The sequence below is a fragment of the Mytilus galloprovincialis genome, chromosome 10 (assembly GCF_965363235.1).
Source record: "Mytilus galloprovincialis chromosome 10, xbMytGall1.hap1.1, whole genome shotgun sequence".
Lineage (NCBI taxonomy): Eukaryota > Metazoa > Mollusca > Bivalvia > Mytilida > Mytilidae > Mytilus > Mytilus galloprovincialis.
The window spans coordinates 14,972,245-15,044,333 of NC_134847.1; the positions used below are offsets into that span (position 1 = coordinate 14,972,245).

At 31.3% G+C, this 72,089-nt stretch overlaps 1 protein-coding gene and 1 long non-coding RNA gene across 2 annotated transcripts; one reads left to right on the forward strand and one right to left on the reverse strand.

The window, feature by feature from the left end:
- Nucleotides 1-14,021: 14,021 nt before the first annotated feature.
- Nucleotides 14,022-40,175, reverse strand: LOC143048875 (uncharacterized). Its single transcript, XM_076222744.1, has 4 exons — nt 40,034-40,175; nt 36,868-37,210; nt 18,113-19,290; nt 14,022-14,027 (listed from the first exon to the last, which is right to left on the reverse strand). The coding sequence occupies exons 2-4, from the start codon at nt 37,196-37,198 to the stop codon at nt 14,022-14,024; spliced, it is 1,515 nt and encodes a 504-aa protein (XP_076078859.1). The 5' UTR covers nt 37,199-37,210; nt 40,034-40,175.
- LOC143049904 (uncharacterized) lies at nt 27,012-29,363 on the forward strand. Its single transcript, XR_012970355.1, has 2 exons — nt 27,012-27,129; nt 28,796-29,363. It is a non-coding gene; the product is annotated as an uncharacterized LOC143049904 (long non-coding RNA).
- Nucleotides 40,176-72,089: the final 31,914 nt, after the last annotated feature.

Sequence of the window (72,089 nt, forward strand, 5' to 3'; positions counted from 1 at the left end):
TCAACAGGAATGTCCACTTTCGATATCAAAATTAACATAGTATCTGTATAAGTTATTTAACTTCAATATACTTTAAATATATTCGTGTCGCTATGTAAAATATCTATATTTGGATATTTGATCATAAAAACAAAATACTATGACACACTACACAAAAATGGGCATTGAGTGTGCTTGTTATCAATATACATTACATTGAGGAATTATAACCAAATATTCATAACATAGCTGTGTATGAATAGATGAACATTTTAAATCACACGCTCGATGTTATTTAATAAAAACAAAACTTACCTGGCGATAAAAAAATATTGCTAGTCTTTTTTTTTTTTTTTAAATGAACGCTTCTATTAAATCAACCCAGAACGTCAAGCACAGTTAACCTAGTCATGCTTGCATTTATCTATAATTTCGATCGTTTTAAATCTTCTTTGTATCGATTTGTTAAACTTCAATGTTAAGATATTTGAACATAAAAATATTGTACAGCTATGAAACACTACACAATCAATTGTCATTTTTTGTGCTTTGTCAACATAAATTTCACCCATTTAAATAAGGAATTAGGATGTTGTTCGTAAAATTTAAAAGCTTTAAATGATTGACTTTGCAGTGTTGATATAAAACACAGGATAATAAACAACGGAAAGCAACGTGACAAAACAAAATGACTGAAAACAAAAAAATCAGCTCATATTTATAATAACATAGGAACAGTTTGGGTTTCAGAATACTGATGAGTACGAAGATTGAGTTCATCTTCGTTGACATTTTTTATCTTATATTAACATGTACTTCTCATTTGTAATTTAAGTTTACTTTTTTCGTCGTACTAGCCGATTAAAAAACTATATTTCATTTTCCAGGAGTCTACAAATAGTATACATAGCTTAAATTGTTTTTATTAGTTATCCTAAATAGAAATGATAATTCCATGTTACCTTCTTTATTAATTAAAATAAACACATCTGTTAAAACTTGCTTGAACCATGTTTTTTCGACAATATAGTTGTAGTCCGAAGTATTAAAAGGTATAGGTCACGGGGAATTTTTGAATCGTGTTTAAGATTGTCTGATTAGGTAGAACACATTAACTATGGACACACAATAGATACAAGTTAACAGTTATCTCTTGTTCGCGTGGTACAGTCTTTAGTTTTCTATATTGTGTTGTGTGTGCTGTGAATTGATATAGGAAGATGTGATGTGAGTGCCAATGAGACAACTCTCCATCACAACAACTGTTCATAAAAGTAAACCACTATGGATCAATGCAATTCTCTTGTTGTCATTTTTCGATTTCGTCATGACATTGTCACTTTGTGACCGACGTATGAGATTAAAAAAATCATTTGATAAATTTCGTCTCTTTTTAAACCACTCGATCGATATCTCGACTGCGTCTGAAATTTTGTATATATCATTATCACTAAACATGCCGAATAGGACCAATATATCTAGTGCGACACAATCAGATAATCACCCTTATGACAATAGCCTTCGTACCCCGTTTAGAACACATATAGTCTAAGGTATATATGACTCTAATATGCATGAAGATTATATAAAAATATTTTCTAAAAACAAATATTCTAATTATCAGTTGTGTACGTCAAACGTCAGTATGTAAAATAATGCTCCCTCAACCTGATACTGACTGTCAAACATTGACGTTAACATATGATCCATATGACTATGTAAATGCAGGAGACCTCAACATCGTTCAAGATCGAAAGGTTATAAACTAAGACAAACGATTTGTCCACCGTCAAAAAATAAATTGGGAAGAGTGTCGTCATGTTAATGAAGAAACTCTTTCATCTTTGAAGATCGCCACTCTGTAATGGCTACCTAGAATTTACAATAAACCCGTAAAATATTGTTTCATCTTGGTCTCTTTTAAGTTTGTAACTACTTATCTTTCAGTGCATTTAACTTGTTCCTTAACCACTAACACATAATTGAGAGTTTATGTGTGTACACAAAGCTATACAAACAATTGATTTGACCATTGTTTAAATGTACCACATTTTATAAATGTTTTAGATCAAAATGTGATTTGATGGCCCTTTTGATTCGGCTGACAGATATGGCTTTTCACTTTTTATACAACAGTTCAAGACAATATTATCAAACACAAGTTGTCCTAACAAATAAAATGGTCACTAATGAAGATGGTTGCTTACTTTATATGTGCAACGAATATAAATAACGACAACAGAAGTTTGACGCTTTCAAAAAACCGACCGAGCGACGAAATGCGCGTCTTGTGTATTTAATTATAATCCTGGAACTTGCGATAACTTTTTTTTATTTAAGAGAAAAAAATATCAAGTTTACCAACTAAATCCGATGGAAACACATCAACTATAAGTGAAAAACAAGAAAACAGCAGAAACACTGAAGTGCAACAAAAACAAACGGCAATACAACATATATATGTTAACCCCTACACAACATTATATATCTGCTCCATAATCACGGATTGCCTGTTGTTTGTTAAGCATTGCAAAAAAATCACAATTAGATACAATGAACAGCATTGATAATTGCAAAGGGTGATTAACTTGTTGTAAATTCTACAGGGAGCTTTAACGTGTTAGGTATTGATGGTACGTTTTGTGTCTGACTAGGTTTGCACTACGTTCACATTGTCATTAAGTGTTATCATGCTAAAGAATGAAGATACATGCAATGAATACACGGATAGTGTGTATGTTAATTACTCCAATTACTGTTGATGCCTAATAACTATTCTTAGAGATTTGACCTTCTTGTTTCTGCATTAACATCTTTCACATTGCAAAGCTTCCTCATAAAACTGATCGTCATTGCAACCTAATATTTCAAAGTAAACACCAATTATTGTTATTGAATTAGATAAGGTTATAACAGATGTTAAATATCGATCTGCTACTATTTTGTATAAATCAGGTAATGCGTGTAGACTGTTAACGAGATCACCTATATGATGATAACAGAGAAATCTAAGACAGTGAGACAAAACACTAAGGAGATAATAATAAGGTCTGATTTTTCAAATCCAGTTGTAGTTCCCTTGGTATTATGGAAGACTGTTTTACGTACGAAACATTGCTAACAACTGCCATTCTTATTTTTTTCATTTACTGTCATTGTGGAATGGATGTGAATTTTGTTATAACTGATGTGTCAGTCTTCTGTGGATAGTTGTCTCATTTGCAATCATACCGCATCTTCTTTTTTATATTTGTACTTGTGACAGGCCATAAGTCCTATGTCAGGCAAACATTTAGACAGAATATAATCAGTTAGTCTTTGTGTGACATCGCACTGTCCTGTTACATAATAAAATGATGCGTAAAACAACCAGCCCTAAACAGCATCTGTCTTAATACCGTCCTGTAAATGTCTATGATAACGTTTGTATATGCTATACATTTAAGTCGTTACTGATAGTTATGGTAGTATTTGCGCTGCGTATTGACTTATTCGGGCATAATAATATTTGCATGATTCAACAATAATTGCTGATGATTTCGACTGCACTAAATTTTTAGGAAAATCTAGTAGTTTCAAATGTTTTAATATGTCATTTAAACCAATCAAGTTTATATTAATTATGCTGTAAAAGAGTAAATCTGATTTATTATATATATATATATCAAGTTATTTTCTTTCAGAACGACAGGTCATTCTTTTTCAGAATCAACCCGGACGATACCAAGTTTCAATGAAATATGCTCAAAGGCATAAAATAATGACCTGTGTGAGGTCATTATTTTCCTTGATAAAAATGCAATCTATAATTTACTTCAAAATTTTATTCGTCTCATAGTTTTTTGTTGCTGATTTGGATTTTTTTTTTTTTTAATCGATAATAGATGTTAAAGAAACCTTCATTGCCTGCATTTCATTTTTAGACACAAATTACGTGAAGCTTGGTTAATTTAACGCTACAATAAAGAAATATTAGCATATGTGTGAGATGAATTTTAATATAGAATTTCATAAATAAAAAGCCAGATTTAACATATTCGTGTGTAAGATTTTCAAAATTCTAGTGAGTCACACTGAGTAGGTTTTTTGATCGTTGGTTGCTTGTTTAACGTCCAGTGGCAAATATTTCACGCAGGTTCAGGAAGATAAACGCTGAAAAGAAAATCATACTGTGACCTACATGTATTTATATTCGTCTTTGTGTCAGTTCTTAGCTGTTTATGTATACTTTTAATCCATCAATTGATCAACTAAAACGATAATCTTATACTCTATTGAATAACATAAACGTTACTCAGAAAAAGGTCGGGTGCGGAGGGTGTATAATTATATCCTGATTATCTGTTAATAAAATGTACTGCTAATCAGAAGACAATCTTTCTGAATTTTTTATTCGATTCAATTAAAATTGTTAAAAATATAACCACTTTTCCGCGATAGAAATGACATTAAAAATAGAAAAAAAACATACCCCTCCCCCTTTTCCATAAACTAAGTGGTACAATAAGTTACTTACAATGTGTCTTGTATTTGTCCTACACCGTTATCGCGATCGGATGGTAACACTACATTGGTGTCTTACATGTACTTCATGCAGTTACAGCAATATTTTTATTGTGTATGAATAATATTTTTTTAAAGGTCTATTTCTAGATTAATTAGTGAGTTTTATTTCCCATTCTATCTGTGCCGTAGGGCGTATTAAAACCTGAACGCATTAGAAAGGAATATCCAACTTAAGTGTTGTCGGTAAAATAGGAAACTAAATTTTGCAAATCTTTATAAGAAATAATATTTTTTTGACGGTATATAAGTCAGATAATGCATATTTTAAGGTTTTTCTTGCAGTAGAACACACCTCGGGTTGTCAGGATAACTCAAAGAAAAACCACCCTACGGTCGGTCTTTCATCTGATCAATCCTGACACCCCTCGGTGTGTTCTACGACAAGAAAAACCTTAAAATATGCATTATCTGTAACATAAATGAAGGTTCAAGCGTTGTACTTAATAAACGATGATGTCCTTCGTTAGGTGATATTAATTATTTTACAATTCATCAATTCCATCAAACTTTATCCTTTTTAATACATTTCTTAGTATTTCATTGTTATCTGAACTGATCGTTCCTAGGAACATATTATGCTCAAGTATGACATTGTTTGGACAACAACACTTATATTCCCAGAGTATTAATTTACTTAGGCACTGACGAATGTACAAATTGTTTTTCTGCCACAGAGAAAGATAATCTTCATAATATAGCACAATCTGGCATATTCCTTGGTCCAATAGGTATTACCAAACATCCGCCTGTTTTAATCTTGTCAATTACGGAATTCGGTGGCCATTGCAATCGATAACGTGATGCCCAGAGTATTGTATTGAAAGGTAGATATTTACTTCGTAGACAGAGTGCTAAATCCATGTCTTGGTCGTTATCTGTTAAACATGGGCCGTGAGATGAAACCTGAAAAATGCGGTTGTTCTTAGTTACAAAACTAACATATTTGTTTACTGACAAATATAAACCCGTTTTAGTACTTTCAAAGCATTCGGGTTGTATAAAGAAAGATTCCCCATTCCCTCCTGCTATCAATCGGAGTCTAGTATAAACAGGATGATCATTATCATTATCCATAACCTATTTTGTATGGTATACTGATTGTTTTATGTCCCTTACATCTCGAATTACGTCTGTATCTTCGATGACGTACATTATATCAATATGACTTATCAATATGTCAACTTTGCCCCTTCAGTTTTAAATATTTCATTTTGTATCATATCCGGTGTGATAAACATGTGTTGCCTTTGACTATTTCAGTACCAGCTATATTCACTAAGTGCTCATATAAGTATCTCTCCTTCAAATCATATCTGTCCAGGACACGTAATATATAAATCATATAATACTATGTCTAAATTTTGTAATGGCTATTGCGTACTTTTATAAAAAAACATCAATAGTGTGTGTTATTTAAAAATACTGGCATCTAGTGTAGGGAATCGGAAGCTAGAACGATATTCATTTACCGATGATCATGTTTTATTTTGTGCTGATGCATGACACAAACTTAATGCAAAATGTCGCAAGCGGAAAAATGTCGATAGCATTACATTTGTGTTAGCGTTATTGTGGGACCATATATGAATTCATAAGCTTTGTGTACATGTTCCTTATCAACGACAACGAGGATGGTAACTTTCTTTTGTAAATTGTTACTATAAAGGGAGTGACTAATTAAAAAGTTTCTTTTATCCTATATTTTCTCTTCACATAATACAATCTATTTCCCAACCCCTTTCAGTGACATTTCAAATATAGCTGGTTTCATACAAATAGCAAATAAATCATTTGTCGGACACATTTATTATAATCATCATGACTGTACTTAAACCGTCCTATGTCATGTTTGTTGATGGTGCCTATTCAGTATTTAAGTATATATACTACTCAGACATGTTTGACGATAATAAATAGCCGATGCTTTACAGATTTTTCCTTTTTATTTCAGTAGATAAACATGTACAATTTATAGAAAGTTAGGATTTAAATTTAACCATTACAAATGTAAAATTATAAATCCGTCTCATAGAAATATTCCACAATGATTTGTTTCAAAATTCATGCTAAATATGTTGCTATTTTATTGTTTTTGTTATATAATTCTTCAAGTTTTCTTAAAAATCATGCCCTTGTTAACACGCTACACATCAGAATAAAAGTGAGCTATCTGCTGAAGTGTCCTATGGACAACACCTTTTTGGAGTTTAAAGGCACCAATCTGCTGCTTGGTGATTTCTATCATTCAAAGACACGTTTGATTCGGCTGATAGTGTCATTCTGGTATTGTATCTCGTAATCTAACATTTGATTATTCTGTATGCAAACGCCACGTACGATATAAACAATTCCGTTGCAATAAAATATTTAAAAAACACACTTCTGTTTGGCTGCAATTAATTTTGCCAAGAGGAAAATTGTATCGTGTTCATACAATTTAAACACGTTTTTGTAGATTCAATGCGATTAGACATATAGCGTCTTTTATGTAGGCTTATGATCGTAATTGCGTGAGCCAGTCTTGAAAAATTCATAGAAACACACACCGCCACTGGTTCACATATATAGAAAAAATCAGACGAAAGAAATCAGACAAAAGAATTCAGACGGAAAAAAACAATTTTTATTTGCAATTATTTTTCTATGTCTTTGTGATAGGGAGACGGATTATTATAAAAGAAACAGTGTTCCCAAATTCCTTTGTTTTAATATGTGTATGTCATTTACATGATATTTTGAAATACAATATGTTTAAAGTAAACTCAACTTATGTACACAGTACAATTTTAAAGTGACATGCTCAAATTGAGAGTAAAAAATAATGATCGAGCATAAAAGTTCTCAAAAATAGTTAACAAAGTTGAGGCGAGTATGTTTTACGATACTGTTAGATCTGTGTTCGAAACCGTGATTTTCAAGAACAAAGCTATGATATAAAACATGGAAAACAGATTGAAACAGAAGCCCTCCTAATAGCAAACGACACATACTTCAAAGCATTATGTTAATAGACAAACGCAGTATGTTTCTTCACTGGTTGTGTTAGAGCTGAACTTTCCGATGCCTTATTTACATATATTTATGACATAATTCTATTTTTAACAAAGCAAAAGTGAAAGAATTTAAGTGACATGACTTATTTGTTGCTGAAATTAAATCTCTCAGTGCCAAAAAAATAGAAAAGAAAGGAATAGCGATTTCATTGTTGTAATTCGTTCAAAATCACTCGTATCTAAAAATTCTAGGATGAAACAAATTAAAAAATGGAAATAAAGAAAATGCTATGATTAGTTATTTATTATCACATTACAGAGACAGACCAACATTACAATAAAACAAGTATAATGCTGTGTTAAGTGGTGGTTTGACACTCTAAAACATTGTTTTCTTATAATCGAGGATGGCGAGTTCTCAAATCATTGTATATAATAGATCAGACAATAACTGAAGTATTTAAGTATCATTCCATATATTATATTCATCATTTGAGAGTCAGTGAACGCATATTTAGCCCCAGCTATCCCTATATACGAAATAGCTTCAAGTATTTCAAAGTCTGAAATTGTGTTCAAATGAAATATAGTTTGTGTGGCGGAGTTGCTTTCTCGTCAATGAATTAAAAAGATTATTAGTTATTTTAATCAATATTGAAGTGGTCATGTTTTAAACTATTCGTATATGAGTTTTTCTTGTGACTGAAACAATTAATATCCACATAGTACAACTTGTTATCATTGTTTGTTAATGTAAACCCCTTTCCAACAACAGTAAGAATTTTCGTATATGTCATTTAATCACATTGTTTTCGAGAGTGGATACTAAGTGGTTCAAAATGGTTTTAAACTAATTTCCTGGACCGATCAATAGCAAAGATTAAACCAAAGTAGTAGTACATGCACTTAAACAACACTTTACTATTTAAATATACATGCCCCAATAAGGTAGACCTTTTAAAGCAAAAAAAATAATTTTAAAAATTACATTAATTAGTATTTACTGTAAACGAGTGTTTCTTCTGTTTAAACACGCTTTATACACTCGGCCAAACTGCTTGATTGTCATACCGAAAAGATCATTTGAAATGACAATACCTCCGTCTACAGATCGGTACACACATGGTGTGTTTCTTCGCCTTCCACAATATGGAAAACGTTGGACGCCGTATTTCCCCCCAAAACATACTTTCCTTAACTAATCGTTCTCTTTTTCATCTTGTCTGAAGTTTTGGTTCATGTTTTTGGTCAAGTATTAATAGAATATATAATACATTATCGTGAAAATATAATATTACTACCCTGATGAAGTATAAATACTGTGCATATGGTGAATTGAAAATTAAACCTAACTACTTAAGATATAAATTATATCAAATCCCGAAAAAACATTTCATAAAATAAATCTTACCTTCACAACAAATATTCTTTATAGTATTTTTATAAAAAAGACACCTACTTCAAATCTAACAGGAGAAACCACTTTCGATATCTCAATTGGCTCAGTCACTCCATCGTTTATTTATAACTTCGATGTTATTGGAATCTATTCTTATCGCTATATTGAAGTTTTATGTATAAACATTTGATCGTAACATCCAAATTAATATTAAAGTTTTACCTTGACACACTCCACTATAATTGTCTTCTTGTTTGATATTTGTTAACATACATTATTCAACCTTTCTAAATACCGATTTGTAATGAAATACTTTCCAATGAAACAAAATTGATATATATGATGAGTTTATTTATAGCACAACAGTGTACAGTCGAATTTGAATTTAAAAAGCGTGCTAAAACAGTGCACCTGTTTGTCATATTGCTGATTTCTTCGTTTGAATGAATAAATATAACTATGCAGAAATTAATATCACAAGCACTAGACAACAAACAACGGACATCAACAGGGCAAAATAAAACAATAATTGAAAGAAAAAATAACAGTTCCAATATAACAACCTAGGAACATTTATGGTTTTATATATATCAGGTTTGGCATGCCACAAAACCAGATTCAACCCACCATTTTTTCCTTTAAAAATGTCCTGTACCAAGTCAGAAAGATGGCCATTGTTATATTATCGTTCGTTTCAGTGTTGTGTGTGTTATATATTAACGTTGCGTCGTTTTTTCTCTTATTTTTTAGTGTACATTCACATTTCGATAAGACGTGGCACGGTACTTGTCTATCCCAAATTCATGTATTTTGTGTTGATGTTATGTTTGTTATTCGCGTGGGATTTTGCCTGATGCTTGGTCCGTTTCTGTGTGTGTTACATGTCAGTGTTGTGTCGTTATTTTCCTCTAATATTTAATGCGTTTCCCTCGGTTTTAGTTTGTTTCCCCGATTTTGTTTTTTGTCCATGGATTTATGAGTTTTGAACAGCGGTATACTACTGTTACCTTTATTTATAATACGAACATAATTTTATTCGGTCTCTGTGGGTATCACCAGCCCACTAGTTAACACTTCGATGTTGACATGAATATCAATAAAGTGGGCATTTTTATAAATTTCCTGTTTACTAAAACCTTGAATTTTTCGAATAACTAGGGATTTTCTTATCCCAAGCATAGATGACCTTAACCGTATTCGGCACAACTTTGTTTTCGGAATTCTGGATCATCAATGCTCTTCAACGTTGTACTTGTTTGGCTTTATAAATATTTTGACATAAGCGTCACTGATGAGTCTTATGTAGACGAAACGCGCGTCTGGCGTATACTAAATTATAATTCTGGTACCTTTGATTACTAATTAAAGTCATATAAGTTTGTAACAAATATCAATTGATGATATCCCTGTACAGACATTGCGTTCATTTTTCTGAGGTCTATTATTTGATTTTTAAACGTTTTTAACTTACAATTAAGGAAATTCTATTAACTGAATGGTATTTTAAAAATTGTAAATGTAAAATAAAAAAAAAAGGTCATCTTAATGTTAGTTTATTGTGTATGAAGCAAACACTTTGAATCAATTTTGTATTAAGTAAACATATTTTAATTTTAACATCTCATTGTTCAGCTTTGTAGTTTACAGTTATAATCATGCTAATTTTTTTTTAAGAATTCGACAAAACCAAACGCAGAACTAGTATACTGCTAGTTTTGTCGACCCAAAACGAGAATCCATTCATAGGAGCAATACAATCTATAGGTATGTAATACTGGCACATTATTAAGCCAGGGTTTTCTTCTTTTTTACAAGTCACTTAAAACCTTAACAAGAGATTTCCATAGATTTAAAATTTTCAATTTGAAGTCCGATTGTACCAGTAAAAATGAATTTCAAACGCGATAAAACGTCCTCATTTTTACGTAAATGCATGATCTTGTTTGTATTAATTGTTAGTGGCCTTGAACTAGCTGTCCGTAACTGAGAGTACTCTCAGATCAGTAAGTAGTGTAATTTTGTTGATAGGATATACAATTACCCGGACACGGACACTCTGTGTTTTTGTTAGTTGTATTTATATATGTGTCCATCTGATGAGTTGAATCTTTTTCAACTGACTTGTATAGTTCGTTCTTATGTTGTACTGTTACACCACTGTTGAAGGTGAGGGGATTGTTTTTTCGTTTGAATTGTTTTACTTTTGTCATTTCGAGGCCTTTTGTACATGTTATAGCTGACTATGCGGTATGGGCTTTTCTCATTGTTGAATCTGTACGGTGGCCTTAAGTTATTTATTTCTGTGTTATTAAGGTATCTTGTCTCATTAGCAATCATAATATATCTTCTATTTTATATATAACATGTATGCATTACATTAGCCTCATCTAATTTGGGATTAGATACTGTTACTTTTCGCTAGTAATGAGGACGGATAGAGAGTTCGAATTATGGCCTCATTTTAACTGAAACTCTTAACAATAATTAAGATTTAGCTTTTTCATTTGAACCAGCTTTATTCCTTTTTTTTGTAAGTGTAGTCTTTTGTTTCGTATTATATAAATATAGTTATGTGCATATTATAGTTATTTGTGTAAGCATCAAGATGCCAAAATTCAGTCATAACTGGTTTGCATGTTCTTCATTTAACGGTTTAACCGTGTAATCTTGGGATTTTCTATACAGTTTAAAATTGAGAATGGAGATTGGGAATGTGTCAAAGAGACAACAACCCGACCATAGCAAAAACACAAGCAGAAGGTCGTCAACAGGTTTTCAATGTAACGAGAAATTCCCGCACCCGGAGGCGTCCTTCGGGTGGCCCCTAAACAAAAATATACTAGTTCAGTGATAATGAACGCCATACTAATTTCCAAATTGTACACAAGAAACTAAAATTAAAATAATACAAGACTAACAAAGGCCAGAGGCTCCTTACTTGGGACAGGCGCAAAAAATGCGGCGGGGTTAAAAATGTTTATGAGATCTCAACCGTATTCCTATACCTCTAGCCAATGTTAAAAAGTAAACGCATAACAATATGCACATTTAAAATTCAATTCAAGAAAAGTCCGAGTCTAATGTCAGTATGTACGGTTATAATTTCAAGTTAATGCGACCACACCTTCATGATAAACGACCGCAATCAAAAACATGACCAAATAGGACCGCGCCTATCGTAGATGGGAATGACAATAGTTGTTACAAACATAATACGATCTTTAGTGTTTAATATAGGAAACTAAAGCTTTGTATTCTTCATTTAAGTTTAAGTTGATACATCCGTAGTCAACACTTGATCCTTAAGTATACTATTGGTATCTATTTTTGTCATTTATTTAAACTATTCCTCTATAGGGGCAATCTCTTGATTTCGATTGTTTCTGTCACGTGGTTTCCTATGTTTGAATCAATTACATGCTTATCCCACAATAGTTTTAAAATGTTGAAGTACATTGTATGAAAACAAATGTAAAGAATTATTACCGCATTGGTTGAAATTACCTGTCATTAGCTTCACGTTAGTCAAATCAGTTTGATGTAAAGATTCACATATTTGAATACTGCGGGCTAGATGTCTTGTAAGTAATTGTTTCGTTTATTGATGTATCGTCATTATATCTTTTAAACGTAATTGGTCAAGTAATCTGCTTGAGACTAAGAGGTCTGTAGTACAATGTATGCTATCGAATTCTCGCGTAAAGTTATGTATGTAAACAGGTTGTTGTTCGGTAAATTACGGCAGTTTTAATGTATGCGATACATGAGTTTGTAAAAAAAAAATCTGTATATATAGAGAATAATACATGGCAAAATCCGTATCATATGTCGTATCATCCCGATACATCAATATCAGCCCGAGGGCCTTTAGGCCCGAGGGATGATATTGGTCGAGGGTCATACGGCGTGTGATACGGATTTTGCCATGTATTATACGCTTTATCATATATTTCAACAGAAGAGTATTATATTATATGAACTGTTTTCTGATCCATAGCACTGGGTTACCTTCAGTTCTGCTTTTGTCTTGTTTCAAAGCCTTAAAATAACTGCTCAATTATTTATAGGAAGCACCTGGGTTACTTTACAATCTGTTGTTTTGAAAATATTTTGTTTATTATTGTATTTATTTGAGTGTTTTGTATATTTTATAGTTGCATTTAGTGTGCCAAAAAATATGTTGTAAAACTTAATGTTCGTGACGTCACATTCAATATGAAACCTTGACGTTCGTGACGGTACATACAAAACAATGACGTCATTCCAAAAATTGACCTATTTTTAGGAATTTTTTTTCTTAAGAAAAAAAAAAAAAATGACTTGATGTAAAAAAAAAAAAAAAAAAAAAAAAAAAAAGGTATGCGATACGGGCTATGCGATACGGGTTAAACTATGCGATACGGGGTATGCGATACAGGGTAGGTGATACAGATTGGAAAAACGAACCTTTATAAGATATACAAAATAGCTATATTTTGGACTAAATATATGATAAAAATAAATCAGTATATTTAAAATCTGTACACGAGCATACCCCACACTAAGATTTTTGGGTGATTGCTACATCTGGTATACAAACATGACAAAAATGTGCATCGATATATACTAAGCCAGCGATTTTCAAAGTAAACAATTTGTTATTTATTGCAAGTATCCACATTACCAATAGTAAATTGTTTACCATACAGAAAAAAATGAATGTTCAAAGAATTCCGAATATCTCGGTCTCCAGCAAAAACTGATATATCATGAACAACAAACTTGCTATTCAAGATTACCTAGCTGTCAGACTCGGGAACTGAGTCCGAGTACGACACCAATTCACACAAATACAATGTAAATGCTGTTCTCAAAATAATGCGAACGCTAATTAATTTCACTGTATTTTATCTTTGTGTTGGTATGGGAAAATCATTTCACATATTCACTGCCCCTTTTCACTGAAGTGCGCTGTGTCCTGTAAACTCGTTAACAGATATGTTTTAATTTTTTAACTGTCACAACAAAACATATTGCTAATGTTATATGATAGTTTTCATGCTTTTCATTTACAGGAAAAGATTTCATGTTGGAAAAAAGTCCTGTCATAACTGACCAATTGTTAAATGGAAATAGCATAATCATTGTAAAATATTTTGTGGTATATTTTTCTTGTTTTGTGGCGATTTTTTTTCTGTGAGGTCTAGGAGAAGAGTTTCGAGGCCTTTATGTTCTATGCAAATATTAACATTTTCGTTTCCTGGAGATTTAATCTAGCGCCCATCAATTTTAAAGAATATCCGACAAATATGAAATAAAAAAATAGAATAAAAAGGAAATGTAGTATGATTGCCAATGAAACAACTATCCGTGAGATATAACTTGACGTCGAAGCTACCAATTATAAGTCACCAAAATAAATAGCACATAGAGAGCATAAAAATTCCCGTAAATGAAATAATATGTAAAAGAATTCAAAAGAGAGAACGAACGGCATGATTTTTGAACAACACAAACAATTAAAACAATATTGTATACGTTTCTTAATGTGTATATGAACAAAAAAATATTAAAAAACAATGTTTTTACTACTGTTAACAAATATTTACTTTACTGTATATTTTCGAAAGACGCCCGTTGATTACCTCATTTACATTAAAATGTACGTGTACTGTTTTTATACTTCAAATTCTAAAATTAACACGGACGATTTCGAAACCTTGTTACTTTTTATTATATAAAAAAAGAAGTTCATGTCTAGGTTGACTTATAAGCTATTTTAGGTTTATTTTTTAAACATTTAAAGCAAGATATTGTTTTAAATATGTCTTAAGCACATTCTTGTATTATAAAAGAAATGTACTTGATATTATAGATACCTATAGTCCAGTTAGACTAAGATTTAACCTCAAACCAATTGAAACAGAAAATGTTTTAGTTCTTATCTATAGCATTATGTCCTTAACATACACAGAAAAATGTCCCATAAAATCTAACTTGAGGAACACTCAAAATTAGTATTTTTAATTTCCTATGGAAATTAGCATTGAAAGGGGAGATAACTCTTACTAATATTAGTCTTATTGGTCAGTTTCTGGTTGTTTTTCTTGAAATTTATGTAAAGTATGATATTTGATGGGGTTATAAGTTTATATTTGACTAAATTATATAATCGTATGCTCATGAAATGTACAAAATCAAATACTATGGGTAGGTTTTTTTTCCGTGCATTTTTAATTTTAGAAATTGCAAATTGAAGCTTTGTAACTATTTTGAAAAAATAATGTGACAAGTTGGTATTGTTTATATCTGTATATTATATTTTTTAAGCAACTTACTCATCTAAGGAAACTTAAAACCACAAAAAAAAGGAATTCATGCTTAATTATTTTTTATTAAATTTGAGATTCTGTGTCTTGACATGTTGAAAAATAAATAAATGGTCAACTAATGAATTGCAAAATCTTGATTATACCTTTAAAAAGTATATGAAAACACCTTTGGAGTTGTTTGTTATACTCTAAAGACCGCTAAAAACCAAGAATCAATACCTTATGATGAATAGAAGCGATACAGCTATATAGTGTATCAATTTTTTTTTTTTATATTTCTGCCTTTTTTGCAAGAGTTTTCTCCCTTTTGAATGCAAATCTTCTTAGTAATTTTAAATGGTGATTTTCGTAGTCTTCCTCAAGTTTGATTTTATGGGACTTGTTTCAATGTATATTTGGGGTACATGTATAATGCTCAAGATTAAAACTTAAAAATCTTCTGTTGCAATTACTTTCGGATTAGGGTTTAATTTATGCTAGATTTACTGGACTACTTTTACTTCAATCTTTTATCCCCTCGAGTATACGTATTACACTTAAGAACATAAAGCTTACACGTATGAGTCAAGCAGTCAGCACTATTGTCTTGATGACAATTATCATTGATGTGGTCAAAACTGTACTTAAATTGTATACATAACTTTTAATAGTTCTAATACAAAGAAATAGACCACTTTCGAGTTCATCCGTCACCGGAAAAAACTCGTCAATTATACGCGCCTTTATCACCGTCATCTGTGCGTTTAGGGGCGTCGTCACTTCCTTACAATGTTGAGCGAGTGGTTGGAAAATTATAATTCTATATTGTACGAATTATTCGGCAAATTGAATTCTGAAAATAGACAATCAACACTGCTGTCATTAGGGAATTGTCAGTAAGTACCTACAGAGCAACCATTATTTCTAGTTTATCCTGCACAAAAACGATCACTTAGACGCTTGATGAACGTAAATAGTGCAGGGATACAGGCGAGCCCCTCTATCTGGTAAATGACGTCATAAAGGCGTGCATAATTGACGAGTTTTTGCCGGTGACGGATGAACTCGAAAGTGGTCTATTCTATCCAAGCATATTACATTAGCCGCAGTGCGCAACATCTTTTGGCATTTAAGTTCCTAAAGTAATCTTTGTTTTTAGGGTTTTTTTTTCAATTAAAATTTTTGCTTTGGAACGTTACTTTATTAAAGTCTTTTGTGGACAGAACTTGAATGTTGCGAAACAAATATAAAAACTGATATTTAGGATAAATTTATCTATTTAAATTATAACTATAGACATCGTCAACAAACCTGTTAGTTAAATTATGCAGAAAACCTGCATTTCTCTGTTATGATTTGAACATATTACACCAACTGTATTGAAACCATATAAATATAATTTTAAATGTTTTTATGAAATATCAAATGTTACACTTGTTACGACATTTTCAAAACGATGAAGCTTACCATAAAATAACTTTACATTTTGTTAAGATTCCTTATTTAAGCTAATCTAATTATCGCAATAATATCAAAAACACTGATAGAATGTATCTGTATAACATATTATATCATAACTTGATTAAATGAACAGGAAGCGTATATGTCGACACACATTATTAGTATTCCATTTGATAATAACAATCACATAATGCCCTTTATTTTCTAAACATATTACTTACTCTAACTTGTTTAAATAATGATTATATATATATAATCATCAATAGTGAATATTGCAACGGATACTTCACTGGTGGTTACGTGCACCGAGAACTGTCATTATTTTCGTTTTAATAATAAATGCTTTAATAAAATTAACGGTACCAATTTTCTTGCACCAGATGCGCATTTCGACAATACATGTCTCTTCAGTGATGCTCGAGGTCAAAATATTTGAAATCCAAAGCTTATATAAAAGATTGTCTTACTGCATTTGTAGGTCTGTAGTAGTGTCATATTGCAATAGGTGTCATAGATGTAGAATGCAGACATTTTCAATGTATACACGCACATACATGATCTTAATTAACTGATAGCAATTGACAAACTCCGATTACTGGTGGACCTGACAATTATACTAAATCTGTTAAAAGTTTTGATATCCTCGCTTCTGAGATAGCACATGTAATATCTTCACATTGTAAAGCTTCATCATAACATTGATAGGCTGCATTGATATTACCGGATATCTCATAGCAAACTCCTAGTGTTGTTAATGAATTATAAAAGATATTTATATTCACGAAATGTATTTCTTTCACTGTGCAGTTCAAATCACGTAAAGCATGTTGTCTGTTTAATATATTTCCTATATGATGATAGCAGAGGAATCTTAGACAGTGAGACAAAACAATAGGATGCATATTTATGTTTATATCTTTCACCTCCTGCTTCAGTTCCTGTGGTATAAGTGATGAGTGTTTTAAATACATAACATGGTTGACAACTCCCATTCTCATCCTGTCCTGAAGTGTCATTGTGGAATGTACATGATTTCTGTAATAATTGATTTGTTGATGATGATACTTTTGACAGCTTATTGTTATCATAACAGGTAAATATTTTGAAAGAACATAATCCGTAAGTCTTAGTGTAACATTGAACTGTCCAGTGACATAATAAAACGAGGCATATAACAACCAGCCTGAGACAGCATCTGCTTTAATACCGTCTTGTAAATGTCTGTGATAACGTTTGTGTATGTTGTACCTTTCAGTTGTTATCGTTGGTGATGGTAGTAGTTGCGCTGCACATTGACTTATTTTGGAATGATGCCATTTACATACATCAACAATAAATGTACACGACTTTGACTTAAGTAAATGTTCAATAAATTCAAGTGATTTTAAACAGCTGGAAATGTTATACAGAGAACCATAACTTACAAAACATATCCTGTAAAATAGTAAGTCAAGTTTAAAAATTGAAGGTTCAAGCTGCGTACCTAATAAACGATGATGTTCATGTTCGTATTGAAATAAACTATTTATCAATCCATGAATTCCGTCACACTTTATTTTATTCAACACAATAATTAGTATTTTATTATTATCTGCATTGATTTTTCCTCGGAACATATTATGCTCAGGAATAAAATAGTTTGGACAATAACATTTATTTACCCATAAAATCATTTTACTAAGACATAGACAAAAACAAGAATATAATTTAGATGAGTGAAATGTGTCAATATCAACTTCTTCTGAGACCCAGAATAGTGCTGTCTTCAGAAAGTAAGAACACAACAAACCTTCGGCATCTTTGTTTGCGTTAACAATATGTTTTAATGTTAATTTAAGGAGACAGTAGCATAACAGTTGAGTGAAGTTAAACGAATGTACAAGTTGTTTTTCTGCCACAGAGAAAGATAATCTCCATAATATATTACAATCTGGCAAAGTGCTTGGTCCAATAGGTACTAACAAACATCCATAATTTTTTATCTTATCAATTACGGAATTAGGCGGCCATTGCAATCGGTGACGCGATGCCCAGGGTAACGCATTGTAAGGTAGGTATTTACTTCGTAGACAGAATGCATAATCCACCTGTTGATTGTTATCTGATAAGCAGGGGCCGTGAGATGAGAGCTTGAAATAGGGGATTTTACTATTTATATTATCAACAAATGAGTTGACTGACAAACATAAACCTTGTCTTGTACTTTCAAAGCATTTGGGTTGTATATATAAAGATTCCCCTTCCCCTCCTGCTATTAATCGGAGTCTAGTAAAACCAGGATGATCATTATCATTCTCCATAACCAGTGTTGTCCGTTGTATTGAATGTTTGATATTCCTTACATCCAGTATTACGTCTACGTTTTTGATTACGTACATTATATCCAAATCACTACCTGGTAAATATATCCCTTCTGCTAAACTTCCACTCGATATATCTGTTATATTTGTACTCATGTTTATCATATTTTCATTATTTATCATATCTTTTGTGATAAATAATTGTTGCCTTTTACGGATCTTTACTTCAGTACCAGCTGTTTTCACTAAGTGCTCGTATAAGTATACGTCCTTCAAATCTTTTCCCGTCAAGGACACGTCATCTATAAAACACATTTTTATTCAATTATTTATCTTAAAATTGTCATGGTATTTACATATATATATTTGTGTTCACTGCTGATTATTTCAAACGAACTTTTATATTACTCCATCAATAGAGAGTTAAATGTAGACATAGTCGGTATCTAGTATCGTGAATATTTTATCACCGATAATTACTTTTCTTGAATCGAAAAGAGATAAATAAAGGTAATAATGTAAAACTTGAGGAGTAGAAGGAACTGCATTTATGCCGTTCATTGTTGTCGATAGCGAGAAAATCTTAAGATATGCAACAAAGCATTGCTTTATATCGCATTCTTTATATCTATCATGTCTAGTTCAAAATAATATACGAGGTTTATGTAATGATTTATTTGCCTTTGTAATCTTTTAATGTTTTTTTATTAGTTCTGCCTCATATTAAAAAATCAAATACATGAAGTTAAAGTTGATAATTTGTGTTCATAGGATTAGCAACTTTCTCTGAATTAAACTCAATTAAACGTAACACATATTTTGTCCATACCAAAAGTTCCACACTTTAATGATATTATGTTGATGGTTTTTTGTCTAAGGAACCAAATACATGTTTAAAAACTATATAAAAACTTAATATGACCAAACTTAAGGTATTTGTATTTGTATTCCCCCAGTTTGTACGCTCAAACTCTTCATAGCACAAGCACTCTTACCTTAGATTTATGCAGTTGTAAATATATGGCAAACACAGACCTACTTAAGAAGACAGGAATGTATGTTTGAACGTTATATTACACAGATCTTTCCTACCATCAAATGGTAATTTACGCTATAATTGTCTTGATTTGGAATATAATTTTGCACATTTCTTTTTAAAATCATTCCGAAAATGAAACATACTTTAGAAAAGAAAAGGTAATCGATATACAGGATTATCTCATTCACAACATATGTGTTGATTACGGAGACCGGTTGTCGGTATTCATATCGGAACCAACTGTGCCAGTTTTCTGGACGATATCTTAATATGTTTATACTCTTTTAAGACATGTTTTTTCCATTACCAATCCAAACCTGTCTGACTGGGTCTCCTTGATATATTTCCCTGAACTAAAGATTAAAGAAATCACATAGATAGCTACCTTTGCCTCATTTGTTTACATATATCATAAATCGACAACCGCGTGAATTTGAGCACCTGTATATTTTATAAATGAAACCATTTCAATTTTAAAATTGTAACGTATCCTTAACTTAGAACCAATAAACCCAATTTCACCCCAGTCTGGAATATATATATTTATCAACTTCTACAATGTTCAAGAGTTGCCATCTGGTACCTACACTTTGTAAATCGATGTTTTATGAAACGGGCATGGCGTATTAAATTATAATATTGGTACCATTGATAACTCTTAACACCACTAGGTCGATGTCACTGCTGGTGGACGTTTCGTATTCGGGGTATCACCTGCCCAATAGTCAGCACTTTGGTCTTGACATGTACAAATGTATATCAATTATCATGATTAAATGGTGATTTTAAGATGTTTCCTGTTTACTAAACTTTAAATTTTTCGAAAAACTAGGGAATTTTACTGTGTTATTTTTAATTTGTTAACCGTTACAATTATATTTTTCTTATACTTACTTACTTGAGAAATTGTAATTACTATTTACAAGATTTACTAACTATGATAATTGCTGTTGATGTTGATGTCAATGACAATTATCAAATTCACAGTCTACAACCTTTTTTTATAGGTGGCGTTTTTGTTTGGTTTATGTGTTTTTTCCTTGAATTTTCAATCGGTTGATTTTTTTGTCTTTGATGTATGATTATACAGAGTTGGCTGCTCTGTCCCAATTATTGACATATTAACATATCGACCGTATGTAAGTGTACGTGTGTAATAATAGAGTGCCAGCCAACAAACATTATCGATGTAGGTTAACGGATAACACACGGCTGTATTTGACATCTTTGAACAAACTGATAACAAACGGATAAAAATGAAATATTGATGACGTCGTTGACTACAGTGGTCACAATAGTCTTAAATTTGGGTCAAAGGTCAACGCTAAAATTTCAAGGAAAACAACAATCGTGACGACAACTGGTCGCTTTTACAAATATGCATGTAGAGCAAAACAAAACAAAAATGAATATAACTAAAGTTTCTATATTTAGGACTTATTTTATATTTATGTTGCCAAATACAGTTCGAGATTGACATTTGTACTTATAAGGGGCATATTTAGAAATTCCTTTCACCTGTTTGATAAAGTCACCTTGACTTATTAAAATTTCAAAATTCTGAATATTTTCATAACATTCGATAGAGGTGATCTCTCGAGCTATTATTTAGTTATTTACATTCACACGTTCTCTATCCAAAACGTAATCCTTCTATCTTTTGATGAAAGGTGGTCGTAATGTGTTTTTTTAACACAATCCAGTTTTCCTTTGGCAAGTGTTGAAGCACATATAATTGTAATTAGTTCCAAAACCTGTGTAATATTAACGTGTAATGGATTAAATGAGCAGGTACGAGTATAATTGTACTCTACATAGATAAAAAAAGACTGCATCAAAGATATGAAAACAAAAAATACAATACGAAACAAGTTAATAACTCCATCTTACAAAACTAGTTTAGCATACATTGGTCTACAAATGACCTGATGAATACCCACAAAAAAAGGATTGTAATAACATCAATCTTAAATATAGATCTGGGATTACGCTATCAGCATCTGAGCTTACATATACGAGTACGCAAGTACGCGAGTTAACATTTATCAGAGTTTTATCAGATTGAAATAATATAAAATAATTGCATAAACTTGCAGTAGCTGTATCGTTGCATTGTCTTATGTTAATTTAAAAGCTAACCCACCAGGATTTTTGTAGAATGCTAATTTCAGTTGTTCTGTTTACAATCACATTCGAGACCAGTCTCAGATGGGAGGTATACTGGATACATTTTTTGTACATAATGAAAGTGGGACGGCAATATATATATTCATTGTGATTGTCATATAAATATTTTCCTTGACTTCATGGTCATTGTTAAGTGACTTCTCGAATACTGTACATGTATAAGTTTTTTTTTCGTTATGCAAATTTCTCACCTGTGAGTTTGAATGCCCTATCGCAACTCTTTTATCGTAAGTTCAATGATAGCTATATTTGGGTATTAATAAATAGTAGCCGTGAAAATAAACCCGTCCTAGATACCAAGACTAAATTAAATATATACGTCAGACGCGCGTTTCGTCTACAATAGACTCATCAGTGACGCTAGAATAAAAAAAAGTTAGAAAGGCATAATAAAGTACGAAGTTGAAGAGCATTGACGACCAAAATTCCTAAAATATTTGCCAAATACAGGTAAGTCTATCTATGCCTGAAAAAGAAAAGCCTTAGTATTTCAAAAAATTTAAAAAATTGTAAACAGTATTTTTTTTAATATAACCATATCAATGACAATTCATGTTTTGTCACAAAAAGTGCTGACTACTGGGCTTGTGATACATGTCGGTCAACATGTCGGTCATACGTGGTTAACCTGATATCGACATAATTTCATTGATAATGTGAACCAGGATACGTCTAAGTGACCAAGTCCTTATCTTTTTTACTCGACTTTCTTAATTTGCCTGAACAATTTAAAATAAATTCTAAACATAGTATGAATTTGTCTAATAAGGTTCGTGATTTTTCTTGACAAGTGCCTTGACAGTGTGCACATGGTTTAAAAATTTCTCTACACTTCCTGTATCATCTGATAAGAGTCTAGATTAGTCACGACCAATTCATGACTGTCCTTATTTTGTCTCGATCTGTCTTAACATATTCTTGACATTCTTAATAATGTCTGAATATATCTTAACATATTCGTGATTATCTTAAAAATGTCTCAACAGTATACATTTCGCCTAAAATGTGAACTTACTATTTCTGGAGTAGATAATAATTTTGTTTTAATCTTCGGGAATTATCCAATTGCTTTGTATGTTAAAATAATTAACTGCAAAATTTCGATGACGAATATCCATTTTAATTCAATTTTTTATTGATCATCAAAATGATGATTTTCATTTTCATCTATCAACAAACTTTTTAAATTGTAGTGGTATGGTCAGTCAACTGATAAGTTGTTTAGCTGATAACAGGTAACGCAGTAATTTCTATTTAAAAGTTGCGTGTACTCTGGGGTGTGGAATACCTTAATTGTATAGGGTACATCCTGTCTATGCATGATACTTAATACATATTCCAACAGATGACATTACACAAATGTTTCTTTTGTTAAATGAATGATTTGTATATAATCATGATTTGCTACTTATATAAACCACATTTTGGTACAATAATCATTTACTCTATCAACATTGAGTACTATGAATGTTGAATGAAATATGTCTACAGTCTGATTGATTTTAATCATTTAATTTTTCAGGAATCAACATTTGTAATTATTTAAAAAACATTTGTACAAATATTTATATACCCAAAGATAAATTATTGTACATGCCCAAGTTTTATTTTTGTTTTAAGAAGTGTAGTATTTCATACACTTTGTCGTACTAAGATAAAATTAGATTAAGTTATATCATGAATTTTGGTCATGATTTGTAGATCTCAGAACTGTCGAGTAAATTTTAAGACACAATATATTTTTTTTATAATATTTAGAGATATACTGAGAAAAATAAAGAATGTCGAGAATATGTCGAGAAATTTCAAGACAATATTTAAATGTGAAGAATTTGTCAAAATATTTTAAGACCATATTCAGAATGTCGAGAATACGTCGAGTAAATTTCATGCAAATTTAATATAAATGAGAATTTGCCAAGAAAAATTAAAACACAAGTCATAATTTTAGAGAATGTAGAGTGAAAACTTATGCAAATTAATACAAAAACTGGTCTTTTCAGACTTTTAAACTTTTGTAGTTATCTGAACTTACTTCATTTGCATGGGACATTGAAACTGTTAATTGCAGGTAATACCTGTAAATTAATATCAGAAGATGCGGAAATAATCCGTGTTGGCAAGTGTTTGGTCTTCAACAATGAAACAATTCATATCGTATTGTTGGCTATGAAAGGTCCGGATAAACAAACATTGAAACAATTTATTTGTGAAAAATAACGGTATAATGTATAACAAAAGATTTGGCTCAAACAAATTAACAGACTTGAAACAACCATAACCACTCAAATACCGGTTCGATCCAGGTTTGAAACAGACATATACAGCGGTATACTACTATTGCCTTTATATACAGGATTTATTCATAGATTGATCGTTGATAGCTTTACGCCACTTCATCAATCAAAGGCTACATCGCGTAGAGACTGTATGTACATCTTATCCTTTATCCTTTTTTGAAAGAATTTCGACATCGTTCGGTCAGTTAGTAAAAAAATTCTGTACACAGTAATCTTAGTTAACTTATTACGGTAATAATTGTTATGATCGTACATTTCTAAGGCAGACTTTGATTTTATAACTCCCTTCCCCAAGTTTACAGGTAACGACCGTTAGAATTCGAGAGGAGGATTCTGAAAGTAAATAATTTGGCTTGGTGTGAACTGAAAATCACCGACTTTTCCAAAGACCGGATGAAAATAAATACTTTGTAACGTAAAATGAATGATATTTCAGGATATATATGAGTAACAAAGTAAAATAAATGTTTGCTCATGAAAGTCGTAGAATAAGAATAAAATGTGTAGCAACAAACGAAGTAAAATGTCCTGCTGATATCTTGACATGCACAGATAGGTCCTTGGTTTTATAAATTTGCTCGAACAAGCATATACATGTAGCTTTTGAATTATTGTAGTTGTTTCTGCTGTTTTATTTATCATAGAAATATCGATGCTACATTTTAGTTGTCTTTTACAACGAGGGGGTATTTTGGTAACACACAAATCATGCAAATCAGAACATAGTCTTGATGTGCTTTATTTCGGATGTGACACGAAATTTACCGATTTGGTTGTTATACTACAATTATAACAGAATATATATTCAATAAACATTTGAAAGTCTTGAAAAACAGACAATGTAATATATACGTGTTTCTCGTTTCTCGTTTATATAGATTAGACCGTTGGTTTTCCCGTTTGAATGGTTTTACACTAGTAATTTTGGGGCCCTTGATAGCTTGTTGTTCGGTGTGAGCCTAGGCTCCGTGTTGAAGGCCGTACTTTAACCTATAATGGTTTACTTTTTAAATTGTTATTTGGATGGAGAGTTGTCTCATTGGCACTCACACGACATCTTCCTATATCTAACTATTCATATTATTGTTTCGAAGATAATAATAATTTACTACGTTATCTAGCTATTCAAAACAAATTACTCAACCACACACTAAGCGAAACTGAGAAATGTAACGAGTGTCCACTGTCCTTGCTAATGACCTAAAAATGTAAGCAAAACAATGATTATTTCACGGGATAGTCCGTTCTTTATCAATGCCAAAATGTTTCCACAATTTGCGTTTCTATTAGCTTATTTCTTCAGTTTATTTAAACGACTTTTATCTCACACATGAAAGTTGGCACACACACGCACTGCGTCTTATCGCTAAATCAGATCAAACAATTGCATGAAGATACACGTAATAATTCTACTGTTGCTGAACATGTGGTAAATTTAGAGCAACATTTTAGTCTTACTTTAGTGCTGAAATAATTATATCAACATCATTTAAAAAAAAATCCGATTTTGTTATATCATATATATTTAGTTGATAAACTATATTCTATTTAAGAAATAATTCACAGGGGCTTGAATATCGCTCAGGGTAAAATATTTGTCATAAAGGGCAAATTAGTGGTAAAATACAGATATATTCAAGCCCCGATGTTATAGTTCGATTCTAATACGGCAATTCTTTGAGATCGAAGTGCTCTAGGTGGAGGCAAATATTTGCCGTTCCCATAAATTAACGCACTTGTATTTTGGCGTAAAAGAACGCAGTTAAGGTGGCTCACCCCAATAAGGACCCCCGGTAGAATTTTTTTATTTTCACATATTTTGTAGATCTTTTTATGCTGAATCCAAAAATGCAAAGAAAAAAGGGGGTCACCAGGCTCGTTTTCCCCTCAAATTGAAGCGAAATGTGCGATTTTGACCCTATTTCCAAACATGCCCACCCTTTCAACAATACCGGTTACATCAAATTCAAAGACTTTTAAAACAAAGTCAGTATGATTTTTATGTGAAAAAACATTAGAATTTGAAATGTAAACCTTTGCCTTGGTTGTTTTTGACTTAAAAATCCTTTTATTTTCAGATTAATGTCTAAATTTTGCATTTTCTAATTTCAGTTTAAGGCAAAAAATATTGGTTTAATCGATTTTTCGTAAAATTTCCCCGGTAGATTTTTTTTAAAAACAGATATGTCAAAGCTATGAACTTTTCGAACATTTTAAGGTAAAATAAAATGGGGGTCACCAGGCTTTTAAAAAAGTTACGAGCTTTTGTTTAACCCCTCTACCCCATAAGGTCTGATTTCAATGGACTCCATTAATTACTTAATTGTGAATTCTTTATTGATGGCTTTAATAAAATAATGTTTGTAATTATATCAATGAACGATCACTGAATATAAATGTGGTTATCGTATTACTGTTTGTTATCAAAAAGCGAAATTTTGATTATTTTGGTGAAATACGGTAATTTTGTCTGGCGCGAGTTGCTTCCCTCTAATTTGGCGCCATTATCGGACCAGAGGAATTTCAAGGTCGCCATTGCCGAGCAGCATACTACATTGATGAATACGACCATGTACATGCATAACAGACATTGTGGCGAATATACAACGATGAAGGTAGAGTTATTACATAAGAAAACATAGATTTCGATATATTAGGCAGCCAAATGTTATCAGTATAACGAAAAATACAAACTTGGGGGTTGTCTCAAAATACTCGCTACTGTTGAAAATCACTGCGGCTGAAACCTTGCACCGGCTCAATTTCTGTTCCATGTTTAATGTTATAGATCGTTATAGCTGGTATCTTATTTATGTGTTTATTTTACCCTTTACAGACAAGTTGTAAACATGTCTGGACAGTTTTGAAAAATATCCGTGTGCAAACGGCCGAAGAGGAAGGGATGACATCTACTATGAAGCACAACAACTGTCATTATTACGCTACCGTTAGTGTCAATGAATTAGTCTTTTTTAATCATCATTTGTAATATCTAATTTCGTAGCCAATTCAGGGTCATATGTATGTGGGGTACCCCATAACTTCCCTCGGAACAGTTTCTACTCCTTATAGGCTTAGCCCTAACTATATTTCCCTTCCCTTTCTACCCTAAAATCCCCCCCTTTTTTTTTACTTCAATACTTCCATCTCCTTGCTCCAAGACAAAATAAAAATGACAAAATATATTTCCAAGATACCCCTTTTCTCTGATCCCTCATTCCCCTGTCTCCTTACCCTTGTCCACCCCTCAATTAAGGTCCTCAAGGGGTTTGATTGATTTGTTTATTTTCTTGAGAATATGAAATAATTGGCCTAATTTGTAAATGATAAACCCTACACCTTATTGAAGGATTCGTCTTGATCAATCACAATTTGTTTACCATTAACCCCCCCCCCCCCCCTAATTCTGTTAGGTATACAAAAATGTCAAACAGTCTTAAGGTCTAGTAATAGAAGTATCAAGGTTAAACATGTACAGAGTGTGGCCATAAGTATTTGTCACTTGAGATTTTTAGCTGTTCATGTATATTGTATATAAAACTAGATTTTTTTTTTTAAATATTTTGGATTGATTTTTAGCATCCTGGTACCAATAGAAGCAGTATTATCACAGGTTTATTTTTTGGCTATATTTTTTTATGTCTCATTTTCATTATTTTCTGTTCAGAAATTCGATATATATATTCAACCAAATTAAATTATAAAAAAATATTTTATGTGTTCTCAAGGGAAAACAAAAACACATGAAAACGAACCTATTATCAAATAAACACATAATTATTTATACCATTCTACTTCTTTTAAGGTTACCCTTGCATTGTCAGTCTTATCAAACTTGCATGTACCTCCCAAATTTGGATTCTGTTCTCCAACTTCAGTTTACCTCTACCAATGTTATGAAACTAATACACAATTAATGCATATATATATGATACTACAAACAAACAAACATGAAGTTTGAATTTTTGGTGGGGTCGCTTTTACTGTTCTAGAGATATGCCCCTTTACAAAATTAAAAAAATGCTGAATTTTTGTTCCTTTCTTTAACACAAGTTTGCTTCATCCAAATGTTCTGAAACTTGTATGCAATGCTTACTACAACAACACTCAGATCAAGTACAAATTTGGGTGGTGTCACTCTTGTCATTCTTTATATGCAAGCGGTTGCTCATCTGTGTCCCATGGACACATTACCTATTATGAACTAGTCTACATCTATATGCTTTTGAATGTCAATTATTGTTGATTTTCTGACAGAATTACTCTGATATTTAATTTCAGGCTGCAAGTACATTTGTACATGTACATTGCAAATGGAAGGAGTGATCTTGGAATGTTCAACTTTACTTGGAAACTATTGGCAAAGTTCTGACTGAATTTCATGAGAAGCCAGTATCATATTCTAGTCTTGCAACCGGAAACTATGCGTAAAGTGCTGAAACTTAAGAACAACATTCTACATGTATATATGCAATATGTGTTGCCACAATCCACTTAAGGAGCTAAGATCAACTAAAAATTGGAACTACATGTATATGCTTTAGTGCTGTCAAAATCCTTTAAAAAAATCCAATCAAAAGGACCTACTTCACCTATATATATTGCTACCTGACCCAATGATGAATACAGATCATATATATGAGTCTTATAAAAAAAAAACAGTGAAGGAGAATAAAAATAATGAAAATATAGAGCTGATCAGCAAAGGATTGTATATGTACATGATGTATAAATGGCAACAATTCTTACATGTATACTAGTACATTGAAATTAATTATATTAATAAATTTTTTGTAAATTTGGTCTCATAGATATTAGAGGAATAAAATCAATCACATTTCAAAAATTTGATTTAGTTGAGGCTTTTTTTTACGCCCGTTTTCGGGACATATTAAGGTATAGTACCATTGACTGTCCGTCGTCGACATGTCTGACATATACTCAAAAATAATAAATACTAAAAGGTACATGTAGTAGATAAACTATTGCGTGCAATAATTTACAATTCTGTCTGGCAATCCTCTTTTAATATGCTATATTGTGAAATAAATAGGTCATCTTCATGTATATTTGGTGTATGAAAAGATTATTAAATGTATTATAACAAATTAAAATATCAAATAAGAGGATGTGATATGATTGTAAATGAGACACAAGCTAAGAGACCAAATAACACAGAAATAACTATACATGTTGGTCACCATATGTTCTTCAACAATGAGTAAAACCTGTTCTGCATAGTTGGTTTTAAAGGCTTCGAAATGACAAATGAACAATTTAAAACATTTCAAATGAGAAAACTAATGGGTGATTTATGTAAAAAATAATGAATGAAAAACAAATATGTCTGTCTTGCAGGGTTTATCTGAACTTAACCTCATTTTCATGGACTTGTCTGTTTATTGAATTCTAAATATGTTTCAAAATATTTGGTTGATGGGATGATTGTTACAGAGTCCGACATAGGGTGCAGGCTCATTGGTTGATTATATTGTGAATAACTGAAGCCGGACCCGCTTTGGCAGTCAGTCTCCACATTGCCACTGGAGAAATAAAATAACTAAGAAAAAAAATGGTATAAGAAAAAAAAATTGAATCACGATAATTTTCTGTTGATATGCACATCTACATAGTATGTCCTTATTATCTAAAAAGTTTCGTGAAATTCTGTTGTGTGGTTTCAGAGGAGTTGCAATGACAAACTGTTGCAGTAGTATATTGAAGCAAATAAGTTCAAAGGGGCCTTACTCCTAGAAAAAAAAATGTGTACATCAAAATAGTATGTCCTTATCTAAAAAGGTTTCATAAAATTCTATTGTGCGGTGTGAGAAGAGTTGCAAGGACAAACATGCAGTAGTATATTGAAGCAAATAAGTTCAAAGGGGCATAACTCGTAGAACAAATTTGACTCGTAATTTCCTGTCGATATGCACATCTGCATAGTATGTCCTTATTATCTAAAAAGGTTTCATGAAATTTTGTTGGTCGGTTTGAGAGGAGTTGTGATTACAAGAAACAGGACAGATAGACTGGCTGATGGACGGACGGACGGACGGGTCAAAAACGTTATACCCTGCGCAACTTCGTTGCATAGGGTATAAAAATAGGAAGATGGGGTATCATTGTTTATGAGGCAACTCTTCACCAGAGACCAAATTAACAGAGAAGATAACAATTATGTTCCCGGACGAACTTCAACAATTACTATAAACTGATATACCACATAGTCAAACAAATGAAAGTCCCAGAAATTACGTTTTTTTATATGATTGCACATAATGAAAATTTAATTTTCATACTGAATGATCACTGGCAAATGTTTCAAGCATAATACGGATGAGAACATGCAGATAAGTATCAATTATGAAAGTTATGCAAAGTAAGAGGAGCTAGATATATGGACTGCCATAAGAAAATGAATTGACAATTATGATTGGTGCATGTATAGGCAAAATTCCCGCTTTTTACCCTACGAGGCTTCGTATGTATATATCCAGCTGTTTGAACACCCTGTATAATCAAGGGATCATCTGTCAGATTAGTCATATTTCTATGTTAACCACACGATATGAAAATAAGCAGATGTGGTATGATTGCCAATGAAACAACTATCCACAAAATTCAATATTATAAATAAAAAAAAACATCTCCTTTTATCATCACGCATAGATCGATGATTAGTTATGCATTTCTTTGCCACGGTAAGATCAAATCAGTGTTCACAAACAAAATTGTCATTCAAATTTTTTGCCGCAATGACATCACTCAACTATATTTTTTTTAATCAAGAACTTTCCTTATTAGCTTACCTTTTAAAAAAGCATGTCAAAAATTAAGATAGAAGTTTGCCAACATCCCCGGCTAATATAGCGTTCCTGTGTACTGGGCGTAGTTTTTAAATTACAATCCAAACTTTCCCTGAACCTATAGTAGTATTGTTTGAGACTGCCCGGCACGCTGCGGGTATATGTCCTAGCAAAATCCCGACATGGTGAAACATGGTTCTCCGCAAAGCATGCAGTATTGAGAAATTATATCATAGACCGATATATATAAGGTCGGAATACTAGGCCAGTCCCGGTTACTTTTGACAGTGGTGGATCCAAGGGGAGGGTTCCGGGGATTGGAACTCCCCCTTTTTGGACGATAGAATGGGGAAATATAGTTGGAACACCCTCTTTTTGTCCTGGGCTGGAAACCCCCTTTTAACATAGCTGGATCCACCCCGATTGATCAATTTTCATCTTCATGAAAAGGCGGAAAACAGCAAATTATTGAAGTGTCGTTTTATTTCTGCAGGAAAACAAATAATCATTTTAGTGAAATAAGTTGCTGGATCCATTAGTCTATTTTAATAACATTCAGTGCTCTGATTCAATTATTTTAGTTTTAATGCTGATATTTCTTTTTTTTTTAATATGAACTCGGTTGACATATTGATAGATACAACAGAAAATTGCAAATCAACAAAATAACAATTCAGCAAAATAAGTAATAGAAGAAAAGTATCATAAAAATAGAAAACATTGGCCCCGAGATCTTAGATTATAGGACTTAGTCTAGTGTTCCGGAAATCATGGAATTGTGATACGAGAAAAAAATTCAAATGATTTTCGTGCAGGAAAACAAATCTTTAAATTAAAATGTTAGGTGTGCCTGTCAAGTATGACGTCTGTTAGAAAATTGGCATGTTCAAATTTGTTTTTGGGAAAATAAAAAATATTCTATAATTATCAAAAATTATGCTGTCGCATACTCGGGAATAAACTCCAAAAAATACTTTGAAATAAAGATATTTCAAGTTTTAAATAGATTTATGACAGAAACAAACTGTTATAAAACGCCAAACGGAGTATAGCTTGAAAATAAACCCGTCCGATGCTTTCAAAGCATACTATACGGGCAGAGACATATATACACATATATGTCTCTGATACGGGTCACAAGTCAGTGGCGGATCCAGACCTTTTCCTAAAAAGGGGGGGGGGGGGCGCTCTAGTCATGCTTCAATGATTCCCTATATAATCAAATTTTTCCCACGAAAGGGGGGCCCAAGAGGCGACCGTGTAAGATGAGAATGCGTTTTGGGCTTTGCGAAGCGGCACCAAATACCGTCGACGTCATACATGTGACTTTGTCAGTATTTGTATATTCTTTTTTTTTTTTTTTAATGTTATATTCATGTATATTTCTGTCCTTTTTAACTTTTATGCGAAAAATGAAGAAAGCACTCTGAATTTCTGATCGAACATATTTCCTGTTTTGAAGAACGTTTTGTATCTTTTCGACATTTGTTTACATCGTCAAGGGTGCTTTCATACACGCCCGCGTTCCAAGGTCGTCAAAGCTATTTTTGAGAAGACCCCTAAAAGCGACCGTTCCCAAGGCAGTCGTCGTAAGAAACATGCGTTAAAATATGCGCACTGTTAAAGGGCCGAGCCACCTTAACAGAATAATTGACATGCTCAAACTATATACAATAACAGGTTTAAATAGATTTGGATGAATTTTATTGATAATTTATATATATATATATATTTTATGTATTAAACAAGCATATGCCATTGGAGTATGCTCGGAACATATACTCATATTTTACCACGGGTGTGTACCCAATGCGTTAGAAGGACGCCATGGTAGAATAACTGTTTTCACCACGAAAAAATAGCGTAAGTATTGAATTGTTTTGTGTTAAAGATATCCATTCCAATACGGGATTTAATGGGTATCCTGTAAAAACACAAAAATTCAAAAATTGCGACCATGAGAACTTTCGACTACAATCATGACTTTAAAAAATTAATGATTTTCCTATAATTTACCAACAAAAATAACCATGTGTTACTAGTAGACTAAAACTCGTTAAAGGGACGTTTTTCTCGACGATGAACACCTTACTATAACACTTTGATTGATTTTGGAACCTTCAAATAAGAAATAAAGATAGTAGGTATGTACTTGTGTCTGCTTTGTACTTTTTAAATCTCAACTTTATTGTCAAATCGATATTTTTAAACTTAAAATACATTAATAGATATATTAATATTTATTTTGATTAGGACGAATTTTATCAAATGAAGCGTATCTTATATCTATTTGGGTTGATAAATCCATTTTGTCAATATGACAGAACAATGAACAACTGTCATCCAATTGTGATGCATCTTCAGCTATTGAATCAGGTCCAACTCGCCAACTTTGTCGGGAATTACTAGTACACACTAAAAAAAATACTTAGTATTTTTTCTTTACTCATTTTGAGTAATTATATTAGTTACATATTTGCTTACAATTACTTACTTTTACTTAGTTTTACTATAAATGTTCTGAAGGAATTACTTGACATTACTTAATTTATTTTTTTACTTGATTTAAGTTATCCAAATAGTTTTAAGTAAAAATTGATAACTTGAATTTAGTAAAACTATTTCAAAAATTACTTAGTAATTTATTTTTACTTAAATGCAGTAAATGATTTACTAAAATTAGTTCTGATTACTTGAAAAAAAAATCTCAATACTAGGTAGGATTAGATAAATTACTAAACATGATTACTATATAACTTACTCTATATATATACAACCTTTACAACTTCTATTAGATAAAATAATAAATGCTTCCTATGAAGTTTGACTCCATAATTTAAAAATTTCAACAATATGTAGGTTTAAGTCTGAAAATTGCATAATTTTGGATAACAATTTTCTTTAAACAGGCAATTATTCCAACTTGGACATATTTTTAATTATATGGAATTTACATAATTTCCTGTGCTTGAAAATTTTCATAACTTTCATGTATATTCTGTAATCTAATGTTCAGTGTAGCGCCCAACACTTTCTTTTTCAAAGTAGATAACACATTTTCAATAGAATGTACTGTGCTGCGCACAACGTTATCTATACAAAATACATTGTATGGAAAGTATTATGCAATGCTTAAAAATAATAATGCAGAAGAAACATGGAATTTTCAGCACAAGAAATCATGCAAATTACATAATTAAAATTAATTCCAAATTGATAAAATAGCCTGTTTTTAGATAATACTTTGAAATGCTTAAAACATTGGATCGGAATTGCTTAGTATAAGAATTACTAGTCATTACTTAACCTGTTTTCATTTCAAAATATCCTCAAATTATTATGATCTATTTTTAATATAATTTTATAAATAAATGTAAAATTAACATGACTTAGTTTTACTAAAAATAAAAATTAGCTATTTATAATAAATGAAAAAATTGTATAATATTTCCTGTATTTTTAATAAGTAGTTTTTGATTTGAGACTGAAAATAAATTCGGCCAATCAGAATTAAGGTTTCATTTGACTTTGGTGAGCTATCTTTGAAAATGGGCTGGAGCTCATTCAGTTTTGAATTTGAACAAAAGTTTACAGAGTTTATTGAAATACTTACACGAGTTACACACACGAAAGGAAAGGAGAACCTTACAAAAAGGACACTTTGTTGGTTTTCATGTTTCTGGCTACACTTTGTGTACTTATTCAATTAAATGAAAATATAGCACAAAGAGTTGCTGCGGAAGTTGTCCATGTTAACTTACAACAAACAAGAGAAATGGATAAAGTATATGATTATTATTTAAAAAGGTATGTTACTATTTCCAATTACATGCATTTATAATAAAACAGTGTAGAAATTTTATTTCAATCTATAAAAATATTATAAATAAGTGCCTATAAATTGCAGCACATGACAAACAAATCTATGGGAGTGTAGATTAATCAGTACAGAGATTATTTACTCTTAAATTGTTCTTCAATAAATATTTCATTGATTAGATTTTGTTTTCTCGATCTCGTGTACTTTATGCAGATTACTTTAAATAAGAATAACTTGAATTATTATTTTGAAATACTAAGATTTTTATTAAGAATTACTTTATATTATGACAAAGAATTACTTAAAATTATTTACTACGAATTACTTAAAATTATTACTAAAGACTACTTACAATTATTACTTAGGATTACTAAAAGTTATTACAGAGGATTACTATAAATTATTACTAATGATTACTTGAAATGATTACTTGTAATTACTTATTATTTTACTGAGTATTACTTAAGATTTTTACTAAGGATTACTTGGAATTGCTTGGATTATTACTGTGAATTACTTGACGTTTTACTGTTAATGACCTACAATTACTTATTACATTACTAGTATTTACTTGTAATTAATACTTGAAATTACTAAAAATATTACTTAGAATTACTTATGTTGATTATCTTGTTTACTGAATTGGATTACTTAGAATTACTGAAAAAGTAAATTACTTGTATATACTTGAAATTACTTAACATCACCAATAATTACTATCAATGATCAATAATTTTGACAAATTCAATTACTTGAATCAAGTAATTGAATTACTTTTTTTTGATAATTCCAAGTAATTTTTTTTTTAGAGTGTAGAAAGTCAGATATACGAAAGTTGTGTTTCACTTTATTATAACCGTTTGATTTTTTGTCAGTTTTTGATGGACATCCCCTTTTTTGAATTTACCTTGAAGTTATATAAGTCGTGATACTTATCCCCATCAATCAAAAAACAATATCAAGCTTTCGATTCAAGTGATAAATCATATCGCATTGTGGCCTACCACTAGTTTTTCTATCAGTTAATTGTCACTCTGTTGACAATGGCATTTGTTATCAAACGTTTGATTTTGTGTTCATCTCGTGAAGAAAAACATCTTACGGATAATTTCGAATGTGCATGCTCAGATAAACAAGAGTGCACACACTGAAATGTCTCGCCTTTTTTTCTAATCATTGCTATTATGTTGATAGTTCTACGTATAAAGCTTTATTACAACTGTCACAGAAGTTTAACATTAACCAAGATAACTTAACAAAGACCAATGAACCAATGAACCATGAGAATGAGGAAAAGGTCAGATGAACCATGCCAGGCAGACATATACAGTTATAAATGCTTCCATACAACAAATATAGTTGACCTACATTTGTATTACTTATAGTTTGAAAAAAATAGACCAAACCACAAAAATTCAACACTTTGCAATGAACCGTGAAATTGAGGTCATGGTCAAACAAAACCTGCGGGACTAACAAATAAATCATAATATATTTCCATACACCAAATATAGTTGACTTTTGGCATATAATATTAGATAAAATGACCAAAACTTAAAAACTTAATTTTGACCACTGAACTATGAAAATGAGGCCAAGGTCATTTTTTTCAATTTTAAACTAAGTAAATCATTATTTCGTTTCAAGATATTCTTAATTTGTAAAATATCAACATTAATTTTACGTTGCAATTTTCTATGTATTTTTCATTATGAATATGTAATTACCTTTATTGTTATCTGTACTGTCCTGTAAGTATTCCATATATTCATCCGAAGTTTTGTCCGGATATCTCAGATTTATTATATATTGTTCTCGTGATTTCCGTCTGTCTAAACAAGCTTTATATACTCGTTCGAACTGACTGATTGTTAGTCCGAAAACGTCATTTGAGATTGCGATTCCTACGTCTTCAGACTGGTAAAGTGATGGTGTGTATCTGCGCCTTCCTGGATAAGGAAAACGTTTGACGCAGTATTTTTCCCAGTAAGTTATTTTCCTCAATCCTCGTACATTTTGCTCGTCATCCTTTCTATCATATTTTGAGTTCCGATTCATGTTGGCTGTGAACTATAAATTGAATATATTGTGCAATATTACTTAAATAATGCAAACAACGTGTATATACAATATATTTTAAAAAATATAAGGCCACACAAATTAGAGCAATAGTTCTTCGGACATTTGCTTAAAAAAAAATATGGGGCGAGAGAGCGAATTTTTGTTGTTTTAAAAAAATTCTTAAAAATGACAGGCGAGTGGTCTGCAAAAGGAGCGAGCGATATCTTTTTTTTTCATCAAACAGAATAAGAAGGAAAAACACTGATGTTTTGATGCATAAAGCTTGTTATCCCATTTGAATACTTTATTCTGACTCTCAGCAAACAACTGTAGACTCTTTCAACTTGCAGAATCAAATATTTGAAACAAATCTGAAATGGCAATACCAATGACCTTCACAAATGTAAAGAGCATGCAAAACACATGACAATTATTGAATTGATACTTTCAGTTTCTAACTTTTTGATGAATAGCCTTTTTGACAATGTTTAAGGTTAAATTCCAAAAAAAAAATGTAATGGGGTGTGGGGGCGGGGGGGGGGATGGGGGTGGGTGAGGGAAGGAAAGCACTTTTTATTTGACCCCACCATGCATACATTTTAAATTGGATATTTCATTTAAATGTTCAAAGGCAGCAATCTTTCTTAAATACCACCCATCAAATTTAAATACGGGTGCCTTCCTCACTCCATACAATTAATTCTGGAAAGTCCCTTTACAAAACATGTGATTTTCTCATGGTTGAAGAATTTTTGGTTGCCTATAATTGCTAACAATTACTTCTTTTGAATTTTGGTGGATAGTTGTCTTATTGGCAAATAACCACATCTCCTTATTGTTATACTAAGAGCTGTGCTTAGAAACTAAAAGACAAACAGCAGGATATGTGTTCTCATCAAAACTAGCTACTACTGTGAATTGTTAGATGCACTCTGGGTGATTTAACACATTTTTAATATGGGCTAGAATTTATTTTGATAGTAGGATTTTGACATATTTCATAGTAAATAGCAGTCTTTTATATGGATGTAGTCTATAAACCTCAAACTTCAGACTTTTTTAAGTTTATTCTGCACAATTTTCCCTGATTCTCAAGTTTCTGCAGGCCACCCACACTCTATAGTACTAGCCAGGCCAATGAGGTCACACACCAGTTTCTCTTGGCCTATCAATATCTCCTTGCCCTATTCTCACGATTTTGTTTTAGGTTTTTTAGGAAGTTTTATTGTCTTTTTCATTAACACATTTTTTCAGGGGGACCTGTGGGTAATTCATTTAAACTATTGTTTGGATCGGAGGGTGCTCTATCTATTTTGAAATTAACAAATTTACAGTTTAGCTATCCCAACACAGAAATATCCATGTCAGTGCCAACATTTAAAGGTACAGTTCGAAATCACTCTGTCGTCAGACGGCTCTTTTGCCAGACAAGCCCCAGTCCCAGCTTTTGTGAAAACAGTAGCCGTTGTACGTCAGAGTAATCTCGGACTATGAAAGGTGATGTCAACGGCTGTTAAACGAATTTGTATGTGTTTGATATCGAAATATTGACAGACTTTACACTTTTGACTTCATAAAAGATATGTAAATGATGACGAACAACGGTTAGCTGTTTGTTCAATGATTACCTGTACTCGGCAGTGAGTCGAACAAGTAAAATCACAAAAATACTAAACTCAGAGGAAAATCAAAGTCCATAATCACATTGCAAAATCAAATAACAAAACGCATTAAAAACGAATGGAAAAGAACTGTCATATTGTCATATGAAACCACAACAACTGATGGCTTGACACGTGAGTTTCAACCCAGCTTTGATTACAGGGGAAAAACGCGTCAGTGAGAGAAAAAAAATCAAGGCAAGACTCATTTCGGAGCGGCGTCCAGACCAAAAAAAATACGGAAGCGGTAGTTTTTTTTGTTGACAACTTTGATTTCGAAAAAAACAGGAGCGGAAAAATCCAAAGAACTATATATCAAATTGATGTGGGCTAAGAAAAGTAACATATCGACGACAGATCCAGTGATTGGATCACCAATAAAGGCGATACACTGCTGAACAAACATATCATATTTATAATTATTTTAAATATCAGCCCTGGATCTTAGTATATACGCTGTCTGAGACCTACATTACTCGTATATCATGGAATAATTCTGTCCTAATGGGTATTTGTTAAACATTGACAATGCATCATGTGTATTCATCATGTTCATTACATGTGTATTATTTCTGAATATTTTGAGAAAATCCATTTACACATGTTAAATGCAGCTTTTCGTTTTGACAATTGTTTCCCATTAAGATCATTTTTTTCCAATACAGGTTTTAGAGTTCATGTTTTTTTTCTTATTATGTGTGTCAATGGGTTTGTTTTTAACAACACAAATATTCAAAAACCCAACCTGATATGTTCCGCATTGGAGTTCATAATTTGTTGTGAAAATAATTTAACGAGTATTTTATAAATTTTTATAACATTATGAAAACAACAAAACATTACATGTTAATATTTCAAGTGTTAATTGTGTAATTTTGTATTAACGAGGTATTATTGTCAGATTTATGTCGTTAATTTTCCATGTGAGCCTCTGAAATTCCTTAGTGCTCTGTTAAGGTATGACTACATCACATCGTAACAGGTGTTGTGATGACATTTTTGTGATTTCTTTTGTGGATGTAAACGTTGTATATTCCCAGGCAGATTCCTGAATAACACTGTTATATCTGTTTTGTTATCCATTCACTCGACACATATGTATTTATTATGTGTGTATATCTTTGTATTTATTAACATACCAGCACTAAATCTTACATGAATAAAAACTTACCCTTGCTACAAATGGTATTTGTTTATAAAAGGGACGCTTGCATCCAATTCAACAGGATTTTCCACTTTTAATATCACAATCAACCACTCCCTATATGCACATGAATAAATACTGTTTTCTCAGTGTTGTTAACCGATTACATAAATCAACATTTTGGTAACCCGTTATATTATTGATTAATTTTAAAGATGTGTTTACTATATAAATTATCTACATTGCCGCATGAATATTTTATGAATAAAAGTTAACCCTAGCTACAAATATATACTATATAAAATGGACGCTCACAAACAATCCAACAGGAATTTCCACTTTCGATATCAAAATAAACTAAGTCACGATATCATTTATTTATAACTTCGATGTAATTTAAAATGTTTGAATATATTCAATAGGTAAACGTCTTTATTTAGATGTTTTATCATAACATCAACATACTTTACGTATATGAGAGACTTTGACACAAACTTTAACAGACATATTATACTAGGCTTTTAGATAGAGAATATTATACAATTACTGTCTTTTGATGAGGTAAATATGCGGTTTTATTGACTTATGAAAAAATATATTCACTGAGGCCGACGGTCGAAGTGAATATCAGTTTTCAAAAGTCAATTTAACCTCTTACCGAAACAAAAGACAGTAATTGTTTTATACCATATTCCGAGAGAAGAAAATGTATTTGATGACAAACATATACCAAAACAAATTTTAACGTTGCATGTAAAAGCGCGTGACGTTTAGCGCGGTGAAAAACACTTTCTCAGGTGAATATGCTTTTTTATTCAAAATCCAATTCATATAGAGAAACCTACTAAAATAAAACCAATATGGATTAATAACATATATCTTCAAATAAAATCGTTTAGAAAAAAAATGTGAATGAAGAATGCAAATAATCAAAAATATATCATGCTCGAAAAATATCTCAGTGCACTCGTTCATTATAATTCTGACTGATATTTAAAAAGAAGTTAAATATATGCAGTTGTTGATTTCAAACACATCAAAACAACGGACAACGGACATGCAAAGGGTAAAATGAAATGACGGAAAGACCAAAAACAGTATGAACATAATAACATAGGAACCTTTATGGTTTAAGAAGACTGATGTGACAACACATATTGTTATTTCAATCTGTGTACGTTTTTTATGTAAATTGTTTAAATATATTACTCGTATTCACCTTTCGTTATCTACTTTTTTTTTCTAAATAGCCTGTTATCAATACCAAACAGTCTGTCATACTACATGGGTCTTGAAGTAGTAAGAGTTCTTTATAAATTGTGTGTAATCATCCTAGTCGTAATGGTGACGCATTATTTTGTTTTCACTTCCGTATAACTTTCTTAATTGAATTGTTTAAATAATTAATATTCTGCTATTTTAGGATTGGAGGGAATGTACTTAAAATGTTCTGTATTCGCTATTTATAGGCATTAGTTTACATAAAGAGTGTGTAACAACTCTGTCAAGATAAGAAAAAATACCGGAAACTCAATCTTTATGTTGATAAACCCCCTTCGATAATACAAAGCTATGATATACGAAAATATTGACATCCAATTGTATGCAATACAATTTTACAATAATATCAAACGAATGGACAACAATTGGCACATTCCTGGCTTGGTACATGCATTTTACTATGAAGTGCGTGCATAATCTTTTAAGGTGATTAACCAATACATATTTCCATCATTCACATCGATAAACCTTTGCGAACAGATGCTTGAAATATTTAACTTGTATTGATAAAAAGGGAATTCACATTTGATAGAGTTTGATATGATATTTATCCACACGAGATAGTTACATTTTTAAATAATTAAAATTTAACTGTCGAGAACGGTTAGCTATCGTATTACATGCCATTGGATAGGGTTTCTCTAAAGATTTTGAAACAATATGCAGGTAAACGTATTCCTTCATTTAATGTGATCTGCAAAAAGATTTGTTCTTTCTATTTGACGTCAATAGACATGGTCGCCCTTTTTTATGCCGTCACAGTAGAATATACAAAAGAAACCAAGAAAGTTTGACGTCATAATCGAATTGTTACAATAAAGAACTTAGATTAAACAAACCACAATTTCGATAAATAAATAAATCTACATTTCAGGAAAACGGCCAAACTGAACAAGGATAGGTGAATGTATAAATGTAAAGTCATTTTTTTTACACTTGTTAGCGTTCCCTATTAAATTATTAAACGTGTCTTCCTTAATTTTGCCCCAATAGGTTAGTCGATTGATATTTGTCCGAGATAGCACATGTTACCTCTGACTTCGAAGTGGGAAATATCTGCAACAACCAAGCACAATCAAAATATTCTATGAACATGATCTTTATTTTCACCTTCGTACGTGTTTTAAGAAATATTTCTGTCTGCTTTCCGTTTGTTGAAAGGAAAGCAGAAAAAAGCATATCATAATATATAATCTGATTTTTCGAAGCTGTAACATGCGACTCAACGAATTATATCAATCGTGTAAAATGATGAACTACGCATATATTAAGAATGTCACTGTTCAATTAAACGTAATAAATAACTGATTTGTTTTCCAAGATTTAACAATAAAAATATATACATAATTCAAAAAAAGTAAACATCAGTTAAAATTGAAATTTGGCGTCAACCTGAGCCATGTGTTAAGGTTATCAATATAAAAGCTACCACATTTTCTCTTAAGTTAAGCGAATTTAACCTCCAAGTGCTAATATTATCTAGATTATATTTGGATGATGCACATCATATAAGATATTGCTTGTCAGTTTGTTCAATGTTTAGTGCACTTACAATGCATGATGATGATACTGATCCGATCTTTAATAATTGTTATGATATAACTGTTATTGATTTGTTATATTTAGAGTACACGGAAATGGAGGCATAATGTATGACTTGTCATGATGACCAAGTTATATAAAAGAAAGTACGCGTTGCAAGATACACTTTATATATATTACTTTAATAATAGTCCAGTTTGATAGTTGGTATCACATTAAAACGGCACATAAAAGAAGAGCGAAAGGTAGCAGTGGGAGAGTCACTAATTCAACTGTCTATCTAATTTATATAGCACAATACAAAAACACCATTCCAGGCTCGTTTCGGCATAATTCCTTTTACCTATAATTAACAAGTTTCGGATCAAAGCATATTCCAATAAATTCGTACATGTATATGTCACTTACAATTTTCGAGTTAAGTATTATTAGTAAATAAAGGCAACAGTAGTATACCGCTGTTCAAAACTCATAAATCCATGGACAAAAAACAAAATCGGGGCAACAAACTAAAACCGAGGGAAACGCATTAAATATAAGAGGAGAACAACGACATAACACCGAAACGTAACACACACAGAAACGGACCAAGCATTAGTAACATATTCATTTACTGACTGGGTACGGAATTTATCCCGGTCAGTAAATGACTATGTAACGAATTTACCCCATTGATTCAATGTTTGAAACGACAAAAACTTAATGAGACCAAATGCCAAAATGATGCACAAATTTGAGACAACTTTTCAAGTTATGTACATGTTTGAGACGACAAATGCCTAGTAAGAGACAACAAGCAACTGATGCACATGTTTCAATTGTTTGTGACAACAAATAGCAGGTGATGCACATGTTTTAGACGGCATTACATGTTGTACATGTTTGAGACGACACATGCCTAGAAATCATAGATAGACCGATTTGAGACGACAAGAAAACAAATGATGCGTATGTTAGACATGTTAGAGACGACTGGCTTTGAAAAAAAAATAATGTTACAGTCATTCCTTAACTAGCATATTTCTTAACCTTAGTATCAGTTTTGGCTAACATGAATACGTTGTTTTGCTGAGGTATGTATTTCCTAATACGTTCTATATATTGAACAATTTTTACGTTCACGATCTATTTTTACATTTTATACAAAGTGAAAGTACTATCTATTTTAGTAAAATTTATTTTCATTTCGTCCAGTGCCCCTATCTATGCATCCGTAGGTCTTACAATTTTTCATCCGTCCGTCCGTAAACGTGATTAAGATATCAATTTTGAAAGATGTAAACTGTGATGTCGGATCAATAATTAATAAACCAAAATGTTATTTAGAAAAAGAGGTTATTTGGAAATTTGAACTACTATTATTCAAATAGATAGTTTTTAAGATGTTGATCTACCTGTTACAAATCACTGGTGAACTATAAAGGCACAAAGCCCGACAACCAGTCGTAAAGAAAAGTTATTTTGGTTCAATTTGTTTTTAATTTCATTCTTTAACAATGTTATGGTAAATATCTGAAATGGACTGGTTCAATCATATAGGATGCGAAGAACTAGAAAATGAAGCAGTTGCCTATTTTGAACAATATCTTGGGTCAATACCAGAGCTGAATGTGTCTGGTAACAGCGATTCCGATATTGAAAATGACGAATCTGATATTGAAAATACAGGTGACACAATTCAAGCTAGGGACCGGGAATTTAATTCCATTTCCGTCATTCAAGATCAATCGGAAAATACATGTTCTCTTTATCAAAATGATGAATTAGAGTATCCTTCCCGACTTCGAATAAATGCTCTATTTGCTAACGACTGTAATTGTACAAAAAAAATGTTTTACAAAGCTTTCCACATTTAGAGAACAGGCCCATGATGTATCGTTGTCTGTTTGTGAATTAACAAAAGCAGAGCGTGGCATATACTTGCTTTCAAACTTAGAAAATATAGAAATAACAGACTCGGTTTTCAGAGAAGGAAAGAGAGAACGAAAACGATACAGATATTCTTTTCAAGGAGTTTAGATATGCAAGTTCACATGGAGAAATATTTATAACATTTGGAGGAGCGAATTCAAAAGTTAAAAACAGCACTCAAATGCAAATTGCGTAACCCCTCAATCACATGGTCTTAGTGGAAGAAAATCGAATCACGGACATTCATTTGAAGTGATTGAAAATACGATAATTTTTTTCAAGCGGTATCCTGAAAAATTTGGTCTCCCTTTCCCGGCTGCGCTTCGGGCAACCCACAGTACTCCTCCTATTTTTCTACCTTGTCGCGAGAGCCAGAAATATGTACACTCTAAATATGTTAGTTCATGCGTTTACTCAAGAACATACATTATTTTGATACTACGATACAATGTATTTTCTGTCTTATATCCGTCATTGGACGAAATTTAAGTCAGATTAGACCTCCGGTTTGCGTTTGTTTTTTCACTTTGAAACAAATACATATACTACGAAAATGTATTTTCTGTCTGATATCATTTTCAAGTTTACTATCCACGGCATTCACAGTGTTTATTTAAAAGAGAGGGTCTGAATAATATATCAATGATCGCTGTGGATCAATTATTAAACTGAGAATTGACTGTAAAATGAAAAAAACACTTTCGGGACGTCTGGAACGGGTGTTTTTAAGATCGAAATTACAGGATTGACCATTTCGGGATCCGGGATTTCTTTTTTCGAATTTCGGGATGTGGAGATTTTTAATTTGTATAATAAATTCAGAAACTCGGGATTTCATGTTTTTAAGCCCGGGATATTGGGTCAGGGCCCCTCTGCAGTGGCGGATCCAGAAATGTTCTTACGCAGGGGCCCGTTGACTGCCTAAGAGGGGCCCGCTCCGGTCATGCTTCAGTGATTCCCTATAAAAGCAACCAATTATTTTCCAGAAAAAGGGGGCCGGTCCCCCTAAATCCGCCTCTGCCCCGAACCCCCTTTCATGAATGTTCATAATACACAGAAAAGCGCTAAAATTATTCATGTGTCATTAAAATTAACAAATAAAAAAAAGGAAAAAAGGATTTTTTTTTTGTGGAAAAAGGAGGAGCCGGTCTAGAAAAACAAATATCCTGTTCCAAATTACCTATTACTTTTGATACATTTTCTGAAATTCTCAAGTCACTAAATGTTTCACAAAAAAAAAGATGTGGTATGAATGACAATGAGACAGCTCTCCACAAGAGACCAAAATGACACCGAAATTAACAATTAAAGGTCACCTTACGGCCTTCAACAATAAGCAAATGCCGATACTGCATAGTCTGATATCAAAGGCCCCGAAATGACAATGTAAAACAATTCAAATGAGAAAACTAACAACCTTATTTATGTACAAAAAATGAACGAAACACAAATATCACTAAACCACTGAATAACAGGCTCCTGACTGGAATGTTCATAATACATGTACACTAAATGTATGTTCATAAAGAAATTAATAGAAAACATAAATGGGAATTTGGGAAATAAAGGAGGAGGGTTAAAAAAAAACATTTTCCTGTCCCAAAGTACCTATGACTTTTGATACTTTCCTGAAATTCTCAAGTCATTAAATCTTTTACAAAATTCTTCCTACAACACTTCACATCCTTTCAAATACGCTCTGAATGCCCGCGATTTCGCGGGTATGTTCTAGTTATATTGGTGATGAATCGAATCGTTCCATTGTACAGGACGAGTTCACAGTGGTTGCTGTGTCATAATATCATAAAGGTGATAAAGCGAGTAATTTAATTGAAATACGAAGCGCTCTGATAACTTATACAGTTGTAGCAGATATCATGATGCTGACAGGCTGGTGTGAAATTCTTTTTGAACGGAAACTTTCTAAATAATGGAATACTACAGCCGTTGGTTAATCCTGGGTAAGGCTTGAAACAGCGGTAGCTCACTCCTGCTATGATTGGCCACAAACAGCAAATGAAAACGAGTGTTACAACACTTACTCTGGAATGTAATATATCCTGTATCAGATTAGTGGGTTTTGTTAAATGATAATATTGGATACATTATGTAAACTATATGACAACTGTATGAACGTAACTTTAATCATAAAGTTTTTAAATTCAAAACCGTCAAAGTCCAAAAAATAACAAATGTTATATTATATAATTGAATAAAGTAACGGCATAATATATGCACTTGACAATAATCAAAATAAAAACGTTAAATAGTACAGAGTTGACATTTAGCATTACAAATACATAACAAAAGATCTACCAACACAAACGAACTCATCAACGAACTAGTACGCAATTGTATTAGGGGCCATCTGAAGCACGACTTTGGGTGTAGAATATCCCGCTGTGTTGAAGATCTATTTGTGGCATTCGGGTCTGTTTTGCTCTTGGCCGGATTGTTATCTCCTTGAAATATTCCATATTTCCATTCTCAATTTCAATAGTCATCGAAAAAATGGCTAATACCGGGTCCGTGTAACACTTATCAATTCAAAGTTTTAAAAAGTTTTGAAATTTTAGAATTTTGGAATTTTGATCAAAGTTTTAAAATATCAAAATTTCAAATTGTGTTGAAGTTTTGAAATTTTGAAATTTTAACCAAATTATTAAAATATCAAAACTCTAAATATCATTTATAAATTTGATATTTTAGAAACTTGATCAAACTTTTAAAATACTAAACCTAACGTGCAATTTTGATTATTTCACTTTTTGAAAGTTTGATTTTTTAAATGTTTGCTTAAAATATCAAAAATATAAAGGGGCGACAAGAGGGGTACCTGTAATCACTGATGCAAACACGGCTTTGATAAGAACTATTCTTAGTTATGAATAAATAGCATGAAATATATCAAATCATTCTTAATAACAAAATAAATAATGAAAAGAAGAAGTCGGGTTTTTTTTATGAAACATATTAGACATCACATGGGATAACAATTTCCTGAAATTTTAAGGTTGTGCATCTATAAAAAAAAAATATAATTAAACCTATTTAAACCGGAATCAACTACGTTGATTTAAATCTCTTATATAAGGTTTAGCGTTTGAGATAAATAATTCAAAGCTATTTTGTGTTCCCAGTGCCCAACATTTAGAAGTATCAGTGAAAAATGACCAACTCGAAGTAAACCATATAGTATTATTCGCCTTTTAGACGTTCCTGATGAAGGTAGATCCAGAAAAAGCGCTTCGGTCGCATACAACTTAAAACGTTTTCCTTTCTTGTTTATCGATTGCAAAAGCCATGAATTTTTGATGATAATATATTGCCTTTTATGATTTATTTCAGTTCCAAGAAATGATACGGAAGGAATACTTAATATATATAGCGTTGCAATGAAAGTTGTGCTAGGTGTGTTTCAGCTGGCCCCTAGACAAAAAAATGTACTGGTTCAGTGATTATAGACGTAATACTAAACTCCGAAATATAACAATGAACTAAAATCAAAATCATACAAGACTTAGAAGGACAGAGGCTCCTGTATTGGGACAGGCGCACAAATGCGGCGGGGTTTAACATGCTTCGTGATATCACAACCCTCCCCCTATACCTCTAGCCAATAAAGAATGAAAAACACACAGTAATACGAACAGTAAAACGCACTTTAATAGGAAATACAAGTCATATGTCAAAATAGGAAACAAACTAAGAAACTAATCAACATGACAATGATAATAAAATAACAAAGGACTACTATATATATAAGGCTAGCAGTTACTATCATACGCCAGCTTCAGACCTCAACTTATAAACTAATTGAAAGGTTTTATATGTCTTCATTATGCACACTCTCTCCCTGTTGCATTTATTGCTAATTTGTTCCGGAACATTCATGAAATATTTCTCACTGGCAACAAAAAAAATCGATAATTAAAAATAGGTTGTTTACATACAAATTACGAAGAAACGTAACATTCAACTTCCGAGGACAAAGTTTCCCTTATAGATGGATTTAAATATGTATTAACTTCACATTGGTCAAACACCTCTTTAATTGTTTCGTTCTTATTTTTCTTGAATTTCAAATTTCAGTTTCAGCGTTCCGTAGGTTAATTCTTTACTTTAAATTCAGCGTTTTACATTGTACTGGTTTTTCGAGAGCAACTTAAGTGTACGGCCAAAAATGGAAAAAAATCCATCATGCAGCTGACAGTGTGGCTTCTCTTTGCACGCCCCATTCTGACTGGATGTGCATGTGTACTTTTAGTTTGCTCAAAGTGGATTGTCGTACGATAACTTAAAAATACCCAAATAACAAAATGCAAATACGGGACAATAATATCCTTTAATACATTTTTTTTAATTCCTTTTGTTTACTATTATAAAACAGTGGTTGATTTAGTTCCTATAATGGAGCTACGTGTACTTTTACAAAACCAGTCCAAACGTTGTCTTTAAGGGAGCAACCATTTAACTTTTAAAGTGGGGTGAGGTTGTTTTGTCGAAGCACTAACAATTTCATTAAGTTTTTCATCGCTATTAATCAACTTGTCTGGTTCAAAATTTAACACTAAAAGGCATGGATAATTTTTCTTTTGTCCTCTGCTGGCACAGAATATTATATCATCAAATTAGGGATCAGAATATTTTAATGTACCATTATCGAAGCCCCTAGTGGTAATATCAAGTAAAAAAAAACAGGGACTATCTAAATATTGGTTCCCCAGAAGATTACCATTTATTGCTGATAGAAACTTTTGAACACAATTTTCAACTTTCAAAATGCCGGCACCTACAACTGGATAGATGGGTGCTTAATGTAGTACAGCGGCAACTATTACATAAACATGAATGCAAGTTGTGTGCTTAATGTAGTACAGCGGTAACTATTACATAAATATGAATGCTCGTGAAAATAATGTTTATGGTATACGTTTATATATGATATGAAAGGTTTCAACTTTTACAAAACCAGAGCTATACTTAAGTCTTTGGATTTAAAAGTTTACTTTATTTGGCCTTTTCAATTTTATTTGAATTTATTTGCCTTTTTAACTCTATTTGGTTCCAGTGTCAATGATAAGTCTTGTGTAGACGAAACGCGCGTCTGGCGCAAAAACCGGCAAAATTTATATTCTGATATCCATCTATGATGAGTTTTTGAAGATACCGTGTAACAGTATCTTGGTTCCAATTTGCTGATATTTGGATCTTAGTACCGTCTTAATTTCAGCGTAAATAAGATTATATCAAAAACCTCCCACATTGTGGACTAGCACAACCGTAATTAGGACACCATCATTCAGTATCATAAAACCAGCAGGTAAAATGGTCAATATCAGAGCCGTACGTCTGTTTTTAAATCGATTATCTTCTTTTAAGAAATATTAATTTTGTCATCCAATTTTTCACCGCTTACAAATATCCGTTTTATTTCATACATAAACTTTTAAGTATCAGTATGTTTTTAATTCATATTGTTTCGTTTCGTTCCGCTTTTATTTAGTTTCGCTTTTTACAGGTATCCCTCTTATTGCCCCTTTTCTATTTTGATATTTTAAGCAAACATTTAAAAAATCAAACTTTCAAAAAGTGAAATAATCAAAATTGCGCGTTAGGTTTAGTATTTTAAAAGTTTGATCAAATTTCTAAACTATCAAATTGTTAAACGATATTCAGAATTTTGATATTTTAATAATTTGGTTAAAATTTCAAAATTTTAAAACTTTAACACAATTTGAAATTTTGATATTTTAAAACTTTGATCAAAATTCCAAAAATCTAAAATTTCAAAACTTTTTAAAACTTTGAATTGATAAGTGTTACACGGACCTAATATATATGTTGGCGTGTTTATTCCACAAAAAAAAGCTATTTAGCAATATAAAAAAAATATGAAAAAAAAACATTTTCACTAAAACCAACAACCATCAAACTAACAATTATTATCTGTGTTGCAGATTTCAATCTTTAGTGAAACAACACGAATTGAGAAAGGTTTCAAATTCTCAATTATTATATTTGTTTAGATGTTTTCCCTACTGTAAAATTGTTAGTGATTATAATTAATTCGAGGTTAAATCATTTCATTTTAAAAATAACGTCTTCTCACATTCTAAAAAGTAAGTCCATCTTTATAACATTGACAAGACAAGTACGGATTTCCTTGTCAAATGACCTGTTTTTTCCTGACTGTTGAAATAGATGTTATCATCAGATACTGTTGGCCAAAAAAACCTAATGTCGTTTCCCATGTACTTGTAATGGATGAATGTCAAGTAAACAATGTCTGTATCCTTTATTCGAATTGTATCAAAACTGGTTAATATTGTATTGTTTGTTTCAACGGAGTATGGTGTTGCTGACAATTCTGCTGTTTGCATGGTCCGAGACCACACTTATTTCGTAGTACATTTCTTTAAGAAAACCAATGAAAATTAAAAAAAAAATCCCACCTGCGCTTTCATAATGATATGTGTTTGTGTGATGTTCTTCTTTTAGACAAATTATATCAAAATTATAAAAAACTTCATCGGCTTTAACTCAAAATATGGACAATTTAATGTTTAGGGCGTCTTGAAACCTTTTGACAGCTTCCGAAGTGCTAAATTTTAACCTTTTTCAGCTGGACCAACCACTATTTTCCTTTAAAATTCCTTTTTTTACAGTACAATTTCACCCCCTGTTCTGGCAATTTGAGGCATTAAACATGGAGAAATAAATTTGGAAGTGGTATAAACATTAATAGCAAGTAACCCATTGTTGACACTAGGGACTATATTCAACGAAAAAAACAACGAAAATTAAGGGACGACAATTGTGGTCTCGGACCACATGTCTATTTGCAAGTATAAGTGTCGATAGTTTTGGGTATCACAATTGAGATCCCAATCTACGTGATGGATCCCTTTTTTCTTCCCCAGCTAAGTAATGAGTCGCATTTTTTTTATTCCTAGCTTAGTCGTGATTCGCATGGTTTAATCCCCAGTTAAGTGATAATGATAAATGTATTTTGTGTTTCAATGAATATCATATTACTGACGATGATCCCACTGTTCACATGTCTTATTGGATGAATTATTGTCAGAAGATTGGGGTGTCACATTTTTAATCCGAAACTACGGCATTTTTTGAAAACCAGCCAAGTACTGTCCCCTGGCTAAGTGACGAGTCGCATCATGTAATCACCAGCGAAGTGATAATGATAAACACTAGTATGTTCTGTGCTGCTTGGTGAAGAATGTTCTATGATAAGGGTCATACAAATGACTGATTTCATCGCAGTTAAAACAATTTGATGCCAGGTATCGTCATGTCTTGAGGGGGAAAAACAGAACTTAGAAGAAATTTCAAAACGCAATGTCCCTTGGCAAATGGCAAATTTAAAAGCTCTAACACATTAAACGAATGTTGTTTTCTTAAATTGGTACAGACATTTTCTTATAAGGTAAATGTTAGATAAAACATTGAGTCGGCACATTAACCGCCTTTCTATCAAAATACGCATATTATGATTTCTAATAGATGGCAATAACCAAATATTTGTGTTACCTTTCTTTTAACAAGAATACTGAAATACAGATAGACAATTAAGTACAGGTCCATGTAAGAATCAGGCAAACAGTGATAAGTCCATGTTGGCAAATTGATCAAATTTCATATTTAGATATGGATTTACCTTATCAAAACTTGAATACGTAATGGCCCCTACAAATGAGCATGGAAAACTACAAAAATGCATGTTTTTAAAGTAATTTATCTTGCTTTAATATTATAATTTTTGTTGCTAGTATATACTTTATAAAGAGTTCATATGTATAGTGATATGAAAACAGATTGAAAATTGATTTTAAATATTTTCTTCCCTAGCAACCGTAACCATGCAAATGTGATCAAAATGAATTTTAGAAAAAATGAAAATTTCATCTAATTTCATTTTATTTTTTAAGAAACAGCAACAGTATACACACTTTTATTATATATTCCTTTTTGTAAGAAGCCCTATAGAATAAAAAAAAAAAAAAAAAGTTCGGAAACATTTTGCTGCTGTAGGTGGCAGCAACATCAAAATCGTCAATTTTTCTGTGTTTTTTTTTTTATTTTTTATGATTTTTACGCCCCATGTTGATCAAATTTAGGTGAAATATTCACTTATATCATGCCAATTCTTATACATATAATATACCAGGGTTTAAAGTGGTATAGGAGTTTAAATTTTCGCGCCTTCTGCGCAAAAAGTTTCGCATCTGATATCGACATTCGATCTGTTGTCGTAAATGAAATACTTTGTACCAAGATGAAAATAAAACACAATTCTCTTCATTATGTTCTTTAATTAATCGGATTCACTTTTTTTATTAAAAAAAAATTCAAATACACATCTTTTAATAATAACATTTGGCAGTGATCACTTGCGGCATGCACGGAAATGCAAAAATGGACACAACGAAAGACTTGGAAATGTTTACATTGCTGAACGGTGAACTGCTTTTTACAATAACTAACTTGCTGCTTAGAAAATATAGAACATGAGCAGCATTTTGGTGTACTATGAGGCAGTTTCACATAAATCACATACATAGAACAAATCCTGAAACAGTCGTGTTGACCCGTCGACAGAAGAAGAAAAAGGTATAATTTCATTTGTAATGCGACTATCGTAATGTCTTTATATGTCGTCTGCCTCCTAGAAATGCCTACCATTAGGAGTCTTAAAGGGCGCTTTTCAACTAAGAAACCCGTAGAAAGAATAGAAACTTTATTGAAAGTAGACGAAAAGTTAAAAAAACAACCAAAGAAGTTCTCTGTCTCAGACATAGTTTTAGAAGACCACCCTTATTTTGTTTCATCATCACTGCAGACATCATCTACATTAACCAAATATCCTCCTGAAACCAACAAAAGCTATCCTGAGCATGACAGAGATGATTTATTTAATGAATATATTCCATCTGATCTTGTCCCCCTAGACCATTGTAGATTCCTATGTGAATTAGAGTATTTGGCTAGTCAGCTGAAAAGCTGTATCGGGTGTAACAAACCCCTTCATTTGCACGATGCCAGGGGTGTTAGATGCTATGGTGTTTCAGGAATTTTGTATATTGTCTGCCATAGACCAAAATGTAGTCGTTTAAACTAAATTGAATTAGGAAAGACGCATTACCCTGGTGAAAACAGGAGAGGCATAGGCGTATTTGATGTCAACACTAAAATAGCTATAGGTTAACATGCATTTAAAAATGTTTAATTTTATGTTTATAACAGTAATCATTGGTAATGGACATCAGTTCCCGTTATCAAGATTTAATTGTAATGATATTCATTGAGCAGAACAAATCATCCCACTTGTGAAAAGTGTTAACTTAAATCCTGTCAATCATGTCAATGTTCCTTCGGCCAACTTGTCCAACTTAATGAAAAAAATGCAAATGCTAGATGAATATATATCTTTCATGTGATGATGTCTGCCAACTCTTCCAACTTTGGTTGGCATTCAAGTCAAAGAAATACTGATAGTCAATTTTTTATGCTTTATTTCAACAAAAAGAAAAGAACTACAAATTAAATATAAGAAGATGTGGTATGTTGAGCAATGATGACATCCCTCTACAGAACCCAGTATCTCGCCTAATTTATCACGTTTATGAAGTTGAGGAATATTTACTGCAGATTGCATGTAATATTTACTGAGAGACCAGCTACGTCCATATATATAAAAGTAACATAACATTATACAAATATAAAATACAAATACAAACTTTAACCACAGACATGACAGAATCAATATTTATTTATCTAACGTTTTCATATATATTGATTTTATTAATGAATGGGATGGGAACATGATGAATATACAACATGATTGCATCTTTTTTCATAAAGTTTAATGTAGGGCGAGTTGACAATACTTAATTCATCAGGATTAATCGATTTATCACAAGTTGGGCGAGTTGACTGACCTTATTTCAGAGTGTTTTACCCTTTTCATAAATGGTGCAAGTTAAACAACCCATTTTCAATTATTTTTCACAAGTGGGGCCATTTGGTAAATCTAATTTGGAAAAATTCAATAAGTGGTGCAAGTTAGTGAAAAAATAGGCTGTTTGCCACTTTGATGATTCATCATGGATTCAATATACATCCTGATGCCATAAATTCATGGGTATATTTGAATATGAAAAAGATGTGGTATGATTGCCAATGAGACAACTCTCCGCAAAATACCAAAATGACAGAAATTAACAATTATAGTTAACTGTACAGCCTTCAACAATGAGCAAAGCCTATACTGCATAGTTAGCTATAAAAAGCCCTGAAATGACAATTCAAACGATTAAAGTAACAGCCTTATTTATTTAAAAAATGAACGAAAAATAAATATGTTGCACATAAAAAACAATAACGATTGAATTACAGGCTTCTGACTTTGGGCAGGCACATACACACATATTCACTATGCTGAATTAATTATGAATGATAAAAGTGGGTTTATGTGTTTAGGTGTAACTAAAAGTTGAAACGTGTCCAGATTTAAATAATTACATATAAAATTCTCACAAGCATGATACATGTAATTCATCATATTTCAAAATATCCAGATATGATACATTCCGGCATCAGAGGAACACAGTTGAGCAACATTTGTCTGTACTCAACATACATAGCATAGATTTCAAGGCAATAAAAGAGAGAGAAAATGAAACTGGAGCTGCTATAGAAGCACAAGCAGAGATATCTGAGGATAGATACTTACAAGAAGAAATAAACCAGTCATTTACAGGTTTAAAATTTAAATTAGCCAGATGCAAGCTTCTGTTAAACTGGACCTCTGTGTTGCATTGTTGCTTATTTTAAGATTTACTTGAATTTTAGATTGAATACTTTAAAAAAGTTCACCTATATGTATTATAATTTTAATATGAAAATTGATAAAAAAAAAGGAACTTCAGCATTTTGACATCTTATACAGACTTTGAAGGGAATTTAGACAAAGGTTATTAGATTGTTCAAAATGGAACATTAACCAGTGTTTAAATTTAATTATTAACATGATTAAAAAGCCTTGACATTTATTTTCCATGGAGAGTGTTTGGGCATGGTCCATTGACTTTGAAACTTTTGCATATCTTACATATTAAAAAAATCATTTTACAGGGAACCCTTAATTGTAGGTCTATGATATTTAGTATGCAGTAGAATTAGTATTGCCATATCGTATTTCTAAACTAATATTGAATATTATTGTCCATACTTCCTTCCGTCATGACATGGTTCAGAAATTTTACTATTTTTATGAGTAAAGTGTTATAAAATAGTGCTTCTTTAATATTATTGTTTTCTGTTTCAGCGGTTCATTATTTAAAACCTTTCATAATATTATTGTTCACAAAATTCTTTAATAAATATTTATTTATCTTTTACTACGGTACTGTTATGCTCAATCTCTCAAAGTCATGTTAGTTGTCTAATATGGAAATTACTGTTAATTACACTATCATGACTATAGTACTAACAGTGAAAATATAGCCACTATATATATATGCTATAGGAAAAAAAAATCTCCCTTAATTAACATGATTTCAATATATGTATTTTTCGTGCAGAGGAAAATGGTGACACACGTATAGGTATATCTGTATCAACCGACATATGCTGGCAGAAGAAAGGGTCTGGTAGATCCTACAATAGTTTGTCAGGTATATATGGTTTGACAAGTAATTTCCTCCTTGTACAAATACCCATAAACTATTATTATTGAATTATGTTCAAAATGAAGTCAATTGAGATTCTACATCTATAAATATTCCACTGACCTGGATTTTGGATTTCATAATTATCAATAACTTAGCTAATTAATATAAATTTAAAAAAAATATGTGGTATAAATTTCATAGACAAAATTTTGTTTGTCGAACATAAAATTGAGATTTAAAATGGGAAAAGTGTCGTGTAGACAACAACATGACTAAAGAGCAAATACAGCCCAAGGCCACCTATAAAATTTTTCGAACCCGGCAGATGGGGATTTAGCTGGTCTCTTAATCGTTATCCATACTAGTTGAGTGAAAATAAAAGTACACTTAACTCTGAATCACATAAATGAACCTTGAAGTGGTTGCAATAACATTACATTGGTTTGCATTTATGACAAAGAGGGATTACTGTTGTTCTTACAACGACTTCCCTGTTTACAACAATACGTTTATACACATGGAGAATTTGTTTTAACTATTTACAGGTGTTTCAACTTTGATAGGGACGAAAACAGGAAAAGTGGTGGATCATCGGTTAAGAATTTCCTACTGTAAAATATGTGAGAAGGCCAGATCGAAGGAGATGATTCCAAGGATACATCAATGTAGAAAAAAATTGGAGTGGATCTGCTTAGGTAGTCTCCAAAAACATACAAAACAAATATCATTATAAAATACTGATGTTCATAATTAAGTTTTCAAAACAATTGCAAAATTATGACTTTGAAATAAATTATAAAGAATACAGACATTGTACACATCAAAATTACAGGTACTGTCATTCACAAGCTCATATGTGTATTTTGAATTATATATATATAGGGATTCTCATCTTTTTATAAAAGTTGTAACTTTCATAGAACTTAAGAATAAAGGCCAAATTTTATTTTCCTGATTTTAGCTTGTCTCCTTGTTCAGTTAAAGCCCTTTCATTATAATTGAATTTTTGATGAAATACATATTAATTATTTAAGATAGAATTCTCTTCAAAGGGAGGAAACTCATGTTTAAACTGTCCCTAGTTTTTTATATAAATACATTTATCATATGTTTAGTAGTAAATACAGTAGTTTTGCATATGTGATAAATAGCCTGCTGTTTAATGCATATCGCGCAACTTTGATGCGCACCCTTTATCGCATACCCTTTATCACACCCCTACCCTTTATCGCATACCCTTTATCGCACCCCTACCCTTTATCACACCCCTACTTTTTTTTTTTTTTTTTACATAAATTCAGTTTTAGTTTTTTTGCTCAAGAAAAATTTTCCTCAAAATATGTCATTTTTTTTAATGACGTCATTGTTTGGAATGTGATGTCACGAACGTCAAGTTTTCTATATTGTATGTGACGTCACGAACGTCAAGTTTTCATATTTTTGGCACACTAAATGCAACTATAAAAAGTACAAAACACACATATAAATACGATAATAAACATAATATTTTTTTAAAACAACGGCACGCAAATTGTACGGTGCTTCGAATAAGTAATTGAGCAGATCTTTTAAGGCCTTTGAAACAAGACAACAGTAGAACTGAAGGTTACCCAGTGCTATGGATCAGAAAACAGTTCATATAATATCTCTTCTGTTGAAATATATGATAAAGCGTATAATACATGGCAAAATCCGTATCACATGCCGTATCACACTCGACCAATATCATCCCTCGGGCCTAAAGGCCCTTAGGCTGATATTGATGTCTCGGGATGATACGACATATGATACGGATTTTGCCATGTATTATTCTCTATATATACACATATTTTATTGGCACAAACTCAATAACAATAATTGGCAATGGCCCACAAAACTAGTATACAAATAGTAATGATGCAGCAATTAAACAATACTACAAAGCATATCATTGGGCACATTTCGAACTATGAAATGTGCTGTTATAAATATATCTATATATATATATATATATATAGGTTCATTTATAAGAAGAGACTACTGACATAAGTGTATTGTATGTTATAGCTTCAAATTGTTCATATTACCCATTTATAAGGACATTTTTCCTCAATTCCAATGATTGATTAATAAAAGAGGATTTTAATCTAAGTGTTTTTCTACACTTGCTATTAAGTGCTGGTTTGATATATTCATCCTCAGTTTTGTATTGTTTATCATTTTAAAATAAGAAAACTTTGATATAAGAGCATTTCTTTGTGATTCATATTTTGTGCAGTGCAAGATGTTTTTCGTCTCCTGTATTTTTATTAAGACATAATTTGCACAACCTTTCTTCTCTGTTCGCTTGCATGTATCTACCATTTCAATTTCAAGATTGTGTGCACTCAGCCTTAGTTTTGCGAAAGATGCCCTATCTTTCAACATATTCAATTGATCAACATAGTTTGCCCTTTTATTTGAAAAACAAAAATGTTGAAAGAATGATAAATTTGATGATTCTGTAATATATGAATTCTGTTCTTTAAAATTTTGGTCATGAATTCGTTGTTTTATATGGACAAGCATAGGTGTAATAGGTACATTAACAGATGTTAAAGATAAGAAACCTTGTTATGGATACATTTCTTCATATTACTTGTCCATAGGTTGTTTTCTATTGTTTGAATAAATATATACAAAAGAGACAATTTCTGGTATACATTTTTGCAATTATTTTCTTAGGGTATGGAGCCAGATATGGTGGTAAAAATGCTAAAAGGACTGGATGACAAAGACATAGTAATTTCACAGGTTGTAGGTGATGACGACTCAACTGGTTATAACAGGGCAAAAGTATTAATGGCAAATTCCTCAATGGTCAAAATCAGTGACAAAAACCATATAAAACACAATATAATAAAAAGGGTAAATGATTTGAAGTCAAAGCATAGAAAGTTGTCAGGGATGGTTGCAGAATCAATTGTTAAAAATATATCACATGTATTAGAACAGAATATTGGTAAACCTGAAGGAATTGAAAAAGGTTTTCATGCAATAGTCAACCATATGTATGGTGACCACCAATACTATACCAAAATTGGTGTGGATATTTGAAAAACAAACAAAACTTTGTCCACTCAAACCTTCCATATGGAAAAGATTTATCTTCCGCACCACTTAAATCAGACCTAAATAATCTATGTTTAAAGCAAATGGTACCACAGTCGGACAAATTATCCAAATTAGGGTCTTCACATGCAAATGAGAGCGTCAACAATATAATAGCTTTAAAAGCTCCTAAAACTAAACATTTTTCGTCATCTTCCAGCCAGAATTACAGAGTCAGCTCTGCTGTACTGCAGAAGAATGAGAGATATCATTACATTTCAGAGGTAATATAATTATTTATATCCTGTATTTTATTCAATTCTAGCACACATGACCTTCATTTGAAGATATCTTCTAACAGGAGGTGATGCCTTTAAATTTTCATCTTAACCCTTTTTTAATCTTTATGGAAACTAAACCTAAATTAAAGTTGATAGAGAACACCTTTGCTTACTAAAAATAGTTCAACCAATATTATCTTCAATTTTGTTAAAATGGAGGAATTCTCAATTGACTTTTAATAAAAGTTATTGCCCTTAAAAATACTTACTTTTTTCAACAAATGAACATAATTAACAAAATCCACACAGATTGGTTGGATGGGCTGAAATTTTCAACTGAACCTTATCTCCATACAATAGTTATTTTGCCTGAATAATGATAAAATCGGTCAAGATCTATACGAATTACATAACTTTTTCAAGTTTAGAAAAAAAACGCCATATCAAGTACAGCTAAGACATCATTAAAATGAATTACCAATATAGTTCACACAAATTTGTAAGCAGTCAGCCCATCATATGATGCTTTATAATGTTTTTTTTAAGATGTTTTGTTGTTATAAATGATAAAGAATATAATAGCACTACGTACAGTGACTTTCATTCTTGGTACAGGACAATTAAAAGAAATTTAATTCTCACATGACCTTTTAAGAAATAACTTATTACAACTTTAACTGTTAATACATTGAATCATCATTGTCAGTCCTTCCTCCTGTAAATTGGAATTATATGCAGGTGTTTCATTTTTCAGTTACTAGTCTTTTTGTTTGGGCTTGGTAAATTTTTGAATGTAGTACAATGTATGACATTTATATATTTTATCCAACTCTTCCCAGTAGCCTAGTGCATTGACAACTTACTTGTAGAATTTTGAATATGTTTAATTCATAACAAAAATTCTACAGACCAAATATATTTTTTTATTTTTATACTTTGAGTACTAACAGTCTGTTGTCTTTTTGGTCATATTTGTGTTGGACTACACCTGTGTTTATAGTACTGACAATAAAACAAAATGTATCATTCTTTTTGCCTTATTCTATAGTTTCTTAATTTTTCAAAACAAGAGTGCAGACACACATGTCAAGGTCAGATGAAAAACAGCTTAAAATCCTTCCATACAACAAACACAGTTAACCTATTGTTTACTGTTTGAGAAAAACAAACCAAAACACAAAAACTTAACACTCAACAATGAAACATGAAAATGAGGCCAAAGTCAAATACAACCTGTGAGAATGACATGTACATATTACAAACATTCCATACAACAAATATAGCAAATCTATTGCAGTATAGAAACCAAAACACAAAAACTGAACTACAACCATTGAACCATTAAATTGAGGTCAATGTCAGATAACACCTGCCATTTATTCATGTACACCTTTACAGGCTTTACAGTTTTTCCATTCACCGAAAATAGTACTAGACCTATTTGATAATTCATCTGAGATATGGAACTGACCAATAAAACCTTGTTCACAGATCCATGAAATGAGGTTGAGGTCAAGTGAAAACTGTGTGACAGACATGAGGACCTACACATATTCCAAATATATATTCTCATGATAAAAGAAATTAACATTACAAACATCCTAACTTTTTTCAAGTAGTCACTGAACCATCAAAATGAGGTCAAGGACAATGGACAGACGGAAACTTCAAATCATGAAGACCGGAGTATCTATATACAAAGTATGAAATATCTAACTTCTGAAAATTTAGATATGAAGCTTTTAAGATGTTATTTTATGCCGCTGCCGTCTTTGAATCACTATCCCTATAGCATGCTCCTGCCACAAAAGTCGCAGACTCGATAAAAACACTTTAGTGCAAATAATACATAATTCTGTCTGCTCTAGTTGTATATAAGACAACCTGTCAGTTTTAAACCTTCACACAAATACATGTACAGTTATTTACACTCAGAAATATAAGTTACAGAACATGTTGGAATAGCTTGATGAGACAGCAACCAAGCAACACAAATATAAAACATAGATATAGAACCTATACTTGGAAATATACCAGTGCATCTAAATGTAAATGTTCGACATAACAAAATTGATCAATGATCACATAACAACAAAAACAAGTTTGTATACCCATTTTTGCTTTCATTTATGGCGAACATAGTCAATTTGTTTTATTTTAACAAGTTGATACGTTTAGAGCCTGTATTTAATTTTGAACCATCATTTCTATTGTTGTGCAGTATATATATAACAAGGTATGATTTTCAATTAGAATATGTAACCAGAGAGCATGATTCTACACAATGCTGAATTTGTAACCTTGCAGAAAATATGAAAACAAAAAGTTGTGGAATGATTGCCAAGGAGACAACTATCCATCATGTAAGCAATTATATATTCAAAATCGATTTATCCTCATGGACTCAAACCCAAGACCTCTGTGACACAAGTCAGTCTTTCTTGTTTATTTTCCTAAGCTCAACGGCCTACAGATAACTACGCATATTCAAATAAAGGAAAACAATCTGTCATATAGATAACTCTCCTTCACAGATACCAATTGTCATAGTGGTTATCACTAAAGCGTTCAACAATGAGCCAAAGTCATATGGCATAATCAGTTATATAGGGCCGAAATATAACAAAATATAACAATTTATATGGAAAAATATACCAGCTGATATATAAAAGATTTTCAACCAAACCAAAAAAATGTAATGCAGAAAATCATAAAATTTAACAGAATCGCGTTTTCTGGTTTTTATATTATTTTGTTTACATAGAAACAACAGGGGGTATGACCCTTTTCGGGACGTGGGTATTGGGTGTTTTTAACTCGGGATTCGGGATTGATCCTTCGGTACCCGGGATCTTTTTATAAATTTTGGGATTTAAATTTATTTGAATTCGAGACCTCTGGATTTCATGTTTGTAAGCCCAGGATTTCGGGATCAGGACCCCTATGACACCCCAACCCCTTTATCAAAGCATTAATACATATATATTTCCTAGATAGTGCATTTATTTTATTGTTTTTTTTCGAACTCCTAAAATAAATCCTCCTAGGCCTGATGTAACGGCATTTTCAATTGAGTATTTTCATTTTGCATGTTAATATAGGAACAAAATTACAAACTTAAATGTGATTGTTTCATTTGTTTCCATAGCAACCGTTTTTTAGTGTTTTTTAAAGTCTATACTCTTGCACCTTCCCATTATTGATAAAACATTAATAAAATTCAACCTTTGAGCCTGTAACTATCCTTTAATTGAATATTTTCAAGAAATATCAGTAAAGTTTCCATGGAAACCGAAATAAAATGATATTTTTCTTTCTTATATGCACGGTAACCTATATTTTTTTTGGTGATTTTTTGAAACTTATAGTATCAGCACTTCATCACTCAAATATATCAAATTTCTATCATTTGTTTTTTAATAAAAATGTGACTTTTAGCATAATTTCCCTATATATCTATACAAAATAAGCTGAAATATATGTTTTTTTCAGGTTCACGTAATTTTCTTATATGGCCGGTGACCCCCCATTTTTTATCCACTATAGACCTTGTAGGGATCAACTGTTCAAAGTTTGGGAAAAATCTATCGTTTTTATTTTAGACACCTATACCACCTTAAAGGGTTAATATTTTGCATTTTGAGTGTAACAATATATATAGCTTGTTTGTGTATGTTTGGAAAGGAGGGTCGCTTGAACTATTTCCAATGGGGAAAATGTTATGATTTACATAAGTACAGTTGGGTGCAGACAAAGCATTACATGTAGACGGGCCGAAAAAGTTAACGCGGCGTAAACTCCGAAATTGCAGTAGACATTAAAAGTAAACGGGCGTTTACTTTCGCGTTTACCTCCGCGTTAACGCAAAAACGGCGCGTCTTCTAATTTTATAAAGAGTAAACGGGCGTTTACTTTCCCGTTTACCTCCGCGTTAACGTGGACAAATGCGCGTCTTATATTTTCGTTATAAGTAAACGCGCGTTTACTGTTTGTAGTAAACGCCCGTTAACGCATATTGTCATCGTAACCTGGATACACTGATCTAAAATATGAAAAAAAGTAAAATCACAAAAATACTGAACTCAGAGGAAAATAAATTAGGAAAATCCATAATCACATGGCAAAATCAAATAATAAAACGATTTGATATGATAAGGAACATCACAATTCATTGACCAACTGGTCATTTCCGTTTGACATATTGTCGATTACAGTTATTCAAAAATGTCACACATTTGTATTTAATTGAACAATAGTTATAGTAAATGTCTTGTTCTTCGCAAATAATAGTTTAAGTATGTTTATTCAAATACATCTAATTTAATCGATATCCTCACCAAAATCAAACAGTTTTCTCATCTTAGACAGACTGACTCGTAAAACAAAATTATTTGATATCACTAACCAAAATTGACAATATTTACCCTTTAACAAGTTATCTTATTCTATAAAGAAGTAGTTCAGTTATAGTTTTATGCCATAATTGACGATATAATACAATTGACAGCAATTTATGTACCAGTCTGACGGCCATGACCTTTGTTTATTTAAAATATTAAATAGTAAACAAAATTTAGTACTTTTCATACATCAGACTAACTCGTAATATATAATTATTTGTTCGCAACAACCAAAACTGACCATATAAGCAATTTAGTAAGTAAATCTATATAGCCCGCATAGTAAATGAGTTATATTTTGATATAAAGATTGATTGTATAATAAAAAAGGAAGCAATATTTGAACATTATGACATAAAAATTTTCTTTACATCAATTAAGAGTGCCCCGACATGTGCTTTTTTATTCAAAATATTGAATCGCAAACAAAATTCAATAGTTTTCTTACCTCAGACTGACTTGTATTATAAAATTATTTGTCCGCAACACTCAAAACTGATAATAATAGCATTTTAGTATGTAAATCTATATAGCTGCATAGTAAATGAGTTATATTTTCATGTAAAAATTGATTGTATAATAAGAAAGGTACTAATATTTGAAAATTATGACTACAAAATTTTGTTTGCATCAATATAGATAGCCAGCATGTCCTTTTTGTATACAAAATATTGAATCCTAAACAAAATTCAATAGTTTTCATATCTAAGACTGACTCATATAATACAATTATTTGTCTGCAACAACCAAAAACTGACCATATAAGCATTTTATTATGTAAATCTATATAGCTGCATAGTAAATGAGTTATATTTTCATGTAAGGATTGATTGTATAATAAAATAGGTTGCAATATTTGAATATTATGACTAAACAAATTTGTTCGCATCACTCTAGAGTGCCAGCATGTCCTTTTTATTCAAAATATTGAATTAAAAACAAAATTCAATAGTTTTCATATCTTAGACCGACTCATATAATAAAATTATTTGTCCGCAACATAAAAAGGTAGCAATATTTGAATATTATGAATACAAATTTTGTTCGCATCAATTAAGAGTGCCAGCATGTCCTTCTTTTATTCAAAATATTAAATCTTAAACAAAATTCAATAGTTTTCATATCTCAGACTGACTCATATAATAAAATTATCTGTCCGCAACAACCAAAACGGACCATATAAGCATTGTATTATGTAAATCTATATAGCCGCAAAGTAAATGAGTTATATTTTCATGTAAGGATTGATTGTATAATAAAATAGGTAGCAATATTTGAATATTATGACTAACAAATTTTGTTCGCATCAATTTAGAGATCCAGCATGTTCTTTTTTATTCAAAATATTGAATCGTAAACAAAATTCAGTAGTTTTCATACCTCAGACTGACTCATATAATAACTATTTGTCTGCAACAACCAAAATGGACCATATTAGCACTTTATTATGTAAATCTATATAGCGTAATAGTATATGAGTAATATTTTTTTTATGTAAGGATGGATTGTATATTACAAAGGATAGCAATATTGGAACATTTTGAGAAAAAAATTTGTTAGCATCAAATTAGAGTGCCAGCATTCCTTCTTTTATTCAAAATATTAAATCTTAAACAAAGTTCAATAGTTTTCATATCTCAGACTGACTCATATAATAAGATTATTTGTCCGCAACAACCCGAACGGACTATATAAGCATTGTATTATGTAAATCTATATAGCCGCAAAGTAAATGAGTTATATTTTCATGTAAGGATTGATTGTACAATAAAATAGGTAGCAATATTTGAATATTATGACTAACAATTTTTGTTCGCATCAATTTAGAGTTCCAGCATGTCCTTTTGTTATTCAAAATATTGAATCGTAAACAAAATTCAGTAGTTTTCATACCTCAGACTGACTCATATAATAACTATTTGTCTGCAACAAGCAAAATGGACCATATTAGCACTTTATTATGTAAATCTATATAGCTTCATAGTATATGAGTAATATTTTTTTTATGTAAGGATGGATTGTATAATACAAAGGATAGCAATATTGGAACATTTTGAGAGAAAAAAAAATGTTTGCATCAAATTAGAGTGCCAGCATTCCTTCTTTTATTCAAAATAATGAATTGAATTAGATTTAAATAGTTTTCATACCTAAGACTGACTCGTATTATACAATTATTTGTCCACAACAACCAAAACTGACCATTTAAGCACTTTATAATGCAAATCTATATAGCCATATAGTAAATGAGTTATCTTTTCATGTAAGGATTGATTGTATTATTAAAAAAGTAGCAAAGAGTGCCAGCATGTCTTTTTTTTTATTCAAAATATTGAATTATTGAAAACAAAATTCAGAAGTTATCTTACCTCAGACAGACTTATATAATAAAATTATTTGTATGCAACAACAAAAATTGACTATATAAGCACTTTATTATATAAGCCTATATACATGATATAGCCATATAGAAAATGAACTTTATTTTCATGTAAGGATTGACTGTATTAAATAAAAGGTAGCAATATTTGAATATAATGATTAAAAAAAATGGTTCGCATCAATTTAGCGTGCCACCATGTTTTTTTTCATTCAAAATATTGAATTGAAACAAATTTCAGTAGGTTTCATACCTGAGACTGATTCGTATAATAAAATTATTTGTATGCAACAACAAAAATTGACCATAGAAGCACTTTATTATATAAATCCATATAGCTATATAGTAAATGAGTTATGTTCATTTAAGGATTGATTGTATTATATAAAAGGTAGCAATAATAGAATATTATAACTTAAACAAATTTCTTCGCATAACTCATGTCAAATTAGGGTGCCGCCACACAGGCACTTGTTTCTATCCATACGAAGGTCGACTATCCATATAAATAGAAGAATGTGGCTAACGAAATTATTTTTAGGTCACGACAGTCTCCGCTTGGGACGCTTTTTCTACCCTTCAACTTAATGCTCAAAATCCCTACCTTATATGAATCGATTCAGTAAATATTTTTCTTTAACACTAAACTAATTTCATAATCCCCACAGTGTTCCTCTTCACGGTAATCTACTCTCAATTCACTAAACCATGTCCAAAAGTTCAACTACCATCTTTTCAATGTATCTACTTCTTATTACATTTATGTAGCAGAAGTATTTTACTGTCCAATAAATTAAAAAAAAAAATTTTTTTTACAATTTTGTAAAACTGCTATATTTTGGGGCCAAAAAGCGGTCTTACTGGACCTACTCATTTAGTTCACAATTGATAGTTATTTTTTTTACATTTGTCATGCAATAGTGTGTTTACCCTATATAAATGTAAAACTGTTACAAATGAATATGTGATTGAGTCTGCTCTTCTTAACACTAAGCTTATATCTATGTTAAACATATTTTTTCAGGGTATGAAGTTCACGAAAGATAGATTATACTGCGACGAACTTTTCCTAGATGATATGCGGGAAAGATGTAATAAAAAATATAAAAGTAGACGGTTAAGGAAGTATACTTGCAGAATAACTGCACGTGCTGTATACTATAAAGCTTTTCGGGGGTGCAGAGGGTCCATATACCAACAGACGTCAAAGGCGAATGCCAACAAAGCTGTGTTAACTCCTGTTTTGCATAATAATCAATTGACTACTAAAATATGTATGGTTTTTTTTGTGGGTTCTTTCGGTATATTTACTTGTCCGGTATAAATATATGTATGCATAAACAAATTTGAATACACAAATGTATACTTAATACTTTAATATCTTTTAGGGTGTAACATAGCAGTAAGTATAGTTGTGTTAATGTTCTGTTTTTTTGTTTTACTTTTTGTGATGTGTGTATGTTGGTGTATTTTTTTTTTTTGCGTTATTTGTTTGCTAAACTACAGCTTTATATTTTTATTTTAGTGCTTTCCAGCATGTACAGTTGGTAAAACAGGAATGTTTTCCTACCCCACTGAAATAGCCAAAATAGGATACTAGGTTAAACTTTGTATGTCTTATATACATATTACATGTATATAGACTCCAAATTATGAAGCTTAATGACTATTTTTTTCTCACGCTTAAATGAATGGTCGTAAGGTCAGTACTCACCCAATAATAGAAACTGTAAAACAGTTAGATTTACACAAAATTCATCATTAAAAGCCTTGTTCTAATGAAACCTTATGCAACAGATTTTTTTTTCTAAACTATTATCTGGTTTCAAATAATACCATGATAGAAGGTGAGATTATTACAAATGAATGATTAAGTGAAGCTGGCTTAACAAAGAGTACCATTAATTTAAAATTTATTGAGAAATTTAGAAATTTTATTTCTTTTAAAAGAGAATCAATCGCTTATCCTTATCAAACATGCTTTATGTTTTCCACTAGTGCTTACTGCTTAGCTTATATTAATATGATTTTTATTTGTGTTGATTTGCCTGACGCTTAATTGAAATGTGCATGACTGAAGCTTAATTTGTACATGTCAAGAGCTTTTATATTAGCTGCTATTAATTCTCAGTTACTTATACATGTTTTCCTGTGCTCATGGTGTAAATATCATGAAGTGCATTAAATATACACTTGCAAAATCCTGAAAATGTTAACACTACATGGACAATATCTACTGATTTTATTGAAAACCAAACATTTGTTTGTCTGTTTGTACAAAACTAAATATACACATTTTTATTGTCTTCATTAACCCTTAATTTCTTTCGGTCTGGGTCATTTGAATTGAAAGGAAATAAAAACCTACTTTAATCAACCAAAACAGTGTATATTGAATGCATTTAGATTTTGATATGAAAACACATTATATGATGGAGATAATTTTTATTATAATTTAAATTAGATAGATTTATCTCCCTTTGTACACAGTATTTCTGTATTAAAAAATATTTGAACACAAGTGGATAGGTTGCTCTTCACTACAATAGTAATTTGTTTTTAATTTTTATTATATCTTTGATATTTACACTATGATCTCAAATTTTCTTTCTTTTTGTTTCTTTTATTTTTTATGCTTTTTTTTCATTTTGACACAGTATTACTTATTATATGAAAACTATGATGTATTTAGGATACAGCAGGAAATTAATGCAGACAATGTAGAGGAGGTCAGACATTTCAGAGTTACACTATCACTTATTTATATAAAATACTATGGGAGAATCGATCGCATTACACTTATCAAATCTCATGTATTTATTACTCAGCTATAAAAATCATGAATAAATGAGTGATAATGGTATAAAAATTGTTTCATACAACTGTCAAGGTTTAAATTCAAAGGAGAAGAGGAGAGATGTTTTGGATTATCTAAAAGCAAAAAATTGCCACATATATTGTTTACAAGATACACATTTTTCAGAAAAAGAAGAAATATCAATAAAAAATCTATGGGGAGGAGACTGTATTTTCAATTCTTTTGCAACAAACAAAAGAGGGGTAGCAATATTTTTTACCAAAAACTTTGAATACAAGATACATAGGATAAAAAAAGATGATCAAGGAAATCTGTTAGGAATTGATATTGAAATTGAAGGAAAAAGAATAACTTTGATATGCTTATATGGTCCAAATAAAGATTCACCTGAATTTTATTCTAGAGTAAGTGATATAATAGAAGACTTGAACAACCAATCAGTTATAATAACTGGAGATTATAATTTAGTCCAAAACCAAAATCTTGATACTTATAATTACCAAAATGTAAATAACCCGAAAGCCAAAGAGGAAGTTTTAAATATAATAGAAAATTATGATTTAACAGATCCCTATAGGGAATTGTACCCTGAACAAAAAAAATTTACATGGAGAAAAAATAATCCCATTAAACAAGCAAGATTGGATTTCTTTTTATTATCGCAAAGCCTTAATCAACATGTACATGATATACACATTCTTAACAGTTATAGATCGGATCACTCCCCAATAATGTTACATTTAAAGATGAATAACTTTATAATTGGTAAAGGTCTATGGAAATTTAACAATTCACTTTTACATGACATTGAATATTCAGCTGTTGTTAAAGAGACTATAAATAAAGTAAAAGAACAATATGCATCACTAGTATACAACAGAGAAACATAAGAAAAGATAAATGACTTAGAAATTCAATTTACTATAACCGATCAACTCTTTTTAGAAACTTTATTAATAGAAATTAGAGGAAAATCAATTGCATATGCTTCTTTTAGGAAGAAACAAAAAGATAAAAAAGAAAGAATACTATTAGAAGATATTAAAAAACTAGAAGAACAAATATTGTCAGAAGAAATATTTTTTGAAATTGAAAAAAAGAAAACTGAGCTTAAAGTATTAAGACAAGAAAAGATGAGGGGTTCTTACATCAGATCCAAAATGCAATGGATAGAAGAAGGAGAAAAACCTTCAAACTTTTTTCTAAATTTAGAAACAAAACATTTTATAAATAAAACTATTCCAAAATTAGTCAATGAAAAAGGTGACACTATCAGTGAGCAAGATAAAATATTAAAAGAAGCAAACAATTATTACAAAAGGCTTTATACTAAAACAGAAAGTTTGAATAAGGTCAACCTAAAAAATGAAATCCCTGATACTGATATTAAAAAAATAAATAATACCATCAGAGAATCTTTGGAGGGTGAAATTACTTATGATGAATTAACAACAGCTTTGCGAAAAATGAAAAATGAAAAAAGCCCTGGGTCAGATGGTTTCACAAATGAATTTTTCAAGTTTTTTTGGATAGATATAGGAAAATTTGTATTTCGGTCTATAAATAATGGTTACGAAAAGGGGGAATTATCAATAACTCAAAGACAAGGTATTATAACCTGTATACCAAAGGGAGATAAACCTAGACAGTTCATGAAAAATTGGCGACCAATAAGTTTACTAAATACCACATATAAATTAGCATCAAGCTGCATAGCTGAGCGTATAAAATTAGTTCTACCCCAAATTATTAACAGTGATCAGACTGGTTTTATTCCGGGTAGATTTATAGGGGAGAATACTCGTCTTATTTACGATATATTATTTCATACAGAACTAAATGATTTACCAGGACTGCTCCTTCTCATAGATTTTGAAAAAGCTTTTGATTCTGTATCATGGAGTTTCATTGAAGAAGTTTTAGATTTTTTCAATTTCGGCCCCTCTATAAAACAATGGGTGAGAACCTTTTACAAAAATATAAGTTCTGCAGTTTCTCAAAATTGTATTTTATCTGAATTCTTTGAAATTCAAAGGGGTTGTAGACAAGGGGATCCTTTATCTCCTTATATATTTCTTTTATGTGCAGAAATACTTGGAATATTAATTAGAAAAAATAAAGAAATAAAGGGAATTAAAATAGATGACACTGAATATTTGATCTCTCAATATGCTGATGACACGTCAATTATTCTTGACGGTACACCAGAGTCCCTTGACGCATCTCTCCGCTTATTACATAAATATGCTGAAATGTCTGGTCTCCGAATGAACTTAGACAAAACTAAGGTGGTGTGGATAGGAAAGAAAAAATATAGTCAAGATACCATGTGTGTAAAGTGGGGATTGGAATGGGGTTCCAGTAGGTTTACACTATTAGGAATAAACTTTTCTGTCAATTTTGCAAGAAATGGAATCTTTGAACTATTATCCTAAAATAAAAGAAATTGGAAATATAATCAATATTTGGTCTAGACAAACACTTACTCCAGTGGGAAAGATAACAATTATCAAGACACTAATTATTTCAAAATTAAATCATCTATTTCTAACATTACCAACACCATGCAATACTACTCTTAAACAACTTATTCATACACTATATTCATTTATTTGGGAAAACAAGCCTGACAAGATTAAAAGAAAAATATTATGTCTGGAACATAAATTTGGGGGGCTGAAAATGTTAGACATTGAAGAATATATAAA

Excerpts from the sequence above, each read along its gene's own strand:
- LOC143048875 (XM_076222744.1), bottom strand. The coding sequence starts at position 37,198 with ATGAATCGGAACTCAAAATATGATAGAAAGGATGACGAGCAAAATGTA. Across the intron at positions 19,291-36,867 it reads CAGTACAGATAACAATAAAG|ATGACGTGTCCTTGACGGGA; the intron begins GTAATTACATAT and ends TGTGTTTTATAG.